A 72,089-nucleotide genomic window follows, 5' to 3' on the forward strand; every position below is an offset into this window, starting at 1 on the left:
TATTTATCTTCTATAATTGAAACTTTGTAGCCTTAAGTGGAGGCCAAAGCGGGCCAGGGCTGTAGAAGCTTGGCTTCCTCCATTGCCGGGGGCAACCCTAGCCTCCTGCTCTCTCCAGCTCCGTGGCTGCCACCATTTTTGTTGGGATTTATTTATCTTCTATAATTGAAACTTTGTAGCCTTAAGCAGAGGCCTGGGCTGGCCAGGGTGTGCAGAAAGCTTGGCTTCCTCCATCGCCGGGGAAACCCAAGCCACCCTCCTGCTCTCTCTGTGGCCACAGCCATCTTGGTTGGGTTAATTTGCATACTTGCTCCTAATTGGCTTGTGGGCGTGGCTTGTGGGTGTAGCAGAGTGGTGGTTAATTTGCATATTACTCTTTTATTATATAGGATAATGGGACTTTTGAATTTTAATTGGGCCCAGGGTCTCTAAGGAAAAAAAAATATTTCCACCTCCCTTGCAGCTTAGTTATGGCAATGTGACTGAATTCTGGACAGCAATATATAAGAGGAAGTATTATGCGTAATTTCCTGGAAATGTCCTTAAAGGAAGGAAGTATGTACCTTTCCCCTTTTTCATCTTCCCACTGGTTGGAATTCAAGTGGTGATGGCCAGAGACAAAAAAACCATCGTGGGCTGTAAAATTCCAGGAATGAGTATCATGCATAATAAGGCAAAAAGAAAGGTGGAGTCTGTGTCCCTAACATTATGGGGGACCATACCAGGGAATGCCTGATTCTGGACATTTATAAGCTTCTGTCTTGTTTATATTATCTGTGGAGGTGGGTTAAGAGCAAGGGAAGCAGGTTTTTAAAATATATATATTTTTTATTGATTTCAGAGAGGAAGGGAGAGGGAGATAGAAACATCAGTGACGAGAGAGAATCATTTATCAGCTGCCTCCCGCAGGCACCCCCACTGGGGATTAAGCACGTAACCCAGGCATGTGAACTGACCAGGAATGAAACCAAGACCTCCTGGTTCATAGGTCGACATTCAACCCCTGAGCCACATGAGCTGGGCTGGGGAGGTGATTTTGATCACTCACAGCCAAACCCTATTCCAAGCTAATACAGGAGGTATCAGGTGGATGCACAGAAGCAGGGCCTGGACATTCCTCAAACTATCCCTCTGAAGTAGAGGGTTCAATCACCATCACTATTTCACTTGTGGGAAACTCCTTCAAAAAGGTTAGTCAAGTTCTTCATTCCAGCGCCCTCCTACATGAGCTCCCGTCCCTTCTTTTCCACCTAGGTCTCCAGCAGGAGCAGTGCTCCCCTTTTATCAGTCTCTCTCCTCATAGTCCTTAACTATATTCTGCCTTTTACTTTCATGTTTCTGTTTGCTGTCTCAGATAAACTGTGAGAAGTTGGGGATATAAAATGTCTCTTTTGTGACCCCCTCTCTTACTTATAGCGCAAAACAAAGCACTACTTAAATTTCAGATACTTCATAAACTCTATATTCCAGTTAATTCGGAATGTACCTTTGAACACCACTCACTATACTGTTTCCTGTGTTTTTCACTCTCATCTTCACACTTTGTGTTCTTTAGAGAAATGACCTCCACGGGGGACTGAATTATAACACTCAATAAAACAGTGATTCTTAACTTGAGAAGAAGGAATAGGGAACTTCAGGGAGTCCATTCACTCTTCAAAGTTTTGTATATGGGAATATGAGCTTTTGTCTGGAAGAAGTTTCATAGTTTACATCAGAATTTCCCCCCAAATCATGACCTCCCCGCCTCCCCCTGCGCCACTGACCTACAGCAAAAAAAAAAATTAAATAAAATCTTTGGCCAAAAGAATACCTAAAATATGTTTTTGGGTGGAATAAGAGAAGGAACAAGATATACTTGGACAATTCCATTTGCAAAGAAGATAAATCCACATATAAACCTCATGTTTCTTATGTCTGAAGTGTATTTTTTTTAAGGTTTAACTTTCCATGGTTTTAAGAAGTAACCTTAATCCTTAATCCCAATTGCAAAAACAACCAACAGAAAAGATCAAATATACACCAGGAATAAACTGAAGCAATGCTTTATTGCAACCACAAAACACAATCCAACAAGTCATCAACACACAGAGATTGAACAAATGTCTCTTTGAACAGAGATATAGCAATCCCACCTTTTCAAGTTCTTAAAAACAAGTACTCAAACCAGGAATCAAACAAAGCATTAGAGCAATTTTAAAAATATTACACCATCATGAAGGAATGTATATAAAAATATTCTGTACTAGTAACAAGGCTTTTTGATCTGTAACTCTTGGCAAATTTCTTCAGAAACAAATTATTATAAATACAACCATAAAGTGAAATAATGCTTTCTTCGGAAACAACCAATTTAAAAGCAATTCTATGCAGAAAATACCATTACCCCCTGTGAAAGCCAGTTGAATATGGATGGATATCCTCAATACACAGGGTTTTTCTTTTCAGAGCTATGGTTTTGCTTCTAAAGGGGCCAAGATGCATGTTCATTTCAAAAATCGCAGCATATCCCAGTGAAACCTTAATAAGGTCAAGTGGAGGACCCTCTGTAGAAAAGGGTGTCAGCAATTCCATCCCAGTAACACAAGCTCTAAGGAGCAGAGGAGCTCAAGGGAGACCGCGATCCCTTTCTCTTTCTCCCCCTCCCCAAGTCTGTAACCAAAACATGCTCATCCCATTACATTTTTAAAAGATTTTTTGGAAAGCCATCTATGAAGAAACGAAGAATGTCCTTATGACCTCAAAGCTTTTCTGGGGAAGGGTATCTACACATGTCAAACATTGATTTCTTTGTACTCTCTTTGACAAACTCCACAAAGAAAATCATCCCATCCACCTGTTCTTCTTGCTCCTCCTAGCTGAATTCAGGTCAGCTGATGGATTGCCTAGTCTATCCAATAGGATAACGTTTCATTTGGTTGAAATTCTTTACATATACACATGTATGTATCCTGTTTACAAAGTTTCATCACATGAAACTAAATTATGTCATTATGTATTTTTGAGGTCTGAGACCCCAATTTGACTGTACTATGAAGAGTTGTTCTTTAAATGCTTTGACTGCAGAGGTTTTACATGATACTCATAGATTTTCAGAGCAGGCCCCAACTTTAACTGAAGTCCTGTCAGCACATCATTTCTTGTCATCAATAGCAGGGATTTTCCATCAATTTCCTATAACGGAAGCAGAGGGGAAAGTCAACATGTAAGTCCAAAAGCTCAAGAATAATGAAACAAAAAGGAAGTTCAAAGGAAAAAGTCATATTGATTGTCTCCAAGCTAAAATCATTACTTGTTCACTTATGCCAAAATGGGGGAAAAATTGAATCTTCTATTTTTATCTTCCATCTTCTATTTTTGGATTAAATACAATTGGTATCTGTTCTTGTTTTCAAGATCACATCACAAATATCTTTAAAAACTGACAGTAAGCTTGGAGTACATACCCTTAAGGATCAAAAATATTGCTTCCAAAAGGAATAATGACACTTTCCACTTATAAAATATACTAGAGGCCCGGTGCATGAAATTCGTGAATGGGGGGAAGGTGGGGTCCCTCAGCCCGGCCTGTGCTCTTCGCAATCCGGGATCCCTCGGGGGATGTCCGACTGCTGGTTTAGGCCCGCAGGGATTGGGCCCAAACCGGCAGTCAGACATCCCTCTTGCAATCCAGGACCACTTGCCCCTAACCGCTCGCCTTCCTGCCTGCCCGCCCCTAACCACTTGTCTGCCTGCCTGTCTGCTTGCCCCTAACTGCTAGCCTGCCTGCCTGCTTACCCTTAACTACTCAGCCTGCCTGCCTGCTCACCCCTAACCACTCGCCTGCCTGCCTGCTCAGTGTGCATCATAGTGACCAGTCGTTCTGGTCATTCTGCCGCAATGGTCGCTTAGGCTTTTATATATATAGGTTATAATTTATGCAGAATTTTGGGTAGTTAGTTCCTAAAATAACTCTATAAATTAGGACAGGCAGGGATTATCATCTTAACTTTACAGGCAAACCAAGAATCAAGATTAAGAAGTTAGGAAAGGATGGCATAGGATTTGAACTCTCATGTGTCCTAAGCCAATGTTCTTTTCATAACTCTACCTGTTTCTCTTGACACTTAGAAGTAAATATGTGTTGTTTAGATGGACCACTGGGGACTTAGGTTTTCTGGAATCTTGTCAATCACAACAGTGGACATTGGAAAAATGACTCACTCACTCTGAACTTCTTTCCTGCCCTTTAAAAGGAGAACCATCCTATCTCAACCTAAAAATCAAGCTCTCATGCTGAGGGCCCACCACACTTCCTCTTAGTGGATCCTTGAGATTCCAAATAAGGTAGTGAGGGGCAGAGCTCTGCCCACCGCAAATTCCCTCCTCTGTTCTCACAGTTCACTCCCCATACCCGTCAGACACCCATCCAGGTATCCTGCACCCCAGCTACCCTGGAGACTACAGAGCTTTGGGGTAAATAAAAATGGGCTTCTCATGCAAGATATGAGGACATGGAGTGTTGAAAGTGGTGTGAAACTTTTGGAAAGGAAACACTGAGAATGCTGACTGCACCTTATTTTTGTTATCACTTAATTGTGGGAAGAAGCTGAACTAGCTTTTAGGGAACCTGAAAGAGATGAAGCAGCTGTGCATGCTTGGGAAGCCTCGACACATCTGTTTCATCATTCTACCCATGTACATCTGTACCTGCATCCCCCACTGATGGACAGACAAGGGGACACAACGTGCACCAGGAAGAGATGACACTGCTTTCATTACTATACAACTGTAGCTCATAACACTGTGACCCCCTCCTACATCATGACCAAGGGGGGCCATTCCTTCAAACTCTGTAATGTACTTTGCTATGCTGGGAAGAAAATCTGCTTTGAATGACTGTGTGTGGGAGAAACAGCACTGGGCTAGGGGGCTGGAGAATCACCCACTCTGTGACCTTAGGCAAGTGTCTTCCTCCTCTCTCCTCGGTAGGTAATAGGAGGTATGGGATTTAGACAGGATTCCATGAGATACCACCTTTGCAAATGTTCCCTGAGCTATAAGTTATACAGTTACTTATCATTCTTCTTTCACCGAACTATGGTCCTCATTCCAAATACCTAACATGAACCACAGCAAAAGGACAAGGAATTACTTCTAACTAGTCTGTGGTGTTTCTGAGTGTTGGAAACTGTTATTTCGTCATCTACTAGAAAACAAAATGTCCCCCATTAATATGTAGGAGACAACTATTCAAAATCATAGCGCGTAACAAAGCCATTTGTTGACAGGGCAATTGGAAAATTAAGGACATAGGGAGGGAATTTCCAATTCTAAAGTATTTTACTTCTTTTTCAGCAGCTAGTAATCCCAAAGATGGCCCATCAGTCAAATCTGCAAGTATGAGAGTTGGCAGAGGGGCTTCCGACACCTGGAAGTCACGGTAGCGGTTCTGGAGGCACTGTGAGGTCACAGGAATCTGAGTCACAGGTCACTTCAAAGCTCATGCTCTCGCTTACGCACTGAGATGACACAGACCTGCTTGGAATGCTTTAGAAAGCCGCCAAGCCCTTCCTGCTCTCCATCTTTCCTTTGCTGGTGTCTGCTCCTACTTCACTTATTACGTATTTCAAACAGGCACCAGGAAGAGATGACACTGCTTTCATTGCTATACAACAAGAAAACTTCCTTGATTAACTGAAAGTGAATTTTTAAAAATCTTTGCTGGCAAAAAGTCCTACAACTCAGCATTTCTGTCAAAAGCCAAGTATGTCTGTGAAAAATGCTGAAATTGGGATTTTATTTGAGACAAAATGGAAAATCATATTCCACGCTCCAATTTGATTTTACCTTTGTTCAGTAGCCACACTGTAATTCACCTCGGACTAGGGTTCAAAAGAAAGCTCTACTCGGAAATCCTCATTTTAAAACTTTTGAAATGAATAGAGCTTAACAACAGAACTTTCCTATTAAATCAAACTATAACAGCTCAGATGAATGGGAGTAGAATACAGCATAATGGAAATGTGAGCTTCTAGGTCACACCACAGTGTGAAGCTTGTCTCCACAACTTACTGTGTGACCCTGGGTAAGGGACCTAACTTCCCTAAGCCTCAGTTTCCTCACTTGTGAAATGGAAGTAAACCCCTGAAGGATTTTGGAGATAAAAAGTGATGCATTCATGTAAGGCAACCAGCACAGTGCCAGACTTATAGGAGACTCTCAATGCCTACTAAGTGGAAATGTGCGGGCTTTGAAAGAAACGAGATATATTTCTATTCCGAACCCATTTTCTGCTTCCTTTCTGGAAGAGTGCTCTCTGCCTGAATGCTGCCCTTGGCCAGAGGGATGCAGGAATATTCCTGTTCAAGTTTTAAAAATTTATTAAAATTTTAAAAATTCAAAGACTCATAAAACATTTGTCTTATAAAAATCACAAACACAGGAATACTCCTTGAATTAAGAAAGCTACTCATTTGTTATGTAACATGTATAAAAGTTTGCCGGTCTGCATGGTGCACTAGAATGAGCCTGAGAGTGGAGACTGGAATATGGGATTTGTAATGCAGACTCCAGCAGTAACTCTCCACAAGGAACCAGTCCCCTGGACGCCATTTATTTAGTATAAATGAAGAGGTTGAAGTGTGACCAAATGCCATGATTGCAGGTATGTCATGATTAAAGCCCAAATAAAAAGATAAATCACATCTTGGGATCCTGTTCATATATTTGTGTTAAAGGGATAATCATTTGCTAGTTTAAGTGAAACTTTTAACATTATTTCTGTCTTCTGTCTTTAGGGAAGAATAACCAAGTGCCTATTGGGCAATAATATTAAAAATGTTTGCAGACTTAATAAGTTCCAGCAGGTACTCATGCATGGAAGTAAAGCTCAGAGATGACAGGTATAAACTTCCAATGAGGACAAGACCCTAGATCTAAAAATAAATGAGTAGGATCCACAGGTGTTATAACTCAGTAGACAAGCATGTTTTAGAGCAAGACACTATTTTATTGCATACTAGGTTGGGCCAAGGACAAGTTACTTAATCTCTCTAAACTTCACTTTCTTATCTATATCATGGGGGGAAAGTAGCTACTGTATTTCACTATTGAAGTATTATTGAGGTAACACATGTGAAGTAGAATTCCTGACATCTGCTGAGCACTCAATAAATGCTAACTACTAAAAAGTATGTGAAAAATCTTACCCATTTACTTTTCACTCTTTCTCTCTGCAAGCAATCCACACCTAGGTAACTCTTTCAATTGAGCCTAATTTTTATATGGTGCATTGGAAATGTATGGTAAGAAAGAAGATGAGGTGGGAAGAGAAGAAGCTAAGAAAAAGGCTAGAAAGAGAAAAAGAGGGATCATCAAGAAAGTGGCACAATAGCGAGGTAGAGCAGGAAAAGAGTTGAAGACAAGTCAATGTGGTTTATGACGGTGGGACCCTGACTCAGAAGGTCATATTCATGGTGGTCTCTACTGTCCCAAATATAGTGCAGGGGAAAAGAAGAGTCAACTTAGAATCAAAAGACTTGGTCCTAAATTAAAGTTCAAACCCTGCTGCTTCGTAGTTCTTTATGTAACATATGGCCCATTATTGTCCGCCTCTGTAAAATGAGATGTTGGGACTAAGCTGACCTCTGTCCATTCCAGTTCAACACACTCTCAGATTCCAACTCTGGTCTCTGATAAGCATCAGACTCACCAGCGTCACAGGAAAGACTGCCTGTAAAAAAATATTGCAGCAACTCCTTACCAATGGCGTAGAGGAAGCTGATGAAATGGACTTTCATCTTCCCCTTCAGTCTTCTCTCTCACATTTTCTCGAACTTTCTTTGTAACAACTCTCTTGCCATTCACTATCTGGCTACAAGTGGTGACCAGTCTAAAGTTTCCCATTCCACTGCTTACAAAGGGGACAAATTTCCCAGAGGAAGGGGAACCTGGTCTGGAGCCCAGGGATACAAAAGTGGAAAATCCTGTGTCCAAAATGGGGGTCACATCAAAAAAGGAAGAGTGGACTCTCTTGGCTCTACCCACATGGCCAGTGGGGAAACAATCTCCTGAAAAGAGGTCTTCATCTTCAAAGACATTGTGAAAGCCACGGTGTGGCCTCTCAAACCACAGTTCCTCCTTCAAATCGTTTTTGTCTTTGCCGTCTCCTCTATTTTCCCTTTTGATGTGGTTCCTTCTGGACTTGTCATAGTTGTTGCGTTTCTCGGCATCAGACAAGACTGCATAGGCCTCAGCTACTCGTTTGAATTCCTCCTCAGCTGCCTTTTTGTTTTCTGGGTTCTTGTCAGGGTGTACCTGAAGAGCTAACTGGTGATAAGCCTTCTTAATATCAGAGGAGGAAGCATTTTGAGGCACCCCTAGTACTTTGTAATAATTCACCATGTTTCTTTAAAGGATCTTTCCTCACCAAGACAGAGTTTATTTTATGAATAGTTTCCATATGATTTTGAAAAGGAAGATGGTGAACTACTCAAGTCTATACCAAGATCCTTTGAATCTTATCACAGGGTTCCTGGAACAACATCTCTTTTGGGAGAAATTCCTCTTTGCTGTAGGTGTCCTTTGCAGTGCCTCCTCCCCTCCCTGCCCTCTGCAGCTCCTTGTGGGTGGAGTAATTGTGATGGAACATTATTAGCCAATGACTCTTGGCTGATGCTGTGCTTGCCTTGTATTCCTATTGGTGTAAAATTTGGGGTGGATAATATACCTGGTGGGGAGATTTCACCTAATTTTAAAATATATATATTTTTATTATTTCATAGAGGGAGAGAGAGAAACATCAATGATGAGAGAGAATCATTGATTGGCTGCCTCCTGCATGCCCCCACTGGGAAGAGAAGCTAAGAGAAAGGCTAGAAAGAGAAAAAGAGTGATCATCAAGAAAGGTGGAAAAATAGTGAGGTAGAGCAGGAAATTGAGCCTGCAACTCGGGGAATGTGCCCTTGACCAGAATTGAACCCGGGACCCTTCAGTCCCCAGGCTGACACTCTATCCAAACCAGTTAGGGCAGATTTCACCTAATTTGAAAATCCAACACTGAGAAGCTTGTTAACAGGGAGAGAACATTTGTGTGGCTCTAAAAAGAAGTCTTACCTCATTTATTAAAGTAACAGTCTGAAGCAAAATGGGTCTTGCACTTAAATCAGGCACAAAATTTATTTTGGATCATTTGAGCTGATGCCTTCAGTGACTTAATGGGTATCTTTCTGTATTATTTAATATTTGCTGCTGGCACAAAGTGAGTGATAAAGGGGTTCTATCTCACAAAAAATCTTGTACACATTTTTAATGAAGGAAAAGGTATGAAATTCAGTTCATCAAATGAGGTAACTGAGTTATAGAGATGTCTGCCTAGATTAAAAAAAAAAAAGAGTAGGTTTAAGGAACAGAATTAGAAATGAATGATGCCCATGCATGATCAGATAATGCTTCTTCACTTCAGTTGCTTTTTTAAAGTTAGCCTTTTTGAAATTTCTCTGTGTATTTAACTAGTAACAATAGCACAACAAGAAATGCTTTTAAAATGGCTTTAAAGTTCAAGTGTAGCGAGGGCTGCTGGTTGTTTTTTTCCTAGGACACACAACTGCACAATTCCCAGATTTCCTTGCAATTTGGTGTGGTCATATGACTACATTCTGGCCAACGAAGGGATTGATGTGCACCTCTTTCAGGTCTGGCCAATGAAACCACCTACGTGAACTCCTCCTTGCTCTCTATCCTTATAACAACTAGATATCAATGCCCAGATAATCTTGAAAACTTCTGGTTGAAGATGAGAGAGCCTCCATCCTGGATCCTTGAATTACTGTGAAGCAGACACCCTTACTATGGACTATCTATAAGATCAAGAAATAAACTTCGACTTTAATTAAGTCATTATACATGTTTTCATCTACTTGTGCCAGCAGTTGGTCTACTCTAATACACCAATCATTTCTACAACTTCACCTTCACTCTTAGAGCCTACCTGTATACTGTCATCAACCAGAAGAGTCCTACCTCTACAACACTGAAAGTTAAATATCTGTTCTCTCACTCCTCACTTCCATTATTCCCACCTTTTCATTTCAACTCCACTTTCTCTAGGGTCAAGAGTCCCCTTAGGATCCTCTTTCATACTAAGTCTGCACCCTCTGGTTGGCCCTCTTAGGCTCTTAGCCCTCTACTGTGCTCAAGCCACCAACGCCCCATCCAGGAGCAATGTAGCTTTTCTGACTTCTATACATGGTGCAGCTGAGGGGAAAAATCAAGAAACCATGAAGATGAAACATTATACTTGTGCAATGTACCAGTATCATCGGGTGTAGAATACCTTAACAGTTCTCTTATTTATCCTTGGTCAGCTCCCTCTTCCATTTCCCTTGGTGGTCATTCTTAACTTTCATTTGCCCTCCTTTAGTTCCTCATTAAAATTCTACCCATCCTGTCCACTCTAAGCAGAGGAACTTAGCTCTTGTTTAACAAAGGAAATAGAGACTGTTAGGAACTACCTTAATGTCCCTGAGGACGAGGGCAATTATAGCTGTATCTACATACATCCTCACCTATGCCCTAGAGCATTGGAAGGATAGGAAGGATACAGGAAGATATCTTTGTCTTGCTCAGAATTAATCCCTTCATATTCTTTTTGTTAAAAAATAAAATAATTGAACTTATTTGAACAACCATGTATATTATGGCTGACATTACACTGTATTGTGGTAAAATATATATAACATGAAATATGCCAGTTTAACTATTTTTATGTGTATAATTCAGCATGAATTACATTTGCAATGTTGTATAATTATCACCACTATTTTTCAAACTATATTACATTTGCAATGTTGTATATTATCACCTTAAACAGAAAATCCATTAAGTAATAACTGCCTCCTCCTTCTCAGCCCTTGATAACCTCTAATGTACTTTGTGTCTGTATAAATTTGCCTATTTTAGATATTTCATATACTAGTAAATGGAATCCAGACACTATTTGGCTTATTTTACTTAGCATGCTTTCAAGGTTCATCCATGTTGCAGCATGTATCAGAAGTTCTTCCCTTTTTATGACTGAATAGTATTCCATTGTCTGTATATATCACATTTTGTTTATCCACTTATCTGTTCATGGACACTTGGGTCGTTTCCACCTTTTGGTGATTGCTAATAATGCTGCAGTGAAGATTGTGTGCAAGTATTTTCAATTCTTTTGTGTGAAATTTCTGGGTCATGCAGTAATTCTACACTTAACTTTTTGAAGAACTGCCCAACTGTTTTCCACAGCAGCGACACCATTTTGTATTCCAACCAGCAATGCATGAGGGCTTCAATTTCTCCATATCCTTACCCCTCCATACTCTTTTGATCTCATCCCTTTCCTTATCCTCAGGGAGTTTTGCTTCATTTAACTGTCCTCAATTTCATTCAATTTTAACCTGTCCAATTCTTTTGGTTACTTTCCTGCATGTAAATCAGATTGTCTCCTCTCTCATGAGGAAAGAGCCCTCATGCTTAAAGGACCCTCCAGCTACTGGTTCTTCCTCCACTTGCCTTAGTCCCTTTTTAAAAAAAAAAAATATTTTATTGATTTTTTACAGAGAGGAAGAGCGAGGGATGGAGAGTTAGAAACATTGATGAGAGAGAAACATCGATCAGCTGCCTCTTGCACACCCCCTACTGGGGATGTGCCCGCAACCAAGGTATATGCCCTTGACCGGATCGAACCTGGGACCCTTGAGTCCGCAGGCCGATGCTCTATCCACTGAGCCAAACTGGTTTTGGCGCCTTCGTCCCTTGTCTCACGTCTCACTCACTCAGCATTGTTCATATTCCCCACTCCCCCAATCCATTGTTATACACAAGGTCCATTGGGCTTCACTTTTTTGAGGTATTTGGCCTTGTTAATCATTGCATTTTCCCTGAAACTCCTCCCTTTATGAGTTTCTATACAACCTCTCATTACTGGTTCTCTGCCCACTTCCCTGAGTGTTCTTTCTCAGTTGCTTTTTCTAGTTGCCTTTCTTCTCCTATCAAAACCGTGGTGTTCTCTTTGGCCTTTTTCTAAGATCCCCTTACAAATGCCTCTCTCATTCTTACTCTCTCCTATGAATGCTGATGACTCTCACGTTTCTGTTTGTCGGCCTTACTTGTCCCCTGAGCTGTATACTAGATATATCCACTTACAGGACCTCACATTTGATGCACCCCAAACTGTGGTCATTACAGCCCTCTAAAATTTCCTCACAAGCATCCTGGTTAACGGCAGTACTTTATAACCACCAAACTGGAAACCTGGCAGTCACCCAAGTCTCCACGGCCTGTGAGCACTGAGCTCAGTCCTGGGGCTATCGCAGAGAACCAGGATGGGACAAATCTTCAATCTCCACTATTAATGATCCACTAAATTATTCTGACTGCCTTCCTAGACTCCCTAATCTATCTCTTACTTTCCATCCCCAATGGAACTATTATAGCATCTTTCTCGCCTTTGGTCTCCATGTCTTCCAAGCCACTCTCCACACTACCACTAGACTGATCTTTCAAAAACACAAATCTCATCATGGCACTCCCCACTTACTCTCCTTTCTTAGTGCCTGACAGGCCAAATCCTCTTCTTCCAGGCAAACCAGACTGTCTGTTAGCTGGACCCCTATTTACCTTTCAGTCCAATCACTTGGCATTCCCTGGACCACTCCTCTTACTCCAAGGTATTTGGGGTTCTCAGGATAAACTATGTTATTTCATGTCCCCATGCTTTGATATTTGATCCTTCCTCTGCCTGAAATCCTCTGTGCTTCCTTCAAATGGTTCTCATACCTGTAATGGTTTCAGGTGGCTTTTTATTAAACTAAAAGAATACTTACAATAATTATTTTACCGTAACAGTCTTATATTTATTTTAACGAATGTTAGAAAAAGCTGTAACAACCATGGAAACAATGTGAATAAGCCAAAGAAGCACCAGACATCTGTCTATATCATAATATCTTACAGCTGTTCTCATTTCAAGTGAATGACTTAAACAACCTTTTAGGATTTTTGGGTTATGGAAATCTATTTTAATCAAGAATTCAAAAGATTCTTTCCTTATCAGTTTCACTTTCAATTATCTTGGCCATTTTCTTATTTGTTTTTAAGTCTTTTCTAAGTTTTTATGGGCTGAAAGGACATATTGGCAGAGTTTGAGTTGATACTTACTGTGTTCATTATGCTACAAAATATTTTAAACATTTCAGAAGCCTTCAATTGTGAAGAAATATCAGGTAGCAGAATACCTTGACTATTTTCAGTACTTAGTACTATGAAATGCTGATAAAGTAATAATAGTTATTTCCAATTTGTGGGTTTTCAGCTGGTCTGATTCAGAGCTAGATTTACCATGAAGCTAATGAAGCTAAATTTTGCCTCAGCAATTGTGTGTTCATAATTTTGTACCCCCCCCCCAGGTGGTCTGCTAGAATTGTGTAAGCTTTAGACACCCCTCCCACCAAAGCCTGGCTTTGTCCTGGGTCTTATTAGAAACTAGAGGCCTGTGCACAAATTCGTGCACAGGTGGGGTCCCTTGGCCTGGCTGGTGATCAGGGCCAATTGGGGAGGGGGAGGGGGGGAACGGGCGGCCTGGGTGAGGGACCATGAGAGGTTGGCCAGCCGGGGAGAGAGACTGCAGGAGGTTGGCCAGCCACGGGAGGTTGGCTGTGGGAGCGCACTGACTACCAGAGGACAGCTCCTGCATTGAGCATCTGCCCCTGGTGGTCAGTGCGTGTCATAGCAACCGGTCGACTGGTCGTTCAGTCGTTTGGTCGTTTGGTCACTTAGGCTTCTATATATATATAGATTATCCATCTGAAATCACCACCGTTGAAATCCATCTGGCTATGACTTAAAACACATTCTCAGGGTTTCTCTGACAGGCTTCCCCACTCGACTACTCCATCTGATGTGGTTAGTGCTACGTGGCACTTAGTAGCAGTAAACATTTTTACTTTTATTTATTATGTCAGTGGCCTCAGAAACATATCAAAATTTAACCCAAAGTCATCTGAAAAGAAATGCCAATCTCTGCATTTCAAATTAATGGCTTAAACAACCAGTCGGGCATTTCAGAGTGAAATACTGTTCTTATTTGGTTTGGGGAAAGTGAGGAGATAACAGAGAGTAAAATTAATTTGTCACCTTGAGTTGCATATTATTTTGTCATCATGCTCTGAGAAAAAATTATCTCAGTGATACATACTGTTCTTAAAACAGAATCACTGATGTCACTTACTTATAAGTTTGAGGAATCTGAACAATGTGAATTATATGACATTGATTGAATGGCAGATCTTCTTCAGAGTATGTACTCAGTATATATGAGTATGTGAGTCTGAAAAAGATAGAAATGAAGTGACTACACTACAAAAGGGCAGAACTATCTTTGTGGTTTGCAGTTGGCATCCAGTTTAAGTGGTAAAGTTGCTGAACTGTATTGCTAGAATGCCGCCACTGGCCACTGCAAGTATTGTCACCAGAGGCGGCTTTACACCAAAGAACTGTGCTCATTTAGCCTTCAGAGTTTTACAAAAATGAATCTGATCCTCATTGTTCTGTGTGAGGAAGGTGGCAATGTTCTTGAATTAGCTTAGTTAAAAGGTTTTCTCTTAAAAACTAAAGCTCTTAGAAAAGTAAAATTTCTAAAGTTTTTTTGACTCTTAAAAACCAGTGACCTCTATCCAGGGGCAAATGCCAATTTGTTATCATCTAGTCATGAAAATCCAGCTGTGTATACAACTGCTGAAATGGTTCTGTGTCCTATGCTGTGCCTAAAAGCATACTTCATGAGGGCAAGTTCTAAGATAACAACTGACTATTAAAGCAAGAGCTTGGAGCATATTCTGCTTGGTTAACTCCACAGTCACTATAGAAATCTGAGTCCTAGAAAGGCAAACCCTCCAGGATCACCCAGGAAGTGAGTCAATCAGGAGAAAAGAAACCAGAAGTCAAGACTCTCACGCATGCCCCTTGCCACGGCCTAAGAGGTCTGTCTGTTAGAAGACGCATGGGAAAACGGTCACCACGCCACCATGTCTGTGGGAAAGAGACAGGAGTGACAGTGCTGGAATCGCTGCCCTCTTTCGGAAGGGCTCCCAGTGCCTCCTGCTCTGATGGGCCAGTGAGCCCTTTGAGCACAATGTTAACGCAGCCGGTGGACCCAGCTCCCTGATGACACAAACCACATGCCAACCTGAGAGAGAATGACATCACTGATCATAAAAGGAGACTGGCCAGAACAGTAACACAACCCCCCACACACACACTATGGACACCAGATCATTGCTACGGGTGTAGACGGGGTTGTACAGGAGCCTAGGCCTTCCCTTTGACAGTTCTTTCGTCCTATAGCTGTTGCTCACACAAAAGGCTCAAAAGAGGCTGGCCAGAAGAAAACTTCATGGAGATAACTGTACCAGAGGGAAACTTAATGGAGATAACTGGAGGTGAAGCACAGAGAAAAGGAGGTTACACAAAGATCACCAGCTTATTCCAGCTGCCTCTCCATACCACAGGAACCTAGGACACCATTCCTGTCTTTTGGACGAATGTCATTCAACGGACTGACATCTTCCAATGGAGCATGCTGCTAGAAAACCACATCAAGTCTAGTTGCTAAGGCAACCCAGTATCTAGTTGTGTACTGTGAGACCACACCATGAAGACAGACACTCTCCTTAAAGTCAGCCCATCTGAGTGGGGACATGTCTGGCATCAGTGTCAGTGCAGACTGCTATACCAAGACACCACAAACTGGGTAGCTTAAACAACAGAAATTTATTTTTTATAGTTCTGGAGGCTAGAAGTTCAAGATCACAGTGGCAACGTGGTTAGGTCCTTGTGGAGGACCCTTTTCCTAGCTTGCAGATAGCTACCATCTTGCTGTGCTCTCACATGGCAGAGAGAAGGAGCAAGCTTTCTATTCCCTTCTTTTCAGGGCACTAATCCAATTATAACGGTTCCATCTTCATGACCCCATCTAAATCTAATTATCTCCCAAAAGCCCCTAATGCCATCACATTGGATTTAAGGTTTCAACACACACATCTTGGGGGGTCACAAACATTCAGCCCATAAGACATAGCCATGAAACTAAGCTCCCACATCATTGGCAACCGTGCTACACTTTCTGGACGTGGCCTTTTCTGAGGTGGTTTAGGGGATGCTCTCCATGTGTTCCTGCTTACATTTAAGGCGGGGCAAAGCCTTCCCTGAGGATGTTTAAGGATCTGCCTACTGTGACCTAGAAGATGTGCCTGGGAAGGTCACGTGTTTGGGCTGGGGGTGGCCTGCAGTTTTCCCATCCAGAAGGAACTTGGTGAGTCACTGCTGACTGCTTGAGGTTCATTGCCAGGAAGGTCCTTGGAGGTGACGCACTGAAGGCCTCTGAAGCATGATGACGGGAGAGGGAGGTTAATGTGGTGGAGGATTCTAACCCTCAGTCCTCATGAAAATCACAGCAGCTACTTGTCTTATCAGCCTGAGCCTGCTCAGTAACTCCCTTTTCACCCTGTTTTAATGAGCAGAGGAAAGGCAATGAGAATTTCACAGCAGGAGGAAGATTTGGATCACTTCTGGAGAATAATTCAAGGTAGACTCTTTCCCCTACCCAACCGCCCTTCCATGAGAATGAAGGAAGTCCAGCTTCTGCACCATGCTTGCAAAACTCCAGTCCCCTGGGAATTCTTTTCTTAGGCTCCTGAATTGGCGGGTTCAACACAGTAGCAAGATGACGCTCCTTTCCCCCCTTGAAGGACTTCTGAATGAAATGCTTTAGGAGAGTCTGTTTCCTTTTGCCTCTGTCTCTAGGGCCGGAGTGATGTCATCCCTGGGAGAGAGAGCCTGCTCCTGAGCCAACCTCAAAGCCGGCCAGTTGCATTTCTGAGGTCTTGTACAGAATCCAGAAGGCCCAAAGAACACCCCCACTTCAATCTGGGACATATGCCGCTGAGAAAGTCTGAGTAGAAGCTTATTCTGAAAAATGCTTTTGGGCAGCAGGGAATCTGGCCAAGAGACCTTTTATAGCTAAGTCCTTTTTTTGTTTGTTTTGTTAACCTTTCGCAATATTGTTCAAATTTACTCAACTGCAATGATACAAGTGGACTTTCTACCATTCAAACCAAAATAATTTATGTTCCAGTTGATCAGTCTTCCACTTTCCAACCTGAGCTATTTCCCCCACAATTTTATGACAAAAAAACTTCAAACATAAAGAAAAGTTGCATATATATTATAATGAACATCCATAGTCTGACCACCTAGATTTATAATTAACATTTTCTCTACTTACTACTCATCTACTCATCCCTCTCTCCAACTGTCAATCCATATTTTGACACATTTCAAAGTAAGTTATATACATCAATAAGTTGTAAACTAAATACTTCAGTTTGTATGCCATTAATTGTTGAATTTTTCAAATAATTCTTTTCCTTTTGAGGTAAAATTTAAGGGTTATATAATGCACAAATCTGAATCATTTGTATATACTTGTGCATATGCAGTGACAATGCATACACCTATAACCTAAACTCTTATCAATACATAGAAACTATCATGACCCAGAAAGTTCCCTCGTGCTCCATCTGTTGTTCTCCTCTCCCACCTATCCAGAGGCAACCACAGTTCTGATTTTTTTCTACCACTGACCCATTTTCCCCGTTTCAACCTTTATCTAAATGGAACCGCTATGGCCTGAATATTTGTCCCCCCCCCCCCTCAATTCATATGTTAAAACATAATCCCATGGGGTAATAGGGGTATTAGTAATTATATCAATAGGTGGGGCCTTTGAGAGGTGACAGGTCATGAGGTCAGAGTCCTCAAGAATGGGATTATTGTTCTTATAAAGGAGGTCCCAGAGAGCTCTCACTCCATCCTCCCTGTGAGAACATAGCAATGCCCACTGTCAGGAAGTGAGCATTCACCAGACACAAAATCTGTAGCTGCCTTAATCTTGGACTTCCCAGCCTCCAGAACTGAGAGAAATAAATTTTTGTTGTTTATAAGCCACCCCATTTATTGTATTTTTGTTATAGCAGCACAGACAGACTGAGACAGGAACCATTCAGTATAAACTCAGCATAATCTTTTGAGACTCACCCAAATTTATATTCATCAGTAGTTCATTCCTTTGATTACTGAGTAATATGCCATTGTACGCCACTGTATGACTATAGAGTTTGTATATGCATTATCTTATTAATGGCACTTCAGTTTCCAGTTTTAGACTATTATAAGTAAATCTACTAAGAACAATTTTGTACAAATCTTTTGTGGACATACGTTTTCATTTCCTTCTGGTAAATAGGAATGAAACTGCTGGGTCATGGCATAGATGTATGAGTGTTTATGTTACACTCCCATCAACAGTGTAACAGAGTGTGGTTGCTCCACATCCTCACCAACATTTGGGTTTATCAATCTTTCTAATTTTAGTTATTCTGGTGGGTGTGAAGTGACTCAATCTGCTATTTTGGCAAATGCTCTAAATTTAAAAAAAAAAAAGGGAATTAGCTTAAAAAAAATACTAGTTGAAGAACATCTAGAGGTTGGCATATATGATATTAAAGAAGTTCAACTATCCAACCCCAACTTGAAAGAATAAGAAAGAGCTAAAAGGATATGGAAGAGGCAGCCAGACACATTCTTCAGTTCATAATATTCTCGTTTATATTATAACTAGAAGCCCAGTGCATGAAATTCGTGCATGGGAGCCCAGCCTGCACTCTCTCCAATCTGGGACCCCTTGGGGGATGTCCAACTGCTGGTTTAGGCCTGATCCCACAGGGATCAGCAGTCAGACATCTCTCTCACAATCCAGGACTGCTGGCTCCTAACCGCTCACCTGCCTGCCTGCCTGATTGCCCCTAACTGCTTCTGCCTGTCAGCCTGATCACCCCTTAACCACTCCCCTGCCGGCCTGATTGATGCCTAACTGCTCCCCTGCCAGCATGATTGTCCCCAACTGCCCTTCCCTGCTGGCCCGATTGCCCCCAACTGCCTTCCCCTGTGGGCTGAGGGGACTGGGGGACTGAGACTGGATGAGGCTGGATGCTGCGGGGACTGGGTGAGGCCACTGAGGGGACTGGGGGAATCTGGCTGGATGGGGCGGGGCTGAGGGAACTGGGGGACTCTGGCTGGATGAGGCGGGGCTGAGGGGACTGGGGGACTCTGGCTGGATGAGGCGGGGCTGAGGGGACTGGGGGACTCAGCTAGATGAGGCAGGGCTGAGGGGATTGGGGGACTGAGGCTGGATGAGGTACATGGCGCTTGCCTCCCACCAGCAGGGCTGAGGGGACTGGGGGACTGAGGCTGGATGAGGCATGGCTGAGGGGACTGGGGGACTCTGGCTGGATGAGGCGGGGCTGTGGGGACTGGGGGACTGAGGCTGGATGAGGCAGGGCTGAGGAGACTGGGAGCTGCCATCTTGTAGCTGTGGGTGCTGCCATCTTGTGAGGGCATGACAGTCAATTAGCATATTCCCTCTTTATTGGCTATGGGTGCTGTCATCTTGTGAGGGCATGATGGTCAATTAGCATATTCCCTCTTTATTAGATAGGATATAAGATTTAATGCTGGGAAAATGGCAGCCTTTATTGAAAGGGCGGTAGCTGGCCTGGTGTGGACCACAACCTGCTTCCCCAATTTGCTTCCTCTTAGCAAAGCCCCTCGAGCACTATTCCTACAGATCTGAAAAATAGGGCCAGGGATCACCCAGACCATCGGGAGGGACCTCTGCTTCTCTCTCTCTCTTCCCAATACCAACTCTGGACCTAAGGGAAGGGAATTAACATTTGTGGGCATCGACACTATTAGGGCCTCTCCTAGGCACTGTGCATACATTGTCCTTGAATCCTCACACCACCCCCCATCAAGTGAGGCATTGATAGCTTCATGTTGTAGATGTGAAGCCAAGACTCAGAGATGTAGTAACCTGCCTGGGTTACACAGTGTGAGAAGAACCAGGATTTAACTAAATCCTGTGCTCTTTCCACTCTACTTTGCTAAGCACTGGAAAGCAAATTAGAGGGGGTTATTAAGATCAGTTGGTGCAAAGGCCAGCAGTAGACGGGGCTGCATGTATCTTGGTCAGATTTGTCTCTCCTTTTTCATTCTTTTCTGTTTTTTGCTTTCTAGTGTGTTTGTGTTGGAGGTAGGGCTGTTGCATCTTTCAGAATATGCAGATGTAAATGAGCTTTAGCCCTTCTCTCTGCAGCTGTGACAATCTCCGGGCCTGTGTATTCCTCTTGCAATTTTAGCTTGTCACTTTTTTCTTCCCTTTCCCACACTCCTGGGGTTGTTAAGGCCCGATATGATTGGGACTTGGTATGGAGGACACGCGGAGAGTCTCACGGATCCCTCAGTACTCTCTGGTCCTCTTCCTCCTCACTTCCTTCTGCTTCTGTGGGAAGGGAGGTAATTGTGTTCATCATGTGCTTCTCTAGACAGTTACCTGTTCTTGAAAAGCATTAGCTTGCTCCTCAAATCCCGCTGTCCGGAAGTAATTGACGACATCCATCACGGCCCAGTCTGCAGGATCGGGTGGTCTCCCGTTCTCCAGGGAACTGCAAAACACAAATCCAGACTGCTGTCAGGGCAGAACACACCAGCGTGGAGCCAGGCTCAGGACTCGGTCTCCCAATGGTAGGCCCAGCCAGCTCTTCCCTGGAGGCCCAGATCCCAATTCACCTCCCTCAGGACCACAGCCATGCTTGTGTTTCTTGGGTTCAGAAGATCATTCCTCTCAGGGGCTCGGTCACTGCTTTCCTAATACACCATTAGACTTTCAATATAAAGCATTTCCTCATGTACTGTTTTTTAATCCAGAGCTATTAAGAGTGGTCCAGTGATTCTGGCAGCCGACAGCCAAAGAACACCAGACCCTTTATAAAATAGCACTAACGTACTTGTCTTTTTCCATCTCCTACCACCTTCTTCATCCCCCTTCCCATGCATCCTCTTTGCCACTATGAAACTGCAGGGCTAATGTCATTCACCAGTCTGCCATGCCCTTTTACAGCTTTGGGACTTTACACATACTGTTCCAGCCACTTAAATGCCCCTCCCCATTTGTTTCTACCTGGCAAAACCCACCATTCTTTCCTAGTTCATCCCACTTCAAATGCCTCCTCCTCTGTGAGGCCTTTTCTTATTCTACCAGGGGATTGTTTTAGCTATGACCTCCTCTGCATTAAAGAACTCTGTTCAAACTCCCTTGGTATCACTTCCCATGCTGGAGTATACTCTCTGCTTATCCAACAGTCTCCCACTAGAGTGAGAGATGTGGGCTAGAGATACACATTTGGACCTAGACCATTTCTAACTTTATTATTCCTTGTATCAAGTGCATAATTAGGAACTCAATCAATGTTCAAGTGCCTAGACAGATCAAGCAATTGTTTTTGAGGGTTGGTGGGTGAGCTGCTGGGCTGGATTTAAAATATATATATGTATATATATAATTATTGATTTCAGAGAGAGGAAGGGAGAGGGAGAGAGAAACATCAATGATGAGAGAGAATCATTGATCAGCTGCCTCCTGCATGTCCCCTACTGGGAACTGAGCCCGCAACCCAGGCATGTGCCCTGACCAGGAATTGAACCATGACCTCTTGGTTTATAGGTCGATGCTCAACCACTGACCTACACTGGCTGGGCTGGACTGGATTTAGAGAGGAGGGACTGGAGAAGTGTAATAGAGAAAGAATGGCAGGAACCTGCAGTTACTGTGACTCTGCCTCACGTCTCTTTGGGGAGTATTTGTCTGATATTGCTACACCTCATCCAAGATGATTCTTCCAAAGTGAGCATCCAATCACACTTTTCCTGCTTAAAATCCTCCAAAGACTTCCAACTGCCTTTAATATAAATTTCAAATAGATTAATTTGGCTTAGGAGAGCCTTCAGTACAGAGCTCCTGCTGGCTCTCCAGCTAGGAACACACTGGTGAGTAAACAGACATGGTGCTTGCTCTGTGGGCCTTCAGTCCTGTGGGGAAGACACTGATCAGTAACCATACAATTAAATGTGCAGCTTCACATTGTGGTCAGTTTAAGGGGTCAGGGAGGCTTTTCTGTGGAGATTCTTTTGAGGTATGGTCTAGAAAGCAGCCAGAAGTTAACCAAATGAAAAAGTCAGGAAGAAGATTATTCCAGGCTCTTTGAGAGGAAGATACACTACAAGGGAGCTATGTAGGTCCTGGAGGCCACATTGAGGATTCTGGATTTTTGTGCACCAGCAACGGGGACTTGTTAAACGGGCTTATGCAAAGGATGTGACCTGTTAAGATTCACATTTTGAAGAGCATTGGAGAGGAGCCAGAAGGAAAGAAGGGGTGCCAGTGAGAGGTCTACTGGAGTCACCTGAACAAGAGATCAGGGTGACCAAGACTAGAATAGTGGCCATGGAAAAGGAGAACTGTGCAGATTTAAGATATATTTAACCAATAAAATCAGCATGACTTGGTGGTGGACTAGACATTGAGAATGAAGGAAATGTAACTGGATGAATGGTTAATTCACTTAGATAACACCCTCAGAGTTAGTTGGATGCACTGAATTTAGGGTACCATCTATATTCAAGTAGAGATTTAATGTGGGACATGAGTCTGGAGCTCAAAGCAGATGAGTGGGCTAGATAGAGGTACACATTTGCGAGGCAGAAGCATTTAGATGGTAATTGAAACCTTGTAGAGGATAAGAAAACGGGACCTGGAACTAAACCTGGGGACGTTCAACATTTAGTGAAAGTTGAAAAGATTCATGTTACTTTTAATGGAAACCAAACAACCAAATTTCCAGAAGTCCAGGGTCTAGCTGTACCTCTGCTTCTCCCCAAGCACAATGCTTTCCTCATGGTAGGAACTTAAAATATTTGATGAAAAAAAAAACAAACTTCTGTCCTAGCTAAAAAAAGGGAGTCACTAATAATGGCACTTGTGATCAATGATTTATCACCACAGCACTTAATTTTAAACCATTTAGAGTGAATGCTTACTAGTTAGAAGTATTTTCCATTTGGGGCTTAGGGACTGTGAATCCATAAACAATGCATGCCCATGCACACACACACTTATGGATATGCATGCTCACACATGTACACACACACACACACACATCTTTTCTACCATTGAAGATGCAATCTACATAGGGGAAAACCTGCTTTACACCATAACATTGTCAAACATTAATTATGTATTTTAATATCAAAGCTACATAAGTTTTAAAAACATTATACAAGTGCTGGGATTTTCTACCATTAACATAGCAACATGACCGAACACTGGGGACTCTCTTTGTGGAACCATTTTCCTTCTCTTGCTTAAGGCAGGCTTAAAGAATGTTTGGAAAGGAGTTCATTGTTGTAACAAACCTTTTAAGTCTTCTAATCAGCTCACTTCTAGCAGTGAGCACAGAGTCCCATCGGATACACTTTTAAGTGCCCCAGAAAACATCTGAATTCACTCTCTCTGTGGATGGTTTCAATTAACTATAAAGAATAGTTATCTAATTACAATAACAAAGTCTGCTACATTCTAATTTTAGGGTGGGAGGCTTTCCTGATCCTTACTCTGCTGGGATATGACATCATCTCATCCATAATTCTGAAATATTCTTGAGTACTAGCAATACAGCAGAGAATAAGAACATGGCAAGACTGTTGGCAGTGTACCATGAAGAACAGGAGCAGTGAGAACTGGGTGCTCTCTCATTCTTAGGGTGGGGGGTTCCATGCAGAAGAAAGAAGGAGTTAGAAACCAATCAATGCTTTTAATAAGTAATCCACCTAAATTTAAGCCTGATAGGTCCCTGCCTCCCCTCCCCCAAATAACTTAGAAAAGAAATCACCATGTTGGACTATTCACATCCTGAAGGGAGAAGCCTGTCTATCTTCATCTCTGTAGCTCTCAGCACCTAGCACAGGTCTGATGGTGCATAATCAATACACAGCAAAGATTTGTTACGTTAATAGACTACCAACCAAAGAGCACTTAAGAGTCTAAAATACGCTTTTCATTCATTACTTATTATCAGCGTGCCAGCTACTTGTGAACTGGCTACTGTATCCTGTTTTTAGGAAACTAAGGCTCAGAAAGGTTAAGACACTCACCCCAAATCACAGAGTAGACAGAGCCAAGATTGGATTCCATATATGCTTGCCTCCAAATCCATGCTTTTCTACTCTTCTTACTCACTGATACAACAAATATTTACTAAAAGTCTTCTCAGTACTGTGCTGGATGCAGGGCTACAGAGATAGGAATGCATAGGCAGGCCCTCCCCAGAAGCTGGCAATCTGGGGAGAGGAAGCCGGCATGTGAACAGTGAACCCCAAGTCATTCTAGCACTGAGGGTGAGCAGGTGCTATTGAGGACGCATGCACTGGAGGGCCCATATAGTTTTTTCCAACCAGGACACTTGAAGATTTTCAAAGGCTATTTTGAAAGGTATCTATTGCTCCAAACACATCCTAAATTAGGCTCTGAGAGGGGAGGCTTGCACAGGCAGATACATGCAGGCACACATGGTCACTTCGCAAGCATGTCAAACTCGAGGCCAGCGGGCCGCATGCTGCGTTTATTTAAACGAGGCATGTGGCGCACTGGCCACAAGCTTGACATGCTTGTGAGCATGCTGAATGATTTCACTGGGCCCTTCCAGTGGTTTCAGCAACAGTTTTAAGGAGAAAGCTGGAGATGATCCAAGGCAACATGATGGCTGGGCTTGGCGAGACCAGAGTGCCCGGGCTGGGTAAAATAATGAGAACACTGCAGAGAACAGATTTAAGTGTCACTTTTCCCCACTGGGAAAGCCGCACTTCTCCTCAAGGACTGTTGTTTGTGGCCAAACTGGGACACTTTGTTTCCTTTTAAATGGGCCATTCTCTCCAAATCTTTTCTTATAACTTGTGCATATCAAATCCCAGAAGGAATTTAATGGTGCTGTTTAAAACTTAACCCCCCAAATGGTGGTTCCCATTGTGGCAGCTAATTTTGCACTGATGAAATGAGATGGCAGATATAAAAGTACTATTATCATTTAATATTTATTATTCACTAGCGTCATAGCAAAATGTTTCTTAGAATGCAATGTATTAAGGTGATCAATTCATAAATACTTTTCCAGGCATTTTACCTTATTATAAAAAATTAGCAAAAAATGTGGGCAAAGTTTGTCTACAATTCCATTACTTAATCAAATCAATGTATCCATTTAGCCCACTCACCTTTTGGTCTCTGTGGATATGGTTAGGTACATCATGGATTGATAAAAATTATATCCATGTGTGAATAAGTCACACTGGGAAATGATTATCTCTTAATTAAACAATCATCCCACGTTTAAAGAGAGCTAGAGAGACATCATCATGGGAACAGAAATGCAATAAATAACAAATTTGGCAGATATATGCAGATTGGAACCTTATAATGAGCGTTTTCATGTTTGCACATTATAATTTTAAGTGCTGGTAGCAATAGTTTCCGTTTCCTCTTTATTTATTAGTGAAGGCATATGGAAAATAGTTGAAACTCTTTCTCTGAATCTAGTATGTGTATATTTTACTGTAGTTAACGGTATTATAGAGTTTGAGGGTTGCTCAGACCAAGAGAAAACTGGATAAATACAATCCATATGTGATTCAAAATCCCATTATACTCAGTAATTGCATTTGTGCTTTAAAGTTCAGAGCAAAAGTTACTTTAGACACTGGTTAATATATTATGGTGATACATTTATCACATTACTCTTCTCATAAAGCTAATTCACAATGTTACTTAAATTTTCACTCAGAAATGCACTCTAATTTTGTACTGCCTTGACCTTTATAACTTACTTTCAAAATTAAATTAGCCTACTGTTTGCCTGTCTTAAAACAACCTTTGGCTAAAAGCAATATAATTCTGATTGTAATAAATTAATATTGATCTCTTTGCCTATGACATATCTCAAAATGTAGCAACTAAATGAGCTTTAGCTTTATCTCCTTTCCTTTCTCCCTCTCCCTTCATCCTAACAAGCAGGGATCTGGCTATGGCTACAAGGCAGGCAGGCCCCAAAAGAGAATGATTCAAAGGTTCATGACAGGCCATTTTTTATTTTTAAATATTCAAATAAACATTGACTGCATTTATCTGCAGCATACCCAAGCAATGAAAACATTGAAAAAGCAATTCTTCAAGGCTTCTGTATATTTCAAATTCTTTAGCTAGGTATTCAGGGATTTGATTCAGACGTAACTTTCCAGGCTTATTTCCCATCCCAAGTATGTACCAAAATTCAACTGAGCAAAATCCTGGACTTTGCCATGGCCACCACTTTGGTCATGCCACTCAAAGCTCTGTTCGTTCAACTTCCAGGGATTAACACCTTACTTGTTTTTAAAAGGTACTGGTTCGCCCAGCCTGAGTGGCCCAGTGGTTGAGTGTAGACCTATGAACCAGTCACAGCACATACTTTGGTTGCGGGCTCGGTCCCCAGGATGGGGGTGTGCAGGAGGCAGCCAATCAATGATTCTCTCTCATCATCGATGTTTTTATTTCTCTCTTCCTCTCGGAAATCAATAGAAACATATTTTTTTAAAAAGGTACTGGTTCAATGTCCCCATAGGAATATCCCCAGTCAATCTTGTATTCCAATTACTCGTTACTTTTAACCTGCCTATTATGACCAGTCACGATGAGTCTCAGAAACATTCCAGCAAAGAGAAAAGTCTCAAGTCAGCTGCGTGATAAAGAGGATCATGTGTATTCCCTGCCTTATTCCAAAAAGTGGTTAAGGGGAAGGTGGAGGAAGGAGGTCACAGAAGTAGAAGTCATCACGGCAATGTGAGTGTGGGGATGAGAGGTGTGGGGATGAGAGGCTTTGGAGGCCTGGATCCCCAGCAACACCAGGAGTAGGTCCCAAGGACAGAGGGGCGACTTCCTGCATCATTTCTTTCCACTAAAATAGGTCTCTTCCCTCAGGCTGATGGCTTTCCTCTGAAGTGGCATAACACACTGTCCTTGGATATGTCTGCTGGGAATGTCTCCCCAACACCTCACCCCATCTTTCTAAAAAGAAAGGATCCTACAACTGCCTCTTTTCCCACCTATTCTTAACTTTCTAGTGCAAATGAAGACCTCTGAACTTGTGTAAATAAGGACACTCCTCTCAAGAGGACTCAATGAACTTCCGGTTTTTATTCACTATCGGATACAATTTATGCCAAGATTCTTGCTAAACACAAACATATGAATGTTTCATACCCTGAGCATTTATACTAAACACAATTATGTAAAGACTAGAGGCCCAGTGCACGAAATTCGGGTCCCTAGGCCTGGCTGGCAATCAGAGCCGATCTGTGGGGCGACCAGCGGGGTGATCAGGGTGCCCTTGCCTGCGGGCACCCACCTTGGCTGGCCTGGGGCCTGAGGGCTGGGGGCAGCTCCTGCATTGAGCATCTGCCCCCAGGTGGTCAGTGCGCATCATAGCGACTGGTCGTTCTGCTGGTTGGTCTATTTGCATATTAGGCTTTTATTATATAGGACTGCCCGAAGAACTTCCCCTCCCTGCTCTGAGCCACAGCACAGTGACACCATCCCAGAGGACTTAGGTGTGGCTTCATTGCTTAGACAAACTCAGTTTTCTTTCTGTTTCTTCAGCATCTAGATCCGAACCTTGCCAGCCTCCAGAACTCGGAGAAATAAATTTCTGTTGTTTAGCCACCCATTCTATGGTATTTTGACAGACCAAGCTGACTAATACACCATATATCCGAATGAACAGCCAGCCATAAAATATTAAGGAATAAATTTTAGCTTCACTAAGAAAAATAAAACTGTACCAGTAACAAGTATCACTGTTAACTCCATATATATCTGTATTCAAGAAATATAGCACTCAAACTTGTCCCACCAAACATATCTGCAGAAGGGTTACATCAGATCCTCATTGGAAAGGTCATTTTTCAGGTTAAAATCAGTGGTTCATCTTTGCTCCCCTCCCCTCCCCTCCCCTCTCCTCCCCTCCCCTCCCTTTCTCTCCTCTCCTCTCCTCTCCTCTCCTCTCCTCTCCTCTCCTCTCCTCTCCTCTCCTCTCCTCTCCTCTCCTCTCCTCTCCTCTCCTCTCCTCTCCTCTCCTCTCCTCTCCTCCCTTCTCCCCTCCCCTCCCCTCCCCTCCCCTAGCCACTTCAAATGTCTTAGGAGTTTTATTTTGTTTTTCTCTGGAAAGAACAGCATCCAAGAAACCATCACTCACTGCATTCAGGTAGAGTGGGGCAGGCAGTGTAGTTGTGGGGTCTGGGAAAGGTAGACAGAACAGACGAGAGGGGTAGGATTGGGAGACTGTATCCCAGAACTACCTAGCAAACTAGGTACAATGCCTCATTGCTTTCAAAGAACATACATCTAAGGACTGCTGATTATGTATGTGATACAACAAAAGGACAGGATTAAGAGTAAATGAATGAAAGCTAAAGCCAGTGATCAGACACACAAGTACTTCTATCAGTTTCCTCTTCCTCTTTCCTTAAGGAGAGAGGCAAGGCTTCCAGGCAAATTACCAAATATCCCGTGAGGTTATTTATTCAATCCTAGAGCAATTGCTTGCCACACAAATGGAGAGCTGACTGATGTGTAGATTTCTGTACATGTGAACATTGTTAGATTGTAATGAAGTAAGTAATAGTAACCATTGTTATTGTTATATGAAAAGTCTCTTGATGATAATTCTACATTGAAATCAGAGTTCTAGAATTTTAGCATACCAATAATAAATTCTAATTTGACCCTAATATTTTACTCCTACCATCACCTCCTAATCCTCTAAATTTACACAAAAATGATAATTTATTTAACTTAATACTTAGCTTAATAAATGGTGTTGGAAAAATTGAACAACCACATGAAAAATAATGAAACAGGACCATTACCTTATACCATTCATGAAAATTAACTCAAAATTGATAAAAAGTTTGAACATAAGACCTGAAACTATAAAACTCCTTGAAGAAAACTTAAGCAATAAGCTCCTTGACGTTGATCTTGGTGATGATATTTTGGATCTGACTCCAAAAGCAAAGGCAACAAAAACAAAAATAAACAAGTAGGGTTACATCCTATATCAAACCAAAAAGCTTCGGCAAAGCAAAGGAAACCATCAACAAAATGAAAAGTCAACCTCCCACATGAAAAGAAAATTTGCAAACCACATATCTGATAAGGGGTTAATATCCAAACTATATAAAGAACTCATAAACTCATCTTCTATCTAATAATAGAGTAATATGCAAATCATCACTCCGCTACACTCACAAGCCACGCCCACCAGCCACGCCCACCATTCAATCTGAGTGAGCATGCAATTAAACTGAAAACATGGCGGCAGCCCCATCCCCCAGCCTCTCCAGGTCTCTGGGAGTTGGAGAAGTCAGGCGCCAGCGCCTGAGGCTGGCTGCAGCCACAGAGACCAAGAAGCCGCCTGCCCCATGATCCCAGGCTGCAGCCAGCCTCAGAAGCCTCAGGTCCGCCTGCCTCACATCCACCTGCCCCACGTCCTGGGAAGACTGAGAAACCGGGTCCTGCGCCTGAGGCTGGGTGCGGCCGGGAGACGAAGAAGCTGCCCATCCCATGATCCCAGGCTGCAGCCAGCCTCAGAAGCCTCAGGTCCACCCGCCCCATGTCCTGGGGAGACGGAGAAACGGGGCCCCAGCACCTGAGGCTGGCTGCAGCCACGGAGACCAAGAAGCTGCCTGCCCTGTGATCTCAGGCCTCAGCCAGCTGGAGAAGCGGTTCACCCCACGTCCTGGGGGAGACAAGAAACCAGGTGCCAGTGCCTGAGGCTGGCTGCAGCCCGGGAGATGAAGAAGCCGCCTGCCCTGTGATCCCAGGCTGCAGCCAGCAGCAGAAACCTCAGGTCCGCCTGCCCCACCTCCTGGGGGAGACTGAGAAACCCGGCCTCAGCGCCTGAGGCTGGCTGCGACCTGGGAAATGAAGAAGCCGCCTGCCCCGTGATCCCAAGCTGTAGCCAGCTGGAGAAGCCGCCCTCCCCACGTCCTGGGGGAGACAAGAAACCGGGTGCCAGTACCTGAGGGTGGATGCGATCTGGGAGATGAAGAAGCCACTTGCCCTATGATCCCAGGCTACAGCCAGCTGGAGAAGCTGCCCACCCCATGTCCACCCGCCCCACGTCCTGGGAGAGATGGAGAAACCGGGCACCAGTACCTGAGGCTGGCTGCAGCCCAGGAGATGGAGAAGCCACCCACCCTGTGGTCCTGGGCACCAGTACCTGTGGCTGGCTGCAGCCCGGGAGATGGAGAAGCCGCCCACCCTGCGGTCCTGGGCACCAGCACCTGCGGCTGGCTGTGGCCTGGGAGACAGAGAAGCCGCCCACCCTGCGGTCCTGGGCACCAGCACCTGCGGCTGGCTGTGGCCTGGGAGACAGAGAAGCCGCCCACCCTGTGGTCCTGGGCACCAGCACCTGCGGCTGGCTGTGGCCTGGGAGACAGAGAAGCCGCTCACCCTGTGGTCCAGGTGCCAGCACCTGCAGCTGGCTACAGCATGGTAGATGGAGAATCCGCCCACCCTGCAGTCCTGGGCACCAGCACCTGTGGCTGGCTGTGGCCTGGGAAACAAAGAAGCTGCCCACCCTGCAGTCCTGGGCGCCAGCACTTGCAGCTGCAGCACAGGCGAAGCCCCCTGTCCACCATCCCCTAAGGCTGCAGCCAGCCTGGGCGCCTATGGCTGACCAGAGGGAGGGAAGCCCGGATCCTGGGTGCCTGTGGTCAGCTGGAGGAGGGAATCCTGGGTACCAGGTGCAGGCCGAGGCAGAGGTGGTTAGGGGCAATCAAGCCAGCAGGGGAGCAGTTAGGGACAATCAGGCTGGTAGGCAGAAGCAGTTAGGGGCAATCAGGCAGGCAGGTGAGCGGTTAGGAGCCAGCAGTTCTGAATTGTGAGAGGGATGTCCAACTGCTGGTTATCCCATGAGGGGTCCCAGATTGGAGAGGGTGCAGGCCAGGCTGAGGGACACACTCCCCGCTGCCCCCCCCGTGCACGAATTTCGTGCACCGGGCCTCTAGTTAGCAAATAAATAAAAAAACACAATCAAACAATCCAGTTTAAAAATGGGCAGAGGATGTGAACGGGCACTTTCCTAAGACACACAGATGGCCAACATGTGTATGAAAAGGTGCTCAACAACACTAATCATTAGGAAAATGCAGAACTAAACTACAAAGAGATAGCACCTCACACCTATTAAAAGGTCTATCATAAAAAAGAGAAATAACAAGTGTTGGTGGGAATGTGAAGAAAAGAGCACTGTTGGTAGGAATGTACATTGGTGCAGCCACTATGAAAAACTGAAGGGAGGTTTCTAAAATATTAAGAACTACCATGTGATCCAGCAATTCTACTCTGGGTATTTACTTATCTGAAGGAAACAAAAGCACTTGATAAGATATATGTATGAAAACAGCAAAAGAAACCATCAACAAAACAACAAGAAAGCCCACTACATGGGAGAATATATTTGCCAATGTTATCACCGATAAGGGTTTAATCTCCAACATTTACAGGGAACTCATACAACTTAACAAAAGGAAGATAAACAATCCAATAAAAAAATGGGCAACGGACCTAAACAGAAACTTTTCGAAAGAAGACAGAAGGAAGGCCAAGATACATATGAAAACATGCTCAAAGTCACTAATCATCCGAGAGATGCAAATCAAAACAACAATGAGGTACCCTCTCACACCTGTCAGAATGTCTATCATCAACAAATCAATAAACGACAAGTGTTGGCGAGGATGCAGAGAAAAAGGAACCCTCGTGCACTGCTGATGGGAATGCAGATTGGTGCAGCCACTGTGGAGAACAGTATGGAGTTTCCTCAAAAAACTAAAAATGGAACTCCCATTTGACCCAGTGACCCCACTTCTAGGAATATATCCCAAGAAGCTAGAAACACCAATCAGAAAGGATATATGCACCCCTATGTTCATAGCAGCACAATTTACCATAGCTAAGATTTGGAAACAGCCTAAGTGCCCATCAGCAGATGAGTGGATTAAAAAACTGTGATACATCTACACAATGGAATACTATGCTGTGCTAAAAAAGAAGGAATTCCTACCATTTGCAACAACATGGATGGAACTGGAGAGCATTATGCTAAGTGAAATAAGTCAGTCAGAGAAAGATAAATATCACATGATCTCACTCATCTATGGGAAATAATGAACAACATAAACTGATTAACAAAAACAGATCCAGAGACAGGGAAGCATCGATCAGACTGTCAAACCTCAGAGGGAAGGTAGGGGAGGGTGGGGGTAAAGTGGAGAGATCAACCAAAGGACTTGTATGCATGCATATAAGCTTAACCAGTGGACACAGACAACAGGGGGGTGAGGGGATGAGGGGGGGGGGGTTGGGAAGGTAATGGGGGATGAAGACAAATATGTAATACCTTAATCAATAAAGAAATTAAAATGCAAAAAAATAAAATAAAAAATAAAGTACCCCTCAGTTTTCTCATAGGTAATATGGGATTAATAATACATATCTTATATGGTTGTTGAAATAAATAAATTGTATAATTGATGGGAAAAAAGATATATGTATGACAATGTTCAATGCAGCATTATTTACAATAGCCAAGACGTGGAAGCAACTTAAGTGTCCACCAATGGATAATTTGATAAAGAAAACATGGTATATACACAATGAAATGCTATCCTATCTAATAATAGACAAATATGCAAATTGACCATACCTCTGACACATTCACAAGCCACACCCACAAGCCACGCCCACCATCCAATCAGAGCAAGTATGCAAATTAACCCAAACCAAGATGGCTACAGCCACAGAGAGCAAGGTTTCCTAGGTAACAGAGGAAGCCAAGCTTTCCGCCAGCCATTGCAGGCCTAAGCCTCCACTCAAGCTACAAAATTTCAATTATAGAAGGTAAACAAATTCAAACAAATGGCGGCAGAATGGAGCTTGAGAGAGCAGGCCAGGGTTGCCCCTGGCAACAGGGGAAGCAAAGCTTTCCGCACACCCTGACCGGGCCCACCCGCTTAAGGCAACAAAGTTTCAATTATAACCCCAACACAAATGGCTGCGGGCCTCGAAGGGAGACCCAGGCTTGGCTCTGCTCCAGGCTACGAAGTTTCAATTGTAGAAGGAAAATAAATTCCAGATACCAGGGCCTCTGCTTGCGTTGCCAGGGGGCGTGGCCTGCCTGCAAACCACCACAGGCCCCTCGCTCAGGCCGCCCCACGCCCCAAGGGAACCCCACCCTGATCAGGGACACCCTTCAGGGCAAACCAGCTGGCCCCCACCCCTGTACCAGGCCTCTATCCTATCTAATAAAAGAGTACTATGCAGATTGATCATCACTGCAACACACAATATAGCTGCCCCCATGTGGTCAAAGATCCTGCCCCCATGTGGACACAGGATGGCCACCACAAGATGGCCAGCAGGAGAGGGCAGTTGGGAGGCACCCGGCCTGCAAGGGAGGGCAGTTGAGAAGGACCAGGCCTGCAAGGGAAGGCAGTTGGAGGTAATCAACCCTGCAGGAGATGGCAGTTAGGGGTAACTAGGCCGGCAGAGGAGGGAAGTTGGGGGCAAACAGGCTGGCAGCAGAGTGGTTAGGGGGTGATCAGGCTGGCAGGCAGAAGCGGTTAGGGGCAATCAGGAAGGCAGGCAGGCAAGCAGTTGGGAGCCAGCAGTCCTGGATTGTGAGAGAGCAGTCGGATATCCCTTGAGGGGTCCCAGATTGGAGAGGGTACAGGCTGGGCTGAGGGACAACCCCCCTCTGTGCACGAATTTCATGCACCGGGCCTCTAGTTAGTCATAAAAAAGGAAATTTTGTCATTTGCTACAACAATGCTTTGAGAGTATTGTGCTAAGTCAAATAAGTCAGACAGGTAAAGACAAAGCCAGTATGATCTCACTTATATGTGGAATATGAAAGTTAAATATTTCAAGAAAATTGAAAAATCCCAACTCATAGATACAGAGAACAGACTGGTGGTTGGCAGAGGTGGGAGGAAGAGGGTGAGAGAAATGGGTGAAGGTGATCAAAAGGTACAAACTTCCAGTTATAAAATAAATGTCATGGGAATGTAATGTACAGCATGCTGATATAGCTAGTATAATGTACAACATAAATAATATACAGCATGATGATATAGCTAGTATAATGTACAGCATATATAATATACAGCATGATGATGATATAGCTAGTATAGTGGGGCCTGAGTTCTTGAACTTAATTCGTTCCTGAAGGCTGTTCCAGAAGTGATTTATTAAAAAACAGAATCATTTTTTTCCCATTAGGAATCATATAAATTGAATTAATCCATTCCAGACCTCCAAATGATTCCCTGTTTTAACCTTTTTATATACAGTACATGTCTAAGCTCTACCATTATTCTCACAACTTTCCTTTTCACTTTGCTGCTATCACTAACCTTCTTAGGACCAATGGTGACTTACTGTACATCCTATATAATAAAGCCTAATATGCTAAGTGTCCGGTTGTCTGTTCAACCAAAGTGTAATATGCTAATGTATGCTAAGACCGCTCAACCGCTCGCTATGACGTGCAGTGACCACCAGGGGGCAGACAGTTGATCAGTCGCTATGACGTACACTGACCACCAGGGGGCAGAAGCTCCGACCAATAGCTTAGCTTACTGCTGGGGTCTGGCTGATTGGGACTGAGTGAGACCAGCTGGACATGACCTGGAGCCTTCCCATGGTCCCTCCCGGGCTGGCCAACCTCCTGCATCCCTCCCTGGCCCTGATCATGCACCAGTGGGGTCCCTCGGCCTGGCCTGTGCCCTCTTGCAATCCGGGACCCCTCGGGGGATGTCGGAGAGCTGGTTTCGGCCTGATCCCACAGGCAGGCCGAGGGACCCTACTGGTGCATGAATTCGTGCACCAGGCCTCTAGTATTTAATAATAAGCAGCAACAAAAGCAAAAAAACATGAAAATGTTCACAGCACCATTTCCTGAGTTGTTAACAACATGAGGTTTAACAGTAAACTGACTCATACTCACGCATTCTCTCCTTTGTCATCAGAGAGATGTGTAACTGATCATACAGGTTGTCAGCATGAAAGGATTGTCAGGTCGAGAACCAAAGTTTTGTTAGACAACTGAGACATTTTTCCATCAAGAACTGAATTGTTTGAGGTGGGAGACATTCGAGAACCGAGGTTTGACGGTAATACTATATTATAAATTTGAAAGTGGCTGAGGAAAAAAAATTGTAACTATGTATGGTGACAGATCATGGTAAACATTTCACAATATATACAAATAATGAATCATTATGTTGTACATCTGAAACAAATAACGTTATATGTCAATTATATCTCAATTTTTTAAAAAAGCTAATAGCGTAATATTAAAGCAAGTTTAAAACATTACAATATTCATTACTAAGACAAGTTATTACTTTACTAATTATAAAAGAAATGTTAGTTTTAGTTTTAAAATTTAAAAAAAATATTTCATAATGAAACAACATGCTGAGCACAAAGACAGAGAAAGATAGTGAGATACACGTGTAACAAAAGTCATGACATTGATAAAAAAATAGGATTCTTTTGAAAGTCCTTGCTAAACTGTTGCTGTGAACTTTCTATTGCGGTAGAGCTTCTCCACTGAGGGGTAAGGGGCTTGGTGGTGGGGAGATAAACCGCTTCCTGTTGAAAAGGGAAGAAGGAAAAAAAGACCAACTGATGAAAAAAAGAGTAAGATTAAGTGAATGTAAAAAACTGATACTGAATACTTGTGATTTATACAGATATAAATATACATGTAAAATACCTAGAATTGTTTTAAAAATTTAGTAAAAATTCTAACATGGATCTAAGCATGGCCAAATATAGATCAATAAGAGTGTCAAGTACCAATGTTTATGATTAATTCAAATCTGTTCATCTGAAATCCACCAAAAAACACTATAATTCCATTTGTTCAATAAAAGCTTATTTATATGTCCTTTGAACATATGTGTGTTTTTTCAATGTACCACATATGTGTGTATATTCTTGAATACATGTGAATATATGTGTACACTGTTGTGTGACTATCTATCATATTAATAAAAAGCCAAGAGGCGTCATGAACAAAACGACCAAACGACCGGGTCTGGTGGGTGGTGGCGGTGGCCAGAGCGAAGCAGCTCAGGTCCTGGGTGCCAGAGGGAAGCTCGGGTCCTGGGTGCCAGCAGGGGAGGGCAGTTGGGGGCAACCAGGCCTGCAGGGGAGGGCAGTTGGGGGGACCAGGCCTGCAGGGGAGGGCAGTTAGGGGCAACCAGGCCAGCAGGGAAGGGCAGTTGGGGGCGACCAGGCCAGCAGGGGAGGGCAGTTGGGGGCGACCAGGCCAGCAGGGGAGGGCAGTTGGGGGGACCAGGCCAGCAGGGAAGGGCAATTGGGGGTGACCAGGCCAGCAGGGGAGGGCAGTTAAGGATGACCAGGCCTACAGGGCAGGGCAGTTGGGGGCGATTGGGCCAGCAGGAGAGGGCAGTTGGGGATAATCAGGCTGGCAGGGGAGGGCAGTTGGGGGCGAGATCAGGCCTGCAGGGGAGGGCAGTTGGGGGTGACAGCCTTGCAGGGGAGGGTAGTTGGGGGCGAGATCAGGCCTGCAGGGGAGGGCAGTTGGGGGCAAGATTAGGCCTGCAGGAGAGGGCAGTTGGGGGTGACAGCCTTGCAGGGGAGGGCAGTTGTGGGCAACCAGGACAGCAGGGGAGGGCAGTTGGGGGTGATTGGGCCAGCAGGGGAGGGCAGTTGGGGGCAACCAGGATGGCAGGGGATTGGTTAGGGGGAGATCAGGCAGGCAGGCAGGCAGGCAGGCGAGCAGTTAGGAGCCAGCAGTCCCGGATTGTGAGAGGGATGTCCAACTGCCGGTAGTCAGACATCCCCCAAGGGTCCCAGATTGGAGAGGGTGCAGGCGGGGCTGAGGGACATCCCCCTGTGCACGAATTTCGTGCACCAGGCCTCTGGCATATATATAAAAGCCTAAGTGACCATTATGACGGAACGACCAGAACAACCAGAATGACTGGTCGACCAGTCGCTATGACACACACTTACCACAGTGGGCAGACGCTCAACACTGGAGCTGCCCCCTGGTGGTCAGTGCGCTCCCACAGCCAACCTTCCATGGCCCCTACCCCCAGCCAGCCAACCTCCCGTGGCCCCTCCACCCGGCCGGCCGGCCAGCCCCCTGATAGGTCTTGATCACCGGCCAGGCCGAGGGACCCCACCCATGCACGAATTCATGCACCAGGTCTCTAGTATGTATATATGTAGATAGATAGATACAAGAGTATTTGTACAGAAACTGTAGAAGAATATATTCCTAACTATTAAGATGACTCCCTCTTAGTCATTTATTTTTAAATTTAGTAAGCACTCATGAACCCACCAGGCAAATGAAAACTAGAATCTTGACAATAACTAACCGAACCCCACTCCTCTGACCCAAAATCATCCTCATCCTCAATCTTATACTCATTTAACCCTCCTCTTGATGTACGTGTGCAAGGTTCTCTTGGCTACATACCTGTGCAATGTGGTAGCAACTAATCACATGTGGCTATTAAACATTCAAAATTTGACTGAGTAACTGAATTTTTAATTTTATTTAATTTGAATTAGTTTCAATTTAAGAAATTGAACTGGTATAAAATATGTTTCTGTTAAAAGCAACTTCATTGTTTTGGTGTGACATTTCACTTTAATTCAATTCTTAGGACAGAAGTATGACTGATCAGGATTCATTGCGTGATAAGCAGCTTTTACTATGAAATGAACCATCAGTAAAAAATCTGGATTTAATGTAATTTTAAAACAAGCGACTTATGTTTTTCTTATTGCTTCATTCTACTGTATGATATTCACATTCAATTTTCAAAAACAGACATGTGAAGTGTCATAGATACTATTGTTAAATAAGTCAGTGTATATTTGCCAATGCTATGGATTAATGCCAGATAATGTAACTCTTAAAAGAAATAGAACACAATAAATTTAATAGTCGTGTTCTTTGTCAATGATTGTGGGACAAGTCATGGAAGAATTTTGCAAAGATCCATTGTACAGTTAAGTCCAATTCAAGACTTTATTAAAACAAAAGAAATACTTGCCAAATATTCAATAATTAAATACAAAAATGCCAGAATAATTTATATTTTTCTCATTGATATCAGACTACATGTAAATGATCTAACTTGAAGCTAATTTGTGACCTAGTTAGACAGGCACAAAATTTTGTATGGAAATGGAAACTTTACAGAATACAACAAAAAATAATTTCACACATTTTCCTAACATAAATCAATTTTTTAAAAATTAAAGAATGATTTATTGATATTGACAAATTTATAGTTACTTGTATTTTTGCAATACCCCTTTAATTCTATAACAATACATATTTTTAAAATATATTTTTATTAATTTTACAGAGAGGAAGGGAGAGGGATAGAGTTAGAAACATTGATGAGACAGAATCATCAATCAGCTGCCTCCTGCATGTCCCCTACTGGGGAATCGAGCCCACAACCAAGGTACATGCCCTTGACCAGAATAGAACCCGGGACCATTCAGTCTGCGTGGCCCTCTATCCAATGAGCCAAACCAGTTAGGACCTATGATAATAATATTAACATATGAATCAGTATATTTAACTTGGATAGGAGTAGTTTTAAAACTGATAATGCTTTTGCTTCAAGTCAAATCAGATCTTCTATAAAAGAAGAAACAGTTGTGTCAATGTATATGCATATATTTAAAGAAAATAAACTTTTTGGTACTTGATTCCTTTATTGGAACTTTTAAGTATGCTTAGAATTATTGGGTTATGTGATTCTACTTTTTCAATTAATTGTATTAAGTCTGATACAGATCCAAAACTGCTAATAAAATACTTATAATCAAATTGAGAAATACTCTAAGTATAAAATATACAATGGATTTAGAAAATTTAGTACAGAAATGTAAACTATTTTATTAATAATACTAGAGGCCTGATGCATGAAATTTGTGCAAGGGGCTCAGCCCTCACAGCCCCGGCTTCATCTGGAAGGTCATCTGGACGGTCCTTCTGCTGTTTGGTCTAATTAGTACATTAGCTCTTTATTATATAGGATACTTTGTTGGTTACATGTTAAAATAACATTTTGGATATTTTGAGTCAAATGTGAAATATATTAATTTCATTTGTTTAAATATGACCACTAGATAATTTTAAATTACATATGTGGCTCACATGTTATTTCTATTTAGTAGCACTAGTATGTATCCAGAAATAGAATGGTTGAGTTATAAAATATTTGATTTTTTTAATACTTGAAGATAATATGAAATTGTTTTCCAAAGTTGCTGTACCAGTTTAAACTCTCATCACCACTATATCCTATAAATCCACATCCCAATGACTGGTATAGTCAGATACTAAAATTTTTGCCAAGTGAATGGGCATATTACTATAATACTGATATTTTCTTGGTCAATAAAGATATTGAACACCTCTTTATATGTTTATTAGTCATCATATTTCCCCTTCTGTGGAATGTTTGTTCATATTTTGGTAACTTTTCTTTTTTTGAAAAATCATTTATTATTTTTTAATTACAGTTGACAATATCTTATTAGTTTCAGATGTACACCCCAGTGATTAGACATTATATAAATCACTGTTATCTAGTACCCATTAGACACCATACATAGCTACTAGGATATTATTGACTATATTCCCTTTGCTGTACTATACTATATCCCCATGACTATTCTGTCACAACCAATTTGTGCTTCTTAATCCCTTCACCCTTTTCATCCAATCCTCCAACTCCCTTCCATCTGCCAACCATCAACATGTTCTCTGTATCTATGAATCTGTTTCTGTTCTATTTCTTTGTTTTGTTTTTTTAGACTCAATTGTTGATAGATATGTATTTATTGCCATCTTATGGTTCATATTTTTTCCTTCTTCTCCTTCTTCTTCTTTAAGAAGACCCTTTAACACTTCATTTAATACTTATTTGTTGGTGATAAATTCCTTTAGCTTTTTACATGTCCTTCCGTTCCAAATGATAGCTTTGCTGCGTAGATTAATCTTGGTTTTAGATCCTTGATTTTCATCACTTTGAGTACTTTTTTCCAGTCCCTTCTGTCCTGCAAAGTTTCTGTTGAGAAATCAGCTGACAGTCATATGGGAGCTCCCTTGTGGGTAACTAACTACTTTGCTCTTGCTGCTTTTACATTTCTCTCTTTGTCTTTAACCTTAGGCATTTTTATTATATGTTTTGATATGGGACTCTTTGGGTTCATCTTGTTTTGGATTCTGCACTTCCTGGACTTATATGTCTATTTCCTTCACCACGTTAGGTAAATTTTGTCATTATTTTTCAAATAGGTTTTCAATCTCTTGCTCTCCCTCTTCTCTTTCTGGCAACTCTATGATGTGAATGTTGGTATGCTTGAAGTTGTCCCAGAGGCTCCTTACACTATTCCAATGTTTTTAGGTTCTTTTTGCTCTTCTGATTGGGTGTTTTTTGCTTCCTTATATTCAAAATTGCTCATTTGATTCTCAGCTTCATCTACTCTACTATTGATTCCCTGTAAATTATTCTTAATTTGAGTTAGTGTATCCTTGGAGCTGTACAGCCTCCTATTGTAGTTGAGCCTGGATTGCTATTGGCACATCAATGAGAGAGATAAACTCCAGGCCAATTGGCTGCAAGAATGACTGTGACCACCAACCATGGAGGTGAATCAGCTGTACAAGAGCCCCATCACAGAACAGGACTTACTTCAGCCAGGTTCTGGTTCTGATTTAGTCTGCCCCTTCAGTGTGTCCCTGGGGAGGTGATTTGGTAGTGCTAAAATATGGTCAGAAGCTGTTCACTGGTATGCTGACTCTAGGGCCTCCCTGGAGGTTCAAGTCAAGGACAGCTACCACCTATGTTCTGTCCAGGGCATCCCAGCATGAGCTACAAAGTGATCTACAAATGGCTGCTATTTGTGCTGGGCCTGGAGGTGCTGAGACTAGGCCAAGCTCAAACCACAGGCAGCTGTTGCTAGTGCCGGGCCTTGGCCCACTTAGCAAGAGATATGGGGCACTCTGAGGCCAGACGCTGCTTGTTTGAGAGATTTTAGGAAAGTCTGAAGTGTGAGCCAAGACAGGCCATTCCTATGGAAAAGCCACTGGAAACAGCTTGAGTGGGTGGGTGGGCCTGCAAGTATGGTGGGGGCAAACTGTGATAGCCTGGTTGATGGAGACTCAGATATGGCGCCTGTCTGCCAGCTCTGGGGGGAGGACTCATCAAATGAATAATGACCTCTGCCAGTACTTCTGTCTGGGAGAAAGCTGCCTCACTCATAACCCTCACCCTCATGCCAGGCAATTCAGTTCCTCCCTTTATGTCCCTGGCACCTTTTGTGCTGCGATCCCAGTACTGAAGCTAAAAGGGAGTCAAAGTCCCTTTAAGAAGAACTACCTTGGACTCCAGTAGCCTTCCATCTCAGCCCCAATTCCCGATGGTTTTTACAGCCAGAAGTTATGGGGACTTCTCTTCCCAACACTAGAATCCTGGGCTTTGGGGTCTGGTATGAGGCTAGGACTCCCTTGCTCCTCAGGTGGAATCTCCGTAGCTGAGATATCCCTCCTGATTTTTATCCAACACATGTGGGTGTAGGACCAGCCAATTCTGTGTCTCTGCCCCTCCTACCAGTCTCAACGTGGCTTCTTCATTTTAATTATTTTTATTTTGTTAATCCTCACCCAAGGATATTTTTCCATTGATTTTTAGAGAGTAGAAGGGAGAGAGAGATAGAAACATCGACATGAGAGAGACACATTGATTGGTTGTCTCCTGCAAGCAACCTGACCAGTGCCAGGGAACCTGTGGGCCAACGCTCTATCTACTGAGCCAAATTGGCTAAGGCTGTAGCTTCTTCTTTAAATCTCTAGTTGTAGGACTTCTATTCAGCTAGATTTCAGGTGGTTCTGAGTGTTACTGTTCTGTAGTTTAGTTGTAATTTTGATATGGCTGTGGGAGGACGCGAGTACTGTGTTTACATATGCTACCATCTTGATAGAAGTTTTGTCACTTTTTAAATGTAATTTTTCTGTTTGTGCTTTTCCTATTGATTTTTTTTGTTTGTTTTTTACTGAAGACCCTGAACTAAAATTAAGTGTCAAGGTAGTATTTATCCTGTCACAGTCATTTAGTTAACTTTGCCAAATTGAAGGCTTAAAGCATAAGTTCCAAAAATCTTTTTTCCTTTCTTACAACGACATAAGAATTCATGGTCTGTCTGGCACTAGAAGATACCTGTCCCAACACTAAAGCCAGACGCCATCCAGTTTATGAATTGAATGAGGATAGTTATAAGACAAAGTTGTTTGAAAGGAAAAAAAAAGTCATCTTGGGGCCCTAGCCGGTTTGGCTCAGTGGATAGAGCATCAGCCTATGGAACAAAGGATCCCAGGTTTGATTTGTCAAGGGCACATACCTGGGTTGCAAGCTCCGCCCCGGCCTGGGCCCTGGTCAGGGAGCATGCAGGAGGCAACCAATCAATATGTTTCTCCACATCAGTATTTCACTCTGTCTTTCCCTCTCTTCCACTCTAAAAATCAATGGGAAAATATCCTCAGGTAAGGATAAAAGATAAAAGTCACCTTGGGGTCATAAGAGCTGGGTTCAAACCTCAGCTTTGCCACTTTCTCATGTGAACTTTAGTCACTTCTCTGAGCCCCAGTTGTTCACTTAAAAAAAGACTGAAATAATATTTACCATAGCTTTTGTTGCAAGGATTAACTGAAGTAACATTTGCGAAGACAATTAGCACAGTGTGGTCCACAGTAGGTGCTCTGGTGCTTTATGAATTGGAATATGAAGACTGTCACTGCTATATCACTTTACAGTCTAAAGTGTCTTCTTTTCATCCTCACAACAATCCTCCATTCCTATTTTAAATCAAGAGAACCAAGTCAGAGGGAAATTAAATTATTTGACTAATAATTATTCTTCTGCTAGTAACAAAAACCAGGTCAAGCCCATCTGCAGAACCTGACTTGAAAGCTCTGTCCATTGTTTTCCAATGTCATGCTTAATTTCTCCCTGGTGTCCAAATTTGGGCTGGAAGTTTTGTTTCTGTCAGGTCCGAGTCCCTCTGCCAGAGACTGGACTCCCTTGGACGCCAGGTATTTGACAGAGAAGCCATGAGAAATTGTGGGCATATGAGAGTCTTTACTGTAGCCCAAATAGCCATTGCTACGACAGGAGCTATTAGACAAAGCAGTTCTTCAAAGTAAAGTGCCATACAGTAGCCGTACACCGGCTGGGTAACAATACATCTTTCTTACAAAGTAGTAGTAGCCTTCAACATAGGAGCTATACAGGAGCCATCCTTAGAGCTACAGCCTCACTAAGCAGCTGCCTCCAAGCGAGCTGACGGCTGGTCAGTAGCATACTTTAATACTAACTTAGACAAAGAAGCTTCTTTCTAAACAGTGACCTCACTATTTTGGATTATAGAAGGGCACGCTTGCGCAGTATACATACAGTAAGATAGCTGTGTCCTTGCTTCTTGCACCTGCATATAGCCACTTAGCCTTGAATGCTCCTGATTATGATTCCCATGCTCAGAGTGGCCTCGAACATTCAATGCACTCTAGACAGGGTCCTCACACTTCCTTTCCTAAAGGAAGATGAATTTTCCTTCTCAACTAATGAATTGGCTAGATCTTTTAAAAAAAAAAATCAGACTTATAACTGAAAAGTTGCAAGAGTAGTGCAAAAATCCCATATACCATCACCCAGATTCCCTCAAATATTTACACTTTACCACATTTGCTTTATTCTTCCTCTCTTTACTGCCCCCTCCCTTTCTATATAAAGCAAGAGGCAGAAAAAGAAAGGCAGAGGAAGCTCCACACTGAAATTCATCATCTTATAAGAGTCTTAAGCAGAAATGACAAATATAAATATACTAGAGGCCCGGTGCACAAAATTTGTGCAGGGGGTGGGGGCTCAGCCTAGCATGCACCCTTTCCAATCCGGGACCCCTCGGGAATGTCCAACTGCTGGTTTAGGCCCGACCCCAGGGATAGGGCATAAACCGGCAGTCAGACATCCCTCTCACAATCTGGGACCGCTGGCTTCTAACTGCTCACCTGCCTGCCTGCCTGATCACCCCTAACCACCTCTGCCTGCCAGCCTGATCACCCCTAACTTCCCCCCCACCAGCCTGGTCACCCCTAACTGCCCCCCCTGCCGACCTGATCGCCCCCAACTGCTCCCCTGCCGGCCTTGTCACCCCCAACTGCCCCCCCCGCGCCAGCAGTCGCCCCCAAATCCCCCCCTGCTGGCCTGGTCGCCCTACGCAGCCTGCTGTTCAGTTGTTTGGTCATTCCTCACTAACCCCCCTGCCGGCCTTGTCACCCCATGCAGCCTGCTGTTCAGTCGTTACTGTTACTGTGACGGTGTCCTAGACAATTTTCATATTCCTTTATTAGTAGTATAGGTTAACTAGTCCTGATACCTAAAACCATCCTGTTACACATTCTTCATGCTGAGCTTAGCCTAGAGCAGTGGTTCTCAAATGAGTCGATTTTGTCCCCAGGGGACAATTGGAAATGTCTGGAGACATTTTTGACTGTCATGATCAGAGAGGGTGCAGTACTATCATCCTAATGGGTAGAGACCAGGACACTGCTAAACATCCCAAAATGCACAGGGTACACCCCCATCAACCCCAACAAAGAATGACTTGGCCCAAAATGTCAATAGTGCATAAGTTGAGCCCTAGCCAGTTTGGCTTAGTGGATAGAGTGTCGACCTGTGGACTGAAGGGTCCAGGGTTCAATTCCAGTCAAAGAACACATACCTCAGTTGCAGTCTCGATCCCTGGCCCTGGTCAGAGCTCATGTGGGAGGCAACCAATTGATGTGTCTCTCTCACATCGATGTTTCTCTTTGTCTCTCCCCTCCCTTCCACTCTCTAAAAATCAATGGAAAAGTATCCTTGGGTGAAGATTAACAACAACAACAAAAAATAGTGCGTAAGTTGAAAAACCTTGAGCTAGCCTACATCAGCATCAACATCACCAGAGAACATTTAAGAAATGCAAGTTCCTGGGACCCATTAGAGACGTAGTGAATTAGAAACTCTGGAGGTATGGCCAGCAATCTGTATTTTAATACTCCTTCCAAGTGATGCAAACTAAAGTTTGAGAAATAACTGGTCTAGTGTACTTAGCACAGATATTAAAATATTCTGCACTTATAAGAAATACACCATTTTGGAAAGGGAAGTCCTCTCTTTGCTAAATTATGGTTACATTATTAGATGTTTGCATCCATCTACAAATCTTGAAAACAAACAGAAAAAGGGTTTCTACAGCCGCACGCGTGTAGTAAAAGTGACTGAGAGCACCTCTGACAATCTAGTCACTGCAGTGCAGAAGAAAGCACTTGGGCTTCAGAGCCAGCCTTCAATCTGAAACCCAGACCCACCACTTAACTTACAGGCTGTGAAATCTTAGAAGGCCTTTAACCTCCTGGAGCTTTGATTTACTCAGCTATAAAATGGGAATAATAACACATACCTCAAAATAGAATTAACAAGACTTACACAAAGTGCTAGACACATAGAAGGGACTCCATAAATAGTAGCCTTGTAAAACTGAAGCTCTGATCAGGAGCATGTGGCCGGTGAGTAAGGTCTATTATCCTAGGCTTCTTTGGAAATGACCCTTTGTAACAACAGTACATTCCCCAGTAAGCAACTATATTTTCCATACCTAGAAAGAAAATTGGAAGCAACTGTAAGCCCCAATTTTGGTAGATCTCAGAAATAGCCTTAAGACTCTATGTATTTTTTTTTTTAAAAAGACTCTATGTTTTAAGGCTTTGGGGATTCTGTGATATAATCTTACTCTGCTCTGTCCAATAGGTTAACCACTAACCACTTGTTGCTATATAAATTAACTGGAATTTCTATTTCTGTCTAGAATGGAGTAAAAGGGCCCAGATTTACCCTTCTGCCTAAAACAACTTAAAAAAATAGACAAAATATATGAAAGAATGACACTCAAGGCATTGGACATAGGCAATAAAAAACAGTGATCCCTGAGGGATGGAAAACAAGCAAGGTAAACTGTATCCAGTTACTACCTGGAAAATGATTTTAGGCTGTGCACAGGGTGGAGTCCTAGAAAAAAAGAGCTGCACAGAGAGAACTCTGGAGATCTGAAGTTCTCAAGTACGTAGAGTAATGATTTTCACATACAAGTGAAACTAACTGAGGCTAGAGAAAAAACCACTCAAAAAAAGTAGAACAATCCTTGGAGATCGTGCAGGGATGGGAATCGTGTCTGTTTTCATCTGCCAGAGAGAAAAATCTCATAATTCAGGAGCATTGGCTAGAGTGCAAAGGTGAGTCTTACCTTGACAAAAGGGAAAAATACCCTTAGCCTAAACCATTCTTTGTTTGTTTGTTTTTATCCTCACCTGAGGAGATGCTTCCCATTGATTTTAGAGACAGAAAGGGAGAGAGGGACAGAAGGAGAGAGGGAGAGAGGGACAGAGGAGAAAGAGAGGAGAGAGAGGAGAGAAGGAGGGAGGGAGGGAGGGAGGGAGGGAGGGAGGGAGGGAGGGAGGGAGGGAGGGACATCGATCAGTTGCCTCCTGACCAGGATTGAACCTGCAACCTGGGTATGTGCCTTGACCAGGAATCAAACCTGCCACCCTTCAGTATATAGAACAATACTCCAACCAACTGACCCACACCAGCCAGGACAGTCTAAACAATTCTTAAAAGCAAGACTTAACCGGATCAAATTACCTGTTTCCTAGTAATGTAAACACATCCCAGGACAAATATCAAGAATAATTATAGGAGAGAAACCAAGATGGCGGCATAGGTAAACACCTGAACTGCTGCCTCACACAACAACTTCAAAACTACAACTAAAAGACAAAACGGACATCATCCAGAACCACAGGAAGGCTGGCTGAGTGGAAATTCTACAACTAGAAGGAAAGAGAAAAGCACACTGAGACTCAGAGGAGCTCCGGAAGTAAAGGCAGAGGTATGGAGGTGCGCGCGCGCATGGAGAGGGCTGGCAACTGAGATCGCAGCTGGCTTTGTCAAGCAGGAGGGAGACACAAGCTCCCCACTGCTCTGAACTCCAGTTCCGGGTGAGACTCTGGGGACCCAGACTCATACGGGGAGAAACTGGACTGTCTGGCATCCGACGGAACTCAAGGGCGGCTTTCTCTCAGAGGTGCTTGCAGCGATTACCGCGGGACACTGAGACCCAGGGGGCCTCTTAGGGCAGGGCTGACGGGAAGCCATTGCTGTTTGCTCCACCCTGAGACTCTGCCTCACCCCAGCTGTGCACAGAGGCTTTTGCATAAGAATGGCCTGGTCCTTTGAAAACTAAACTTACCTAACAAACTGCAGCTGAGTCAGTGAGACCCAGAACATCCAAAAGAAGGCCCAAGGCCCCGCAGCAGCTTGCATTGCTTCACAGCTGGGCCTCATCTGGGCACCTCCAAAACCCAAACATAGAAGAGGAATCTGCAGATCTCTCCGTAGCTCCTGCTGGGTGGCCTCAGGCAGAGGCTAAATTAGCACCTCCTTGGAGATCCAAGAGCCAGTGTACTCAGTGGTCAGAGTAGGACCATCCAGATTACAACTCCTCAGGGGGCAGACTCAGTGAGCACCAAAGCCCCACTGAAGCAAGTCTTGCCTCATAAGGGTGTCTCCAGCACAGAAGTTCTCCCATCGTAGATACAGCTGATCCTCACAGCCAATTGGCCTGGAGGTCAATTCCTCCCAGTGCTACCAACAACAATCAAGGCTTAACTACAACAAGCCTGTGTACACAGCCCACAAAGGGGTGCACCAAGAGTGTCCACCTCAGGTAACTGGAAAAGCTGAGCCACTGGGCCCTATAGGATACCCAGCATTCAAAGCCACTCTATCAACTCAGGGAAGCAGCCAAAATGTGGAGACAAAGAAACAGGTCACAAATAAAAGAAATGGAGGAAAGCAAACGACTGGATATAGAGTTCAAAACCACAGTTATAAGGTTTTTCAAGAATTTTCTAGAAAAGGCCGATAAATTTAGTGAGACCCTTGAGGATATGAAAAAGGACCAACTAGAAATTAAGCATACACTGGCTGAAATAAAAAATAATATACGGAGATCCAACAGCAGACTAGAAGATCACAAGAATCAAGTCAAAGATTTGAAATACAAAGAAGCAAAAACACCCAACCAGAAAAGCATAAAGAAAAAATAATCCAAAACTATGAAGATAGTGTAAGGAGCCTCTGGGACAACTTCAAGCGTACCAACATCCACATTATGGGGGTGCCAGAAGAAGAGAGAGAGCAAGATACTGAAAACCTATTTGAAGAAATAGTGACCAAAAACTTCACCCACCTGGTAAAAGAAATAGACTTACAAGTCCAAGAAGCACACAGAACCCCAAACAAAAGGAATCCAAAGAGGACCACACCAAGACACATCATAATTAAAATGCCAAGAGCAAAAGACAAAGAGAGAATATTAAAAGCAGCAAGAGAAAAACAGTTAGTTACCTACAAGGGAGCACCCATACGATTGTCAGCTGATTTCTCAACAGAAACTATGCAGGCCAGACAGGAATGGCAAGAAATATTCAAAGTGATGAATAGCAAGAAACTACAACCAAGATTACTCTACCAAGCAAAGCTATCATTCAGAATTGAAGGTCAGATAAAGAGCTTCACAGATAAGAAAAACCTAAAGGAATTCATCACCGCCAAACCAGTATTATACGAAATGCTGAAAGGTATTCTTTAAGAAGAGGAGGAAGAAGAAAAGGGTAAAGACAAAAATTATGAACAACAAATACATATCTATCAACAAGTGAATCTAAAAATCAAGTGAATAAAAAATCTGATGAACAGAATAAACTGGTGAATATAATAGAATCAGGGGCATAGAAAGGGAGTGGACTGACAATTCTCAGGGGGAAAGGGATGTGGGGGGTGCAGGAAGAGACTGGACAAAAATTGTACACCTATGGATGAAGACAGTGGGGGTGGTAAGGGCAGAGGGTGGGGTGGGAACCGGGTGGAGGGAAGTTATGGGGGGGAAAAAAGAGGAACTATTGTAATAATCTGAACAATAAAGATTTATTGAAATAAAAAAAAGAATATTTATAGGAATACAAAATATCCAGCACACAACAAGGTAAAATTCACAATACTGATATTCAATAAAAATTACCAGGCATGCCACCACTATGGAAAACAGTATGGAGCTTACTCAAAAAATTAAAAATTACTACCATATGACCCAGCAATTCCATTTCTAGGTATTTATCCATATAAAATAAAAACACTAATTTGAAAAGATATATGCACTCATATGTTCATTGCAGCATTATTTACAATAACCAAAATTTGGAAGCTACCTAGGTATCCATCAACAGATGAATGGATAAAGAAGATGTGGTATATATTTATATACAATGGAATATTACTCAGCAATAAAAAGGAATGAAATCTTGCCATTTGTGACAACATGGATAGATCTAAAGGGTATTATGCTAAGTGAAATAAGTCAGAGAAAGACAAATACCATATGATTTCACTTATACATGGAATTTAAAACAACAAAACAAACAAAACAAAACAAGAACAGATTCATTGAAACAGAACAAACTGATGCTTACCAGAGGGGAGAGGTGTAAAGGGATAGATGAAAAAGGTGAAGGGGAATAAGGAGTACACACTTCCAGTTATAAAATAAACAAGCCATGGAAGTGTAGTGTACAGCAAAGAGGATGTATGTAGTTAATAATATTGTAATAACTTAGTATGGTGACAGATAGTTACTAGACTTAGTGTGGTGGTTGTACTATAGGGTATACAAATGCTGAATCATTATGTTGTACATCTGAAACTAATACACTATTTTTAAATATATTTTTATTGGTTTCAGAGGGGAAAGGAGAGGGAAAGAGAGACAGAAATTAATTTAAATCAACGATTAGAGAATTATTGATAGGCTGCCTCCTGCATGCCCCACACTGGGGATCAAGCCTACAACCCAAGCATGTGCCCCAACCGGGAATCAAACCATGACCTCCTGGTTTATAGGTCAATGCTTAACCACTGAGCCACACCAGCTGGGCAGAAACTAATACACTATTGATGCCAACTACAATTTAGTATAGTTTAAATAACAAAAATTGTCAGGCATGCAAAGAAGCAGAGAAATGCAATCCATAAAGAGAAAAAAAAGCGTTCAACTGAAACTGAGTGAGAAATGACAGAATCCATAGACAAGTAGATTGAAACATTTATTATGAGTACATTTCATTTGTTCAGAAGCTAGAGGGAAGACTGAATACGATAAGTAGAGACATGGAAGATATGAAAAAAGATTCAGGTTGAACTCTAGAGGTGGAAACCACATTGTCTGAAGTGAAAAATATATTGGGTGGGATTAACAAGAGATTATTCAGTTCAGAAAAAAAATGTATTAATGAACTTGAAGGCAAAGCAATAGAAACTATCGAAAATGAAACACAGAGATAAAAGACAAAAAAATTAATTGGCATTAGTGAATTGTGGGACAATATTGAGTGATCATATATACCTATAATTGGAGTCCCCAAAGGAGACGTGGGGGGAAACCAAAATAAAAATTGAAAAAAGGTTGAAAATTTTTCAAATTTGATGAAAACTAAGCCTACAGATAAAAACAAACAAACAGATTTTAAGCACCAGAAACATGAAGAAAACTACGCTGAGTCTCATAATCAAATTGCTTAAAAATCAATGATAAAGAGTAAAAGTAAAAGCAGACAAAAAAAGACATACAGAAAAAGAAAGATTTTTAAAAAGATTAAATGTTTTCTCTGAAGATCAGGAACAAAAGTTGGATGTCTAATCTCACTACTTCCATTCAACTTTTTATTGGAGGTCCTATTCAGTACAATAAGGTAGGAAAAAGAAATAAAAGTCATCCACATTGGGAAGGAAACAGTAAAACTGTCTTTTCTCAGAAGACATAATTGTCTATGTTAGATACCAAAAATCTACTAGAAGTAATGAGTTTAACTATGTTGTGGGATACAGGTAGATATAAAAGAATCAATTGCATTTCTAGATAGCAGCAAATAATAAAAAACTTAAATTTAAAAAGCAATACAATTTACCATAGAATAAAAATATGAAATATGTAGTGAAATATATGAGGTGTGCAAAACCTGCACATTGAAAACAACAAAATATAGCTGAAAGAATTAAAGAAGACCTAAGTAAGTGGAAAAAAATGGGTTGGGAAACAGAATATTGTTAAGATGTCAATTCTCCCTCATTTGATCTATAATTCAATGCAATGCCAATCAAATCACCAGGAGGCATTTTTTAAATAGAAATTGACAAGCTGATTCTAAAGTTCATATGAAAATGTGAAGGACCTAGGAGAGCCAAAACAAGTTTGAAAAAGAAGAATAAAGCTGGGTAGATAACACAAATTGATTTTGAGACTTATTATAAAGCTACTAGAGGCCCAGTGCACAAATTCATGCACCAGTGGGGTCCCTCGGCCTGGCCTATGGGATCTGGCCGAAAATGGCTCTCTGACATCCCCCGAGGGGTCCTGGATTGTGAGAGAGTGCAGGCCAGGCCGAGGGACCCCACCAGTGCATGATTGGGGTTGGGGAGGGATGCGAGAGGTTGGTCAGCTGGGGAGGGACCACGGGAGGGCTCCAGGGCATGTCCGGCCTGACTGGCTCAGTTCCGATCGGCCAGACCCCAGCAGCAAGCTAACCTACTGGTCAGTGCATCTGCCCCCTGGTGGTCAGTGCACATCATAGCAAGCGGTTGAGCAGCCTTAGCATTATCATTAGCATATTACACTTTGGTTGAACAGATGACCGGACGACAGGACACATAGCATATTAGGCTTTTATTATATAGGATAGTTATCAAAATAGTGTTGTATTGGCATAAATATCTACAAAATTATCAATAGACATAGAGTCCAGAAAGATCCACACATATATGATCAATTAATTTTTCAACAAAATTGCAGAAACAATTTAACAATTGCTGGAACAATGGGATATCCACAGGCAAAAAAACAACCACCACCATCAACAGAATTACTTTTATTCCTATCTCACACCATATACAAACATTAACTAAAAAATCATAGTCCTCAGTCTAAGAAATCATAAGAGAAAATCTTCCTGACCTTGGGTTAGGTAAACACTTCTTAGATATGACACTAAAAACACTATCTATAAAATAAAAACTTGATAAACTGAACTTCATCAAAATGAAAATCTTCTGCACTCTGAAGGACACTAAAGAGAGAATGAAAATAAAAATCACATACAAGAAAATATTTTCTAATCATGTTTGTGAGGATATAGACTGGAATGCTCACATGCTGCTGATGGGGACATAAAATAGCACAACCAGTTTGGAAAATAAGTTTGGCAGTTTCTTAAAATGTTAAATATAAACCTACCATACAGCCCAGCCATTCCATGCCTAAATATTTATCCAGGAGAAATAAAAGCATATGTCCACATATAGACCTGTTCACAAATGGTCTGATCAGCTTTATTTCTAATACCTAAAAAAATGGAAACAACCCAAATGTCTACCAACAGGTGGAAGGATAAACAGTGAACAAATGATTATATATCTATACAATGAAATATTACCAGCAATAAAAAGTAATGAACTATTGGTACACACTATAACATGAATGAATCGCAAATTAATCATCCTGGGTGAAAGAAACTAGAGCCCCACCTCCGCTGGAAAAAAAAAAAGTACATTCTGAAAAATGTCATTTGCACAAAATTGTAGAAAAAATAAACTCATCTATAGTAACATATCGGTGCTTGCCTGAGGATACGGAGCAGGAAAGGATGGTGGGGTTTGGGGTGGAGAATACAAAGGGTCATGAGAAAACTTTGGGGGTGACGGGTACATTCATTATCTTAATTGTAATGGTTTCATGAGTGTATGCGAATATCAACACCTATCAAATTTGGTACTTTAAAGATATATAATTTATTGCATGTCAATTATATTTCAATAAAGCAGCTAACTTTTTAAATTGATTAAAATGGAATAAAATTAAAAGTTCAATTCATCAGTTAACCTAGTAACATTTCAAGTTTTTAATAGGAGGCTAGTGGCTACCATTATGGACTTCACAGAATAGACCTTTGCCATCAATGCTCAAAGTACTATTGGACAGCACTGACCTAACACATACCTTAAAAAGCACCTGTTCCTTTCCTTCCCTCTACATCTACCTACCCAAAACTTCAAGAATGGGAGTAAGCATGGCAGCAGGGCACTGATAGGTGAATTACCTGAGAATTTTAGAAAGCATTTTTATTAAGTTAAAGTAACTTTAATGAACAAGATACCTTCCATTCATAAACACGTATAGCACAGTGTTTCCTCATTTAGATATTACAGCTTCTATGGACTACATTTAATTAGTTCCCTCCAAAGCTCAAGATGAAGGCAATTTTAAACTAAATTACATGGAAAGAAATGAAACAAATAACACTGTTCTGGAACTTACTTTATCCTTGTAATCGAAGTGGTTATAGCTTTAATATAATTCCTAAGGGAGAATATACATTTTTTTCATATACTCACAGATATCTTTGTGAGTTAACTTTTGTTTTGTTTCAGCATATGCTACATAATGCAACTGAATTTTCCTATTTTAAAAAAATCAAGCATATAACTCACAGCAAATATAATCAGTTTCAAATGTGAGAACAGACCTTAAAATAGAATGCTACGGTGTACACTGAAATCTTTCACATCCAGAGAAAAGTTCATAAAATTAAGACAGGAAAGTTGTTAAAACTTAGTATTCTCGCTGAAGCTTTTGTCCTTCCCTCATTATAGCTCTCAGTTTTGAGAGAGGTAATTTTATTTAAAAAGACATGGAAATAAATAAAAAAAATGAAATTAAAAGACTTGAACTCCATTTTTTGCCCCCACCGTTGTAGCCTATGAACTTGGGAGGCAGAGTATGCCTGCTCGATGTTTTTGTTTCCATACACAGAGTGCAGGGCTGAAATCCTCAACCGTCCCTGTTCCAAAGCCTGAACCACTAACCCTTTATGCACAGTTTGATGTCTGGGTCACCTGTCTCAGAAATGGAATATGGAAAAAGACAACTTTTGTAAGGGGGAGAAGGGAGGCTGGTGGCCAGTGTAGACCAACCAAGTACAAGCCCCCAACAGTGTCTTGTAGTAGATAAGCAAGAGTATAAAAATAGAAACCAAGTCCCTCTGTTGTTTGCAGAAGCAGAACTCACAAGCCAGTTTCACTTACTTTTTTACACCGACAGAGCCATTTTTCTTGTTTTCCATGTCAACAGATAGCATGGGAAGGCTGCAGGTTTCCTTTACTTCAGCAACTAATCAATAAGGGAGAAAAGCTTGTGTTTAATTCTTAGAAAGTGAGAGAAGAATATATATTCTGAACCGGAAACATAATGCTTCCTTTACAGCTTCACACCAGTTCACGTATGTTTGTTTAAATCTCCAGTTCCCTCGGCGATTGGAGAGATGTGATTAAACCTAAGGAACTGGAGGAGGCGGATAGGGGTGCTTTCCTCTGCTGGCACTCCCTGCCTTGACAATAAGCATTTGCAAATGAAATTGAATCCTTGTTCAAAACAAGTTCTGTGTGAACTGGCACAGCTTCCTCTGGGTGCAAGCTCTCACTTAAGACATTGCAACTCACAAATGAGTCCAAGTCGGAAAAAAAACACCCAAAAAAACAATCCCCCTTTTCCTGCCCGTTCCCACCGTGGGCTGCACTTTGTTTTTTCTTATTGTATTTGTTTTGTTCGCTCCCCCTCTTTCCGTATTTTTTTTTTTCATAGCAATGCCGAAGAGCACTTAAAGCTTTTGTCAGCAAGTATCCCCCTACCTCACAATACTCTCAATGAAAGCCTCAAAACCCTATGAGATGGCCATGCTGGGAGCTCACAAAAATGTCAGATAGCCCTCAGCACAGAAAGGCGGTGCTGGTGTGTGCGTGTGCCTGTAAGACAGGGAAGGCAGCTCATCAGATTTATGTTTAAAAAAAAAAAATCACCAAAACATTCAAGGAGATAGAAAAGCATCCATCACTTTGTCTTTTTGTTTAGTAGGACAAGGACTGTGAAAAAAGAAAAAAAAAAACACAACACAAAACCCTCCGCAACTAATATGCAATTAGCAAGATGAAAAAGCTATGAACAAAACTGCTTTAAAAAAAAACACAAAAAACTAGTTCTGAAACGAGCTTGCTCTTCTACAGCTGAAGCCATAAATTAAATACATTCCTCTCCAGTCACTTTACACTTCGGCACTCCTTCCCGGGGATGGCTCTGACATGGCAAGTGCATCCTTTAGTGCATCCACGGGCTGCCCCCCCCCCCCCCCCCCCCCTTAGAGAAGTAGAAGGTTCACAAATACTCCTGTGAGCGGGGGATCACACACACACACACACTCACATACACCCTCACCACACACACACACACACACACACACACACTCACACACACTCACACACACACACACACTCACACACACACTCACACAGACACACACACACACTCACACACTCACACACACACGCACTCACACTTGCCCTCGCTGGCCCTCCGGCCATTCCTAGGAGAGCCGGCACCGCGCACAGATGACCAGACCAGACACCCTCTCCGCGCCCCAGAATGCTTTCACTGCAGTTGGAAACTGGGACCAGAGTCACCATTTTCTAAGCATCTCAGCAAACACAACAAAAACAAAACACTCACAGTGATACTCTGTAACACCCCACTACACTGTCTGATTAATATTTTCCTTTCTCTCTCTCTCTCTTTTTTTTTTTTTTTTTTTTGTGGAAGAGTAAAAACAAAAACCTACCTAGAGGCAACTAAAACATGTCATTTTTTTTTTAAATATAGGCTTATCAAGAACAGCCAAAGAAACCCCAATGTTTTCTTTCACAAAGTAGGCTGGCAAAGGAATTCAACAAGGAGGGACAATTTGACACCGTGAAATAGCACCAGGCTGGCGCGCCGCCAGCGTGACGTGGGGACTCGCACACGAGCTGCACCAACTGCCTGCCGGCTCATGGCGGCCTTTTTAAAGCGACAGCGCCCTCCCCGCCCGCGGCCGCGCTCCCCGCCCCCCCCCGCCCCCCCCCCGCCCCAGCGACCCGCCCCGCCCCGCCCCGCCCCGCCGGGGAGGGCGCGCATCCCAGCCCCCAAGCCTCTCCCTGCACCTGTGTGGCAAACCAAGCTGTCTCAATGGCTTTCTTTTCTCCCTCCCCTTCATTGGTGCTGCATGATCAAGTGTGTGCTGTTGTTCTGAACATCCATGTCATGTTTCAAACTCTCTCCCCCGTGAGAGGGAGAGAGAGAAAAAGAAAAGACATTAACAGAAAGAACCTGGTGCTTAGGGTCTGCTATAAACAGTGAACATGCACACGCGCTGAGTTACTCTCTCTTCCTAATAGACACTTGTGGACAAATTTCCCAGGGCTGGCTTTTAAGTAATCTTTGCGAGGATAAGGAAAGCAATGCCCAGCAGAAAATCCTTTTACTACATGATGCAGGAAGTAACATATATCAGAGGATGCAAAGTAGATGACCAGACCTCCTGAGAACACCCACATTCTTTCATTGAAGTAATCATCCTACCAGATGAAATCAGCAAAAATTCCAGATGAAACAAACCTTATTCTCCAACAAAACAATTCGTTCTGGGAGGTTTAATTTGTTTTAAATCCTCATCTGAGGATATGTTTATTGATTTTAGAGAGAGGGGAAGGGAGGGAGGGAGGGAGGGAGAGGGAGAGGGAGGAGAGAGAGAGAGAGAGAGAGAGAGAGAGAGAGAGAGAGAGAGAGAGAGAGAGAGAGAGAAACATCAATGTGAGAGAGAAACATCGTTTGCCTCCCATATGCACCCCAACTGGGGATGGGACCCACAACCTAGGTATGTGCCCTGACCAGGAATACAACCTGCAACCTTTTGGTATAAAGGATGCTCCAGCCAACAGAGCCACATCAGCCAGTGCCTGGGAGGTTTAGTTTTAACTGTTTATCGCAGTTGCACAAAATGTGTAATGCCATACATTCGATTAACTCTTATAATCTACTAGTAGCCCTGCACACGAATCTGTGTGCCAGTAGCTCGCTGCCACCCTCCTGTAGCTCCCCCCGCCCCCCACCCACCCCTCATAGCTTGCTGCCCCACCCTTCTCCTGATCCATGATCCAGTCGTTATGCTTCTCGGGGCGAAACGACCATTTGCATATTACATCTTCATTATATAGGATGAGCACCTGGTCCTCTATTAGTTACATATGAAAAAGAAAATATTTGTCAACCTCCAAATTCATAGTTATCTCCTACCATCCTAAATCCCAAGCAGGAAATTAGGAAGTGGGGTAGAGACTGGGCATGGTCTTTTGATGAAGTTACCCAGTTCTCTTGCTTGGCTTGGGAAACCCCCCCTAGAGATAAACATTCCCAGTCCACAAACATGCTGCGGACGGACATGAAACACATAGTTGCCACTGAAATAAACACCAATCAATATTTGGAAACTTTTAGCCCAAGATATAAACAAAACCACTCAAGATAGGGCAGAGAATACAAGTTTCCAAGAGTCATCTGCTGCTGTAATACTGAATAGATTCCAGGCAGAATTAAGAGGAAATCTGTGGCTCACCCTTTTCCTTAGTAATTTTTAAGGAACTAGAAGATCAGCAATTATGATCTACATTTGGAACCTGACATTTAAAGTCAAATTTTTTCTCTTACTTATTCCAGGAATGATATTAGAAATTTTCAACTTCTTGAAAAATCATTGCTGAGGAAGCTGTCTTTTAAACCATTTTTGCCACTGCCCCTTGAAAAAGCAAACAATAATTTAGGGATAAATTCTAAGTGTTTGTATATACTTCGAGCACCATTTATTGAGCGTGAGTCAAATGGGTGGGTCCTTTTACTACAGCTGATCAAAATGATGAACTCTTCTGAGTTAGACAGCTCTCTCACTAACAGATGTTACAGAGCTTTTGGCATTGAAATTCCTGAACTGTTCTCCCAACTACACTCAAATGGAAGAGGGCCAGTCGACGAGTCCTGGGGGCAAGGAAGGTGTCCTGACAGTATTATCCTGCCACTACTCAGAACAAAATCAGGTTCAGCTCTCTACTCTTGAAAGGAGAGGCAAAGAAAATGAAGTTACACCCAACTCTTCCTTAGACACAATCTCAGGAAGAAGGATTCTGTGAAGATTCTCCAAGAATTTGTTCCTACTTATAGAAAAGGACATCCTCCCCCCACCCGGCCTATCTTGCCTGCTGTGATCAAAAGTTTGCCTGTTAGACAAGGGAAAGGGTTTACGGAGGTGTAGGAAATCAATCCCATTTTATAAAAAAATGAGCCAAAAAGGCATTCTAAATTCTGACACCAGCTAGTTTCTACCTTTGGAATAAACTGACATTTGTGGGTATAAGTATATGTACTAGGGCTCACCCACTTCCTCCTCATTCCCTTCAACAAATTGATATTATCCTCTTTTCTGCTAATAAAAGTGATGTGTAGTGTGTGTATGGCGTTTGTGTGCAGCATAAATGTTGTGTGTAATGTATGTGTGTGATGAATGTAATATGTGTGCTATGTGTACTGTGTCTGTGATGTGTGTAGTGTGTGGTATCAACAGAATGTGTAGTGTCCATGGTGTGTTTGTGTGTGTGTGGAAGTGTAGGGTGTGAGATAGATGCAAACGAACAAGACTTTCTGTTCCAGGATATTATGGGATGTGCTAAAATACCTTCGTTAATCCTGGGATTCTGGAGCAGGACGTTGGGGCACACTTGGAGATGGGCTCATATGGGGGGGGAAGACTGGCCAGGAGGGGATGGAAACCGGTGCCTCGGTTAGGCTTCTTTTATTGATCAGCAGTCACCCCCAGAGAGAGCAGCCTGGCCCAGAAAGCCAGCGCTTTCCCAGGGGAACCACCGCCCCTGCCTCCCGTCGGGGAATCAGCCCCCAGAGTGCCCAGCCCACAGCGCGGAGCGCAGACGTGGGGCCCTAGGGCTGCAGGAGAAATCCTGAGAAGTCGCCCCGGGCGCGGCAGAGCTCCCCGGACACCAAGGGCATCTCAAGGGAAAGCGAGGAGCGGCCTGGAGAGGGGCGCTGGGGGCGGGGCCGCCGGCAGGAGAGGGGACACCGGAAAGCCTTTGGGACCAGCGGCGCTGTCCGAGAGCCAAACGACACGCTTGTGGCACCGGCGGCCCAGGGAAAAGTTTCTGATAAGACTTTTAAGAAGAAACAGTTCGCTTTGAGTTTGGGGGCTCCCGGGGCAGCCTGCCTTTGGAAAGGGTGCGTGGGGGTGTGCCGCCACCCGGTTCCACTCTGCGAGCTCTACCCCGCAGTCCCCGGCGAGCCCCGCTCTCCGCCGGGCCGGGCACACTTCTGCCCTCCAGTCCACTCCAGGGTGACAGATTCCTCGCTCGTGGGTGCAACAAGCTGCAGAGGCACCGGACACACAGCAGAGACAAGGGAGGGTTTTTATTGTGGTTTTCTTCGTGTCCTTTCATACTGGAGAGGGGAGAGGGCGGGAGCGTCCCCAGTGCCCTCGCAGCACGAGTGGATCACTTACCTCCCCGCGTGGCCGGCGCCGGGAGGCTTTCCCCGGCGCAGAGCTCGGTGGCCGCCACGCGCCCAGCCCCAGTGCAGCCGGCCGGGCGCGCGCGGCACGCCGGGACTTGTAGTCCTCCGCGGGGGAGGGCGGGGCGGGCAGGGCTGGGGTCCTTGGCTGGGGTCACCAGGAAGGGGAAAGGCCTGCAAGTGAAGTGAGGGGAAGGGCCCTTGTGAATGTAAGGGAGGACATTTTTAAGAATTTAAAACCTTCAGGGAGCTAGGGGAGGGCAGCACTCCTAGAAAGAGTTTAAAATTGGGGCTTTTCAGATGAATACCACGTTTTACTTAGTGGGTTTTGGCAGGAACGAGAAAGCGATTTTCCGGGCCAAGTTTATATTCTTTTTTTTTTTTTAATATATTTTATTGATTTTTTACAGAGAGGAAGGGAGAGGGATAGAGAGCTAGAAACATCGATGAGAGAGAAACATTGACCAGCTGCCTCCTGCAAACCCACTACCGGGGATGTGCCCGCAACCAATGTACATGCCCTTGACCGGAATCGAACCTGGGACCTTTCAGTCAGAAGGCCTACGCTCTATCCACTGAGCCAAACCGGTTTTGGCCAAGTTTATATTCTTTAGAGCCTTCCTCACCCTTCACCTCCAACATACACGTGGCATTCCCTGCTTGAAATGCCTATTCTGTTGCTCACAGAATAACTCAGTTGAAGCCCTGATATGCAAAGGGAGGGTGAATAATTGCACCTTATACTAGTATTGTAAAGCACTCTACACTTTACAAAGAACTTTTTATTTAACCGGTTCATAATATTAGAATCATAAAGCAACACTGAGTTAGGCAGAGAGAAACTCAAGATGCAGGGTTTTATTTTGTGTGTGTTTGCACCAACCAAGGTTGGAGCCACTCACTCTCCATTTCCTTCCCCAATAGTACCTTGGTGGGGGGAGGGGGAAGAGAGTGGGGAGAAGCAGGGCTGCAGACAGATGTGGTGGGCAAAGTAAGAGGAGCCTGCTGTGAAGGACTTCCTTGAAATAGCTGATGAGTAAGTCCTTACTAAACAAGAAACTAAGTAAAACCAAAAGAAGAACCTATGGGTTGGAAGAATAGGGTGGGAAGGAAAAGGCAGGTGGGATAGAGACTGAGTAGAAGGTTGTGATTAGGCTAGAAGCCATAGGAAAGTTGTATATCTATACTAATAAAAGAGTAATATGCTAATTAGACCAGAAGACCTTCCAGAGACCTTCCGGAAATCTTTCCAAACAAAGCCAGGGGCTAGGCCGGTCTGCAAATTGCCCCCAAATGGCCCTCAGCCCCTCGACCAGGCTGGCCAGCCCCCCCAGCGGGGACCCCCACCCTGATGGGGGCGTGGCCAGCCTGCAAAAGGCCATCAGCCCCTTGCCCAGGCCCACCCTGCCCCCAGCGGGAACCCTCACCCTGATGGGGTAGTGGCTGGCCTGCAAACTGCCCCAGGCCCCTCGCCCAGGCCAGCCCCACCCCCTAAGGGGACCCCCACCCTGATCCAGGACCCCTTTCAGGGCAGACCAGCCGGCCCCCACCCGTGCACCAGGACTCTATCTATACTAATAAAAGGGTGATCTACACTATATAATAAAAGGGTAATATGCTAATTAGACCAGGAGACCTTCCTGACAAAGCTATGGAGGTGAGGCTGAAGCAGAGGTGGTTAGGGGCGATCAGACAGGCGGGGGCGGGGGAACAGTTGGGGGTGAGCAGGCTAGCAGCAGGAGGCAGTTGGGGGTGAGCAAGCCTGCATGGGGGGCAGTTGGAGGCGAGCAGGCCAGCAGGCAGGTTAGCAGTTAGAAGCCCCCCCCCCCCATGCACGAATTTCATGCACCGGGCCTCTAATATATATATATATATATATATTAGAGGCCCGGTGCACTAAATTTGTGCACAGGGGTACCTCAGCTCAACCTGCACCCTCTACAATCCAGGAGCTCTCAGAGGATATCCTACGGATGGCTTAGGCCCACTCCCCATGGTTCTCTGCTCTCTGCGGGGCCTGGAGGTTTCCCTGCAGCCATGGAGATGAAGCCCCCATGCCCTGCTGTCGCTCTCTGCCTGCTGCCACCATGTGCCATGTGAAGGAAGCCCCCAAGCCCTGCTGTCTGGGCTCTGTCTGCCATGTCTGGGGACTTCCCTGCCACTGCCCCACTAAGGAAGCTTCCATGCCCGGCTTTGCAGGGCCTGGCGGCTTCCCGGCTGCCGAGATCAGGAAGCCGCCATGCCCTGCTCTGCTGGCACTGGAGTCTTCCTGATCGCCTCGGTGACCATCGGGAAGACTCCAGGCCCTGCTCCTCCGCCGGCTCCGTGTGCACAGGGCCTGGCGTCTTCCCGATTGCCGCGGCGACCATGGGGAAGACGCCAGGCCCTGCTCCTCTGCCGGCTCCGTGTGCGCAGGGTCTGGCGGCTTCCCGATTGCCCTGGCGACAGGCCCTGCTCCTCTACCGGTTCCGTGTGCATAGGGCCTGGCGTCTTCCCAATCACCGCGGTGACCATCGGGAAGACGCCATGCCCTGCTCCTCCGCCGGCTCCGTGCGTGCAGGGCCTGGCATCTTCCCGCTGCCGCAGCACTAAGGAAGCAACCATGCCCTGCTCTTAGTGCTCTGTTTGCTGGTGGGACAGGCCAGACACTCCAGCAGTGGGGCTGAGGGGACTGGGCGCCGCCATCTTGTGGGTATGGGGCCGCCATTTTTGTCACGGAGTGATGCCTAATTTGCATTTTACTCTATTATTAGATAGGATATATATATATATATATATACCTATATATAGATAGATAGATAGATAGATAGATAGATATAGATATAGATATAAATAGAGATATAGAGATATAGAGATATAGAGATATAGATATGTAGATATATAGATATAGATATATAGATATATAAATATAGATATATAGATATGTAGATATATAGATATAGATATATAGATATATAAATATAGATATATAGATATATAGATATATAGATATATAGATATATAGAAAACAAACAAATTTTAGAAGCCAGATAGACCTGGAACCCTGGTGTTGTCACTTCCAAGCCAGCGCTGTGACCTTAGGTAAGTTATGTACACTCCCCAAACCTCATCTTTAAGATTCAAATAATAGTTCCTACTTTATGATTGTGCAGATTAAAAGAGATAGAAAAATTTAGTATAGTGTAATTATTATTATTTATTATTAAGTAAGTAAAATTTAAAAGTAAGTATTAATATTAGTGTGGTATAATAAATATTTATTCTCTTACTAGAGGCCTGATGCACAAAATTTGTGCAAGAGTAGGCCTTCCTTCCCCGGGCTGCCATCACCTGCTTCCCTCTGACACCCAGGACCTGGGCTTCCCTTGCAGCCCTGGCTTTGTCCGGAAGGATGTCTGGTCTAATTAGCATATTATGTTTTTATTATTATAGATTATATCCCAGGTAGTATACTAAGTATAAATAATATATATCCTATCTAATAAAAGAGTAATATGCAAATTAACCATCACTCTGTGACAAAGATGGTGGTTCCCATAGCAGCCGGGTGGGAGGGGTGGGGACGCTGACCAGCCATGCGGAGGGGGAGGTGGTTGCCCCCGGTGACGTGAGCCCAGCGGCCCACACTTGGCCGTGTGGAGGGAGGGGCCTCTGGCCAGAGACTGGGGTGCGGGACCCTGGCGTCATTGCAGGCCGGGCTGAGGGGAACCCGCCCCCTCCAGTGCACAAATTTCATGCACCGTGTGTGTGTGTGTGTGTGTGTGTGTGTGTGTGTGTGTGTATACTACTATCTGCAGAAACTCCTTTTGTGGAAGCATCACAAGATGAATTGGAGTAGAAGTACCAATTAGGCTATGAAAATTTTCTAAGGAAGGAAGCAACTATAAGATACTTCAGAGGGAAAATGGACAGAGCAGTACAATCAATTGGATGTGGGGAAAGAGGACTAGAGAATCTAAAGATGGTTGTCATTTCTAGATTGAGTAAATGGATATTGTCATTCACATAAATAGGTACAACTGATGGAATAACAGGTTTTTTGGGGAAATGACTAGTTTGATGTTGGACATATATAACTGGAGGCTTTCTGTGTATGAATGACAAAGTAGCAATTGGAAGTATAGATTTGGATGTCATGTGTAGACTAGAACTTTGAGAGTCAATTTACTTAGGCAAGGCAGTTGAAAATCAGATAACGAGGAAAAAGGAAGGGCAGCAGAGGTGGGTAGGCAGGGGAAGGTAAGGAGTTAGACAATGACATAGGCAGGAATTGAGGGAGAGAGGAAAAGGAAAGTTGCAAGTGTAGAAGTGGGGCTGGGGGGATGGGGGGGCGGGGAGGGTGGGGGGGTGAGGAGAAGCTTGTCAACAGGTCAAATGTTATATGGAGGAAGCCAATGACAACAGATCAAGCGTTTGTTGGGATGGAACTCCCTCCAGGAGTTGTTTTGAAACTTACCAGAGTGATTTTGCTTGTCCCAGTGATTGCAGAGGGGGAACTACTAGAATGCAGTTGGTCAGCCAAAGATACTCAACATCTTGCAATGCCCAGAACTATCCTGCATAGCAAAGAATTGTCCTGCAGCCTGTGTGACTTGACCCTCCCACTGCTCATTCATGTAGATGAAAAACCTGTTTATATTTACCTGAGCCTAGAATCTATTTCACATATAAACATAGAGTATCTTTCACACAGTTTAAGATATATTAAATTTTCCCCGAATGTGGTGATAAATCGAATGGCAATGCCATTCTAGGAATTTGAATGACCAGTACAGTCCATTTTGTGGCTATTTCATGGCAATTCTAAAGATGGATGCAAGCATCTATTTCATTGTGTCTTTTAGTTTAGGCATGCTTGAGCAGTTCCATATTGAATCACACATTTACTTTATCCTTTATGTTATAGTTAAGGCAAGTCTTTGAGTTTTTTCAAATTACTTGTGTAGGTACTTTATGATTGTCCCCTCCCACTGTTAAACATTATGTGCCCGATATTTGTTATGAAAAGGGGCATTAGGTTTGACCAGGCTGAGAACCACTTATTCAATCAGTCAATAAATAGCTTTTGGATGCCGACTATGTGCTAGGCACCATTCTAGTCTACTGCCCTTATGGAGCTTACATTCTAATGTGAGTGTGGGAGAGGCAGACATTAAATAATTAACAAACTAAATAAGTACATTCTATGGTACATTAGAAAGTGATTTGTTATAAAAAATAAAACAGGATAAAGGAGATTGGGAATGCAGGAGAGAGTGTGGGATGACATCTATATATATATATACACACACACACATACATATATATATATATATATATATATATATATATATATATATATGAAAGAAATATGCTAATGCTAATTAACCAGGATGCCATAACGGGTTGACCGGACAGGAGATTTCATGCGCAGCATTGGGGGTGGGGTGGCAGGGGCCTCTGTGTGCCTGCACTGGAGGAGGGCCTGATCAGCAGTGGCTGGACTGCTTTAAGGGCCGGAGAGGGAGGCAGGGCTGGACCGGCAGTGGCCGCAACTGCTGCGGGGCCTGGGGAGGGAGGCAGGGCCAGACCGGTGACTGGAGGGTAGGCGGTGCCGTGTGATTTCGAATCACGAGCTGGGCTCCTAGTGGTATATATAATGATGAGGATAAACTGTATTGAGAAGGTGACATGCAAGGAAAGATCTGGAGTTGGCAAGAGAATGGTCCTGGGGATTTCTAAGAGAAAAACATTCAGAAAGAAAGAACAGTTAGGCCTAGGCCTCAAGGGAAATGTGTGCCTGGAGTTTTCAAGAAACACCAAGGATGCCACTGTGGCTGGATTGGAGAGAGTGGGGAGTGAGAGGACTGGGGGTAACCAATGGGTTGGGCCAGGTGAGGTAGGACCGGTAGGGCACTGCAAGAACTTGGGCTTTCGCGCTGAATGAAATGGGCAGAGAAGTAACATGATCAGGCATATTTTCAAAGGATTATTCTGGCTGCTCTATCCAGGATAGATCACAGAGAGCAATGGTGAAAGCAAGCAGGCAAGAAGCTATTACAGTAATCCAGGCAAGAAGCACGAGTGGCTTGAACCAGTGTTCACTGGATAGGAGGGATGAGTGTTTGGGGTTGGAGGTGAAGAGGTCTGATCATCAGATGGACTCTTGATCCAGGTTGGTGGAATGTTGAAGGCCTGGAGAGGGGAGGACTCAGTCCCTGGGCAATGCTCACTCATGACTTCTGCCAAGAGAGGAGCTGACTTGTTTAGAGTGCATAGTCTCCCCACTTCTGACCTTGATCTTTTCGAGGGAGTTAACCCCTTCGATGAAACTGAGGGTTTGGGAACAAGCTGGTAATTACTCTAAGTACAAAGACCCATAAACAATATCGATCCGATAAAAAGTATGTCTAGAAGAGGTGGATTTGGAATTGTGGCAATGGAGGATGCAATACAGAATTTGGACAAAGAAGGTCAGGAGGAAGCTAGGCCCTACATGTGAAAGGGTGCTCTAGGATTGGGAACAGGACACAACTAACTATGCTTATAAGGTGAAGTGAGGAAGCCAGTATAAGCCGAAACATGGAAATTTAGAGCATGGGGGTAATTGATGATGGAACTATGAACTGTTTATTCTTGGAAGGAAGGTGGAACAGTATTTCCTGTCAGAAAGGAAAGAAAGACAATGGTCTGATTCAGGAAAATTATAAAGAGATAAGGACATGGAACATTGAAAAATCTTATTTGTTTATCATGAAAAACGAACTATGTGGTAAGAAATTAAAACAACCAGAAATTAGTAACAGAATTCCCAGTAAATCCATTCCTGGAGCTTTCAGGAAACCACCAAGGTTGCCAGTGTGGCTGGATTGGAGAGAGTAGGGAGTGAGAGAATTATCCCTGTGAAGTGTTTGGTATATATTGTCTAAAATTTTTTCCTGTGACCATTATTTCTTTTTGTAGATGTTACATGAGTACCTACAATATTAGTATTTTTTCTTTGTAGGCTATAAGATTGATATAAGTATTTATTGAGCATCTATTTTATAGCAGATATTACCATCAATCTTTTTTGATAATGTTATTCACATCTTCTGTAACTATGCATAATTTTTCTCTTCTTAATTTTTCAAGAATTAAAAAAATTCACTAAGATCTCCTAACTTTTCTTTTTCCTCTTATTTCTTGAAGTTTTTCATTATGTATTTTAATGCTATAGTATTTGATACATGAAGATTCATACTAGCAATAACTTTATTGTGAGCTGTATTCTTTGCCATTATAAAGTGACTATCTCTGTCCTATTTAATCATTTTCTAAAAAGTTTATTACCCACTTGAAATTATTTAATTAGATATGTTTAATCTTTTTAAAAATCATCACCCGAGGATATGTTTTCATTGACTTTTTTTCTTTTTTTTTTTTTGAAAAAGAGGAAGGGAGGTAGACAGAGAGAGACAGAGAAAGAGAGAGAGAGAGAGATCCATGTGAGAGAGAAACATCGATCGGTTGCCTCCCATACTGGTCCTGACTAGGGATGGAACCTGAAACTTAGGTATGTTCCCTGACCAGGAATGGATCCCAAAACCTTTTGGAATACAAGAGGACGCTTTAACCAACTGAGCCACAATTTAATCTTATCTGTTACACTTGTTTAAATTTCGAATACTTATCATTTCTTTGTTTTCTCTTTTGCTTTACTACCTGTTTTCTTTGGTCTTGTTTTATTATTTTTATCTTCCACTGTGAATTAGTTATCTATTTCTGTGTAAAGAACCACCCCAAAATTTAGCACTTTCCGTGGGTCAGGAACCCTGGCACGGCTTAGCGGAGTCCACGGCTTCGGGTGCTCACAAGCTGTAATCAAGACTGGACTGGTTCTGTGTTCAGCTGAAGGCCACACTTGGGGGAGGATCTGCTTTCAAGCTCACTCATGTGGCTGTGGCAGGATTTAGTTCCTATGGGCCCTGGAGAGCCTCAGTTCCTTGCCACCTGGGCGTCTCCATAGGGCAACTCACAACTTTATCAAAGCAAGTATGTGAGAAATGTCAGAGAAACCATGTAAGCAAGACAGAAGTAATAGTCTTTCATATTCTAATTTCAGAAGTGAAATCCATCATTTTGCCACATGCTTTTTAAAAAAATCTTCATCCGACGCTATGCTTATTGATTTCAGAGAGAGGGGAAGGGAGGAAGGGAGGGAGGGAGAAGGGAAAGAGGGAAAGAGAGAGAAAGAAAGAAACATAGATGTGAGAGAAAACACTGATTAGTTTCCTTCCAGGAATCCCAACCAGGAATCAAAACAGCAACCTAGGTATGTGCCCTGACTGGGAATCAAACCCTCTACGCTCCAACCAACTGAGCCACACTGGCCAGGGCTGCCACATGCTTTTTTTGAGGAGTAAGTCATTATTTTTAACCAACATATAAGGCCATGAATACCAGGAGGTAGAGACCACTGGGAGGCACTTTAGAATGCCACTTACTATACTTGAGCAATTTGGACATTGTAAAGTGTGTTAAATAATACGTTTACATTTATATTTCTCAATTTACCTTAGAAATGAAATGATGATGAAAGATAATGAAATTGATCTACTTAGACTATCTTCTTCTTATTTGGAGAGCAAATATGATTCTTGTTTTAAAAGTATTGTCATCAAAATATTATTCATTATATTATGTAATTTTTAAAACATTATAACCATTATATTTAATTTTTATGACTTAGAATACTGGCTATCTAAATATAATTTAGGTATAAGTAGACTCAAAGCTCATTGCCAAACCTTTTGTACCTCATGACTTTTTCATTCATTTATTTATTACTAGAGGCCCAGTGCACGAAATTCGTGCACAGGGGGGTTCCCCTCAGCCTAGCCTGCACTCTCTCCAATCTGGGACCCCTCAGGGGATGTCTGACTGCTGGTCAGACATCCTTCTCACAATACAGGACCGCTGGCTCCTAACTGCTCACCTGCCTGCCTGCCTAATTGCCCCTAAATGCCCCCACTGCCAGCCTGATCACCCTTAACCGCCTCTGCCTGCTGGCCTGATCACCCCTAACTGTCCCCCCACCTGCCGGCCTGGTTGCCCGCAACTGCCCGCCCCCTGCTGGCCTGGTCACCCCCAACTGCCCCCCCCCACTGTCCCTGCTAGCCTGGTTGCCCCACGCAGCCTGCTATTCAGTCATTTGGTCATCCCTCACTAACCCCCCTGCTGGCCTTGTCACCCCACGCAGCCTGCTGTTCGCTTGTTCGTCTGGTTGTTTCAGTCATGACGGCCCCTGGCTTTTTATATATTAGGATTGTTATTCACCTTTTTATGGTCTTGAATTTTTTCCTGATAAAATTTTCAGATGTGCATAAATGTTACGTTTTTTCAGTTTTGCATATTTGGGAATTTCTTTCTCCTCCCATTGTATGTGAAAGGTGATTAGATCAGGTATAGAATTATTTTTCCCTTCAATATTCATTAACCACTGTTGCATTTTCTTTTAGTATCTAACATTGCTTGGAATATGTCCAATTTTTTTGTTGTCAAAGATGGCCTTTTTCCCTCTGCCTAGATGGCTGCAGGATTTTTTTTTAAATCCTTGAAATTCTAAGAAAAAAACTTGTATTAAATTTTCTTGGAATGTAGTGAGCCCTTTCAAAATGTAATATTAAGATCTGCTTTATTTTAGAAAATTATTCTATTATGTAAATTTTTTTCAGTTCCATCTATTCATTTCCATATTCAAAGAGAGCAGTCAGTCCAGCAATCAGTCACTTCTCCATTGTCTGATGGCCATATCTTTCATCCACTCTTTGATCACCTTTGTTCTATGCCATTTTCCACTAAATTCTATGTGATCTCTTTTTCAACAGCTTTGTTAGCAGTGGAAAAACGGCACCAGGTGCTAGCCTCAGTTCAGCAACCTCAGTTCTTGAGTTCTGGCAAAGAGAAGAATTCAGAGCCAAGACTCAAATTATAAGAGAAAGTTTATTTGGAAGTCACAGGGGTAGAAGAAGTGAGCCTTGGAAGAGGGGAGAGGAGAAGAAAGGAGAAGGGAAGGGAGGGGAGGGGAAGGAAGGAGAGGGAAAGAAGGGGGTGGGGAAAGTCCCATTGGGCATGCACCATAAAGAGAGCCTGCTGGGTCCTCCATCCTGAGGACTTTTATCTGAGGTCTCAAGGGAGGAGCTCAATAGAATATTCATCAGCTTTTCTAGTTTGTCTTCTCAGGGTCTCCACTGATTGGTCAGCACCAGAGGGTCATTAGTGAATGCATCAGGTCCTGATGTCAGCTATGACATTACTCTGTCTGATTTTGCTGCTTCTCTGGGACTGGAACTGAAGCACAGTGGAAGCCTAGATGTCATCTTCCAGGGGTTGATGCTTAAAGGAGTGGGTGTGCAAGGGCTTGTCGTTTTGCCCATTGTTAGTCAGGCACCTGGGCTCTCCGCCCCGTGACCCTCCTTACCTGGCCCATCGTTCCTGATCTGCTCATGCCTATCTGACTGTCTGCTACAGCTTGACTTCCACGTCCAATTTTCTTCAGTTTAAGTTCTACTTTTGGGGGGGGGGGGCTTTTAGTGTGAATTTCAGTGATTTAATTTCTTCTCCTTGTTTAGTACCTCTGCTCTTCCAGATTTCTTTTACTTTTACTGTTGCATGAGTCCCATTTTACTTTTTTTATTTTTTAAGTCTTTGAAGGAAGTCAGATTATTTACTCAAGAATAAATTTAGTGATTGTCTTGCCTCCCCCTCCTTGTTTATCTGTGTACTGTTTGGATTATGCACCAGAAATGTAAGCTGGAGTACTGAATGGTGATGGCTTATAATCTTCAGTCATTCAGTGATGGATGAGCTGGGACAGGGGGAAAGTGCTGTGAAAGAAGAAAGTGGGGAGAGAGAGAGAGAGGGGTGGGGGAAGAGAGGAGAGAAGAGGAGAGGAGAGGAAAGGAGAAGAGGATGGAAGAAGAGGAGAGGAGAGGAGAGGAGAGGAGAGGAGAGGAGAGGAGAGGAGAGGAGAGGAGAGGAGAGGAGAGGAGAGGAGAGGAGAAGAGGATGGGAGAAGAGGAGAGGAGAGGAGAGGAGAGGAGAGGAGAGGAGAGGAGAGGAGAGGAGAGGAGAGGAGAGGAGAGGAGAGGAGAGGAGAGGAGGGGAGGGGAGAGGGAGAGAGACTTTTTTTTTTTGGCTTTTTTCCTACTTACTATCTACATTTTTGCCAAAGTATTTTAGTGACTTGTTATGAGAAGCATCTTTTAAAATTATTTACCATCCAAATTAAAATAAATGTCAACACGAGAGAAGTAAAAATGCAGATCATGTAGCTGCAGCATCCTACATAGTTATTAAAATTTTCAAGCTTCCCAGCAACCAAAGCAAGAAATAACACATAAATAGATATATGATTCTCATTGACTTTAAAGGAAAATATCCAAGTTACTCTGAGGGAGAATTTTTGTAACACTTAGTTCTGAAAAAAAAAAATCAAATGGGTCAGGGTTCTTAATGAATTAGTAAATACAATAGTGACATTCATCATGCTTTTTCTTAATTATTATTTTTTTAAATCTTCACCAGAGGATATTTTTTTCCATTTTCAGAGAGTGGAACGGAGAGGGTAAGGGGAAGAGTGAGAGAGGGGAGAGAGAGAGAGAAACATGGATGTGAGAAAGACACATTAATTGGTTGCCTCCCACACACACCCTGACGGAGGCCGGGGATGGAGCCTGCAACCGAGGTGCATGCTCTTGACCGGGAATCAAAACCGTGACCCTTCAGTCTGTAGACCCACGCTCTAACCACTGAGAAAACTGGCCAGGGCTCATGCTTTTTCTTATAGCATTGTTTAATGAAAGGTGAAAACCTGGCACCCAGACGTAGTCCAAAGAAGGCAAATACCGGTGATTCTAAGACAGTATAATCCAAGCCTATTTGGAAGATATAGTCTTCTCTAGAAGGAATAGTGTGGGTCATTGGGTGGAATTGTGTCCACCCAAAAAATATGTTGAATTCCAAATCCACACTACATTAGAATGTAATTTTATTTGGAAATAGAGTAATTGCAGGTGTAATTAGTCAAAATGAAGTGATAATGGAGTAGAGGGACGGCCCTAATCCTATGGACTGATGTCCTTGTAAGAAGAATGAGACAGGGAGGAAGGTGCTGTGTGAAGACACAGAGACACACAAAAGAAAGACAGAGGTCAAGAGTGGAGTTAGGCTGCCTCAAGCCAAGGAACACCTGGGGCTACAAGAAGCTGGAAGGGTTAATGAATGATCCTCCCCTACACGCGTCAGAGGCTCTGTCAACACCTTAATTTCAGACATCTGGCCTCCGGACTATGAAAGAATAAAT

The 72,089-nt window shown here is 43.1% G+C and overlaps 2 protein-coding genes across 2 annotated transcripts; both read right to left on the minus strand.

The window, feature by feature from the left end:
• Positions 1-2,950: 2,950 nt before the first annotated feature.
• Positions 2,951-59,784, minus strand: SAMD13 (sterile alpha motif domain containing 13). The gene is made up of 4 exons (XM_079776054.1): positions 59,757-59,784; positions 54,421-54,505; positions 20,471-20,582; positions 2,951-3,174 (listed from the first exon to the last, which is right to left on the minus strand). Exons 2-4 carry the CDS (start codon positions 54,471-54,473, stop codon positions 3,031-3,033), a joined length of 309 nt encoding a protein of 102 aa, XP_079632180.1. The 5' UTR covers positions 54,474-54,505; positions 59,757-59,784; the 3' UTR covers positions 2,951-3,030.
• LOC307102692 (dnaJ homolog subfamily B member 6-like) lies at positions 7,741-8,385 on the minus strand (the record flags this gene model as incomplete). The annotated part of the gene is made up of 1 exon (XM_079776403.1): positions 7,741-8,385. One exon carries the CDS (start codon positions 8,383-8,385, stop codon positions 7,741-7,743), a length of 645 nt encoding a protein of 214 aa, XP_079632529.1.
• Positions 59,785-72,089: the final 12,305 nt, after the last annotated feature.

The sequence above is a fragment of the Cnephaeus nilssonii genome (assembly GCF_951640355.1).
Source record: "Cnephaeus nilssonii genome assembly, chromosome: 7".
In the NCBI taxonomy this organism is placed as follows: Eukaryota; Metazoa; Chordata; class Mammalia; order Chiroptera; family Vespertilionidae; genus Cnephaeus; species Cnephaeus nilssonii.

Coding starts and splice junctions, on each gene's coding strand:
- SAMD13 (XM_079776054.1), bottom strand. CDS start 54,473: ATGCTATCTGTTGACATGGAAAACAAGAAAAATGGCTCTGTCGGTGTA. Junction 20,583..54,420: donor GGCTCTGTCGGTGTAAAAAA/GTAAGTGAAACT, acceptor TGTGTTTTGCAG/TTCCCTGGAGAACGGGAGAC. Junction 3,175..20,470: donor CTAATGCTTTTCAAGAACAG/GTAACTGTCTAG, acceptor CTTCCGTTATAG/GAAATTGATGGAAAATCCCT.